The 72,089-nt window shown below is 33.2% G+C and overlaps 6 protein-coding genes across 9 annotated transcripts in view; 3 read left to right on the forward strand and 3 right to left on the reverse strand.

The window, feature by feature from the left end:
• Nucleotides 1–3,303, reverse strand: part of LOC114177441 (protein GDAP2 homolog) — a 13,095-nt gene extending 9,792 nt beyond the window's left edge. Inside the window, exons 1-3 of the mRNA XM_028062779.1 lie at nt 2,970–3,303; nt 2,300–2,665; nt 1–5 (exon numbers count right to left, since the gene is read on the reverse strand). The exon at nt 1–5 is cut by the window's left edge and continues 73 nt beyond it. Coding sequence (XP_027918580.1) covers nt 1–5; nt 2,300–2,608 — 314 coding nt within the window. The 5' untranslated portion in view covers nt 2,609–2,665; nt 2,970–3,303. The remainder of the gene's footprint in view (nt 6–2,299; nt 2,666–2,969) is intronic.
• A 14,705-nt stretch (nt 3,304–18,008) lies between these two features.
• On the forward strand, nt 18,009–18,578 carry LOC114176085 (nodulin-related protein 1-like). The gene has a single exon (XM_028060997.1). The coding sequence runs from the start codon at nt 18,066–18,068 to the stop codon at nt 18,417–18,419; it is 354 nt and encodes a 117-aa protein (XP_027916798.1). The 5' UTR covers nt 18,009–18,065; the 3' UTR covers nt 18,420–18,578.
• A 9,800-nt stretch (nt 18,579–28,378) lies between these two features.
• On the reverse strand, nt 28,379–29,712 carry LOC114175345 (protein MAIN-LIKE 1-like). Its single transcript, XM_028060123.1, has 4 exons — nt 29,353–29,712; nt 28,897–29,274; nt 28,615–28,779; nt 28,379–28,528 (listed from the first exon to the last, which is right to left on the reverse strand). Exons 1-4 carry the CDS (start codon nt 29,710–29,712, stop codon nt 28,379–28,381), a joined length of 1,053 nt encoding a protein of 350 aa, XP_027915924.1.
• Nucleotides 29,713–41,784: 12,072 nt separating this feature from the next.
• LOC114179095 (remorin 1.4) lies at nt 41,785–44,139 on the reverse strand. 3 transcript variants are annotated; one of them, XM_028065311.1, is made up of 6 exons: nt 43,939–44,049; nt 43,666–43,760; nt 43,158–43,406; nt 42,597–42,951; nt 42,351–42,432; nt 41,785–42,258 (listed from the first exon to the last, which is right to left on the reverse strand). In XM_028065311.1, the coding sequence occupies exons 1-6, from the start codon at nt 44,019–44,021 to the stop codon at nt 42,064–42,066; spliced, it is 1,059 nt and encodes a 352-aa protein (XP_027921112.1). In that variant the 5' UTR covers nt 44,022–44,049; the 3' UTR covers nt 41,785–42,063. The 3 variants fall into 3 exon arrangements, with proteins under 3 accessions (XP_027921112.1, XP_027921113.1, XP_027921114.1); XM_028065312.1 differs by lacking the exon at nt 43,939–44,049 and adding an exon at nt 44,067–44,139 and having other exon boundaries at nt 41,786–42,258; XM_028065313.1 differs by lacking the exon at nt 43,939–44,049 and adding an exon at nt 44,067–44,133 and having other exon boundaries at nt 41,787–42,258; nt 43,666–43,740.
• An 18,150-nt stretch (nt 44,140–62,289) lies between these two features.
• On the forward strand, nt 62,290–65,729 carry LOC114177730 (probable inactive purple acid phosphatase 9). The gene is made up of 2 exons (XM_028063223.1): nt 62,290–63,252; nt 64,156–65,729. The coding sequence occupies exons 1-2, from the start codon at nt 62,545–62,547 to the stop codon at nt 65,431–65,433; spliced, it is 1,986 nt and encodes a 661-aa protein (XP_027919024.1). The 5' UTR covers nt 62,290–62,544; the 3' UTR covers nt 65,434–65,729.
• Nucleotides 65,730–66,194: 465 nt separating this feature from the next.
• Nucleotides 66,195–72,089, forward strand: part of LOC114175353 (alpha-1,4 glucan phosphorylase L-2 isozyme, chloroplastic/amyloplastic-like) — a 7,896-nt gene continuing 2,001 nt past the window's right edge. Inside the window, exons 1-11 of one of the 2 annotated variants that reach the window (XM_028060129.1) lie at nt 66,195–66,686; nt 67,181–67,410; nt 67,514–67,615; nt 68,669–68,845; nt 69,013–69,288; nt 69,481–69,752; nt 70,093–70,134; nt 70,272–70,389; nt 70,525–70,971; nt 71,087–71,239; nt 71,643–71,771. In XM_028060129.1, the coding sequence (XP_027915930.1) occupies nt 66,470–66,686; nt 67,181–67,410; nt 67,514–67,615; nt 68,669–68,845; nt 69,013–69,288; nt 69,481–69,752; nt 70,093–70,134; nt 70,272–70,389; nt 70,525–70,971; nt 71,087–71,239; nt 71,643–71,771 (2,163 nt within the window). In that variant the 5' untranslated portion in view covers nt 66,195–66,469. The remainder of the gene's footprint in view (nt 66,687–67,180; nt 67,411–67,513; nt 67,616–68,668; nt 68,846–69,012; nt 69,289–69,480; nt 69,753–70,092; nt 70,135–70,271; nt 70,390–70,524; nt 70,972–71,086; nt 71,240–71,642; nt 71,772–72,089) is intronic. The other variant, XM_028060130.1, reaches the window with a different exon arrangement.

The raw sequence follows: 72,089 nt of genomic DNA on the forward strand, positions 1-72,089 counted from the left end.
ATATTCTGTTCATGACAAGAAATAAAAACCAGCTAAGAATTTAAGAAATAAGATATAATTAACTCCATTTCATTTATCGGTGTTCAGTTCTATTTGATAACCAGTGTTGCCAATAGTGGATTGTGAAAATTCAAAAAATGGTGAAAATCCACTTTATATTCAGTTCTATTTATCGGTGTCAGGCAAAATAGCGGTAGCTGCATGGTGGCTGAAAAGCAATCAATAACGTTTTTATTCAGTAATTAGGATGTTTGTTGGTAAGAGCCGGGTAAAGAATTATTGACATATTTAGGTACATTCGGAGATGCAGGATAAAATATTCAAAACTACAAGAATGTGGAAAAGACTGTAATGAACTAGTAAAAAATGAATGATGAAAAGATGAAAGAATGACAACAATATCCGAAAGAATGTAAATTCCTCATCAGAATCAAAGGCGCCCAAAGAGAGAAATAAAAGTGTAAACTATCCAGGACTTTGAGATCCGGGCCTCTCCCCATATCAGTTACCACTCCAGAACTTACTGTTCCCTTCTAACCTCTCATTTTTTATAACTCTTAAACAACCCTGACTTTACACATATGCTTCTGATATACAAACTGGGTTGCGCTCATCTAATGCTTATTCCTAATCCTTCTATTATATACATTCTTAATTGGGGGGTCTAACAAACTCTCCACAAGTGACAATGAATGTTAGGATATAATGTGATTCCTAGTCGCAATCAACCATATATAGCAACAGGTGGGATGAGAAAAATAAAAAAAATTCGACATTTGTCAAAAGTCATCATGATTTTTTTGCCTAATATCTGAATAAATTATTCATACAAAATTACAAGTGTTCAATTTGATTTTATCAGTGATAAAATCTTAGCTAACCTACAGTGTTATTGATTTTAAACCTTAAAAATATGTCAGAACTTCAACACAAACCTTTAAATTTACAACAAATAGACAGTAAATAGCTGCATAACAAGATATTATGCGACAACAAAGCCTTTTCCCACTGGACTAAATCAGCTACATAAACCAAATGATGCCAGTGTTCTATCATAAACTAAATCCTTGACCTGTCCGTTTAGATGTAAGACCTTTCTATGATTTCCATGTAGGTGCTTCCGGCGACTTACCCATCTCAACTGGTTGTCTGTTTGCAGCACAAGGGAGAGATAAGGCGGAGGGAGAGGATGCTTAAGTGTGTATGGGAAAATTGGTTCGATGTGGGAATTGTGATTGAGTTGAGGGTTTTAGCAGGTGGTGGGAAATTCGCAAGCATGAGAGAATTTAAGTGGGAAAATTATTGTGATATGCTTACGTAATTTATAGGTGGAGGAAAATTGAAGGGGAAAGGAGAAAAGAATAAGAGACGGAAAAGTCAAATAATTTAAACAAGCTTTTGAAAAGCTAAAACATGAAAAAGGGAGAATTTTGTGATGTAAACAGTACAATTTGATAATAAAAAATAGGTATAAATACATATTTGGTACCCCAACTTTTTGGAAAAGTTTAATTTGGTACTCGAACTTTAGGAATGTTCAATTTGGTACCCAAACTTTTTAAACGTGTTTATTTTGGTACCTTCCGATAAAGACTACATAACGTCGTTTGACAGATGTTGTTCAAATTTAAAGTCCTTTCTTGTAATTACAGTCCATGAAACATTTCAAATAACAGAAAAATAAATGCAAAACTTTGACAGATGATTCACATTTTCCATAACTCCAAACTTTAACTGATTTCATTAAATTTGATATTACAAAAGAACCTTTCAAACAGCTAAAATGAAATCCAACAACTTTAAATAGCTAATCTCAACAGAAGGCAAACGGCGTTATGTACTCTTTAACGGAAGGTACCAAAATAAACATGTTTAAAAAATTTGGGTACCAAATTGAACATTCTTAAAGTTCGGGTACCAAATTAAACTTTCCTAAAGTTCGGGTACCAAATTGAACTTTCCGAAAAAGTTGGGGTACCAAATCTGTATTTATACCTAAAAAATAATACTTAGTTATTATACTAACTAAAACAGTTATACTGACTGCACAGTTACACTAATTAAAATACAGAGTTTTCATTTCTCTGGAGAGTTTGGGTGTTAACTTTCAGCCAGTAGGAAAATTTTATAATAAATTTCTTATATCCAGCCTTAACAATTCTAACAAATGAGAATGAGTTCTATCACGAGGTTCCACATATCATAGAGCCAAGATAGAAAACACCAACCTGCAAAAGTTATACTAATGAAGGAAACCTTGAACAACACAACAATACTAAAAGAGCTAGATAGTGCTCACCTCATTTGTTGAATTTACCACCGCATCCACTTCAAGATTCCAGGGATTCCCTCTCCACAAATATATTTTTGAATTAACTTCACGGTCAACAGGAAATTTTGACACCGACTCACTGCCATCACCACTGTCTGCTCCCAAGGGCAACGCTAGAGGATCAGGAAAATGTGAACCAGAAAATGAAGTTTCAAGCCCCAAGGACTGATCAGCATCATTCCATCGCGGAACTTGATCTAATGCAACAACAGAGTCCCCACTGTCAGTAGGCAATCCACCCCGTGGTGTGGCAGAGGTAGCCACAGGCATATACATTTCAGGGACTACGGTCTACAGCACCAATCCCTCTGCAGAGCTTTCACAATCACTAAGCTACATAAACCAATAAGGTAAAGATTCAAAATTCAGCTGTCATGAATAACCTTATCTGATATAAACCACAACTACTGATACAAGTGACCAGAAATATGATCAAGAGATTCTATTCGCAACACAATCATCAAGCACAAGTTTCATTTCAAACATAAAACCACATATTCCAGGTTAAATTTTAAAGACTACCCAAATCCTGAATCATCACCTCGTAGATTCCCAAATTGTAAAGCACCACAGAAACGAAAATTATTAATACTCAGAACCCTAATTTGGAATTTAAGGAGATAGAAGAAAGTGAAACCTGAAATTGACGAGGGGAATCTGCAGTTGGGATTACGGAGTATGGAAAAAGCCCCAAACCTTAATTTTGTTTGGGACAAATGAGAAATCCAAGGATTATGATTGGTGGTGGATTTACAAATGCAAAAGCTTATGGTTTTTACTACAAAAGGAAAACAAAAGTAAAAAATAATGCTTGATTTGTCTGTTTGTGAAACTTTGCGTCTCGGTAATTGAGATCCAAGTGAGGCTGACGCGAAACTGAGAATGAATGCACTTAAATTTGTGAAAATATTCAGTCAGAGAAGAAAGAAAGGATGAATAATTTTTCAGTTATTCATCCTCATTTTCTTTCTGCTGATTTCTTCTGAGTTTTTTTTCTTCTGTTTTCAAATTTCAGAAAATAACAACAGTTCTCACTCCACAATCTAATTTTAAAGAGCATAAAAAAGAAAACAATAATACAAAAATTAAATAAATAGTAAAACCTGTAATAAAAATATTTTACGGATGCACTATTTTATAGCTGATAATGGTTAAAATTTTTAAATACACATTTTCTCAAAACTAAATTTACACATTTTGTTAATAAGTTATGTGATAATTTTATAAATATATACGAATATTACTGATACTGTAAATTTATGTATAATAATATGTAGACATGTACAAATTTAATTTAATTGAATTGAATCGGATGTAATCTAATCAAAAATTATTTTTCAAACTTTTAGTCCATATTCAGTTTTTAATCGGTTTTTCCAGTTTTTTTATTGTTGCATAGGTTAATACAAATCTCTAGCTGATAAAATAAAAAAAAATCAATTAAATATTATAATAAATATTACTCTTAAGATAATTATCAATAAAATCAATCATTTTTCATGGAGGAAATTAGAATTGCAACCTTTTAGTCATTGGGAAAATTATCCTCAGCAACTCTGATCTATGTTGCTTGATGATATTTTCTGATGAACTTAATCTTGTATTATTTAATTTTCTACTTGATAAAAAAAAATAACCATTTTGTAAAATATATTGATTTATATTACAGGTAAAATAAACAAGATAATCTTTATTAAATGATTTTTTTCAATCGTCTCATTATTATACATTAATCATAGTTAAGTGTATGATTAATATAATGAAACATGAAACACTATTCCCTCTTAGTATATATATAGAGAATATTCTCTTAATATAGTTTATTCCGTATACAAACAATTTATATGGAAACCATTTATGTTTATGACAATTTTCAGAAATATTAAAAATAGTATTTATAATTTAATAACTATGACAATAACTATTTAATTAAAACACTTCTTTTTATTGATACAGCCTGTTAAAATTAAAAGAAAAATCAGTTAAAATTATAATAACATTATAACATAACTAATTTAAAAATAAAAAATATTTTGAATTTAATTTATCATGACAAGATTTTAAAATTTAAATTACATATGAATTAAAATTAAATTTAACTAATAATACTTTAAAAAGTAGAAAACGTATATTAAATATGTTAAATAATACAGAGGAGGACCCATAATTTAAAGAAATAGGAAATAGCTCTTGAATTATGGACCGACCTTTTTATATTTAAAATAAATAAATTTTAATAATAAAACACTTATTTAAGAAGTGGATAAGATTTGTTTATTTTAAAATAAAATATAAATAGACATATAAGAAATATATATATTTTTATTTTATTTAATTAGATAACACTTTTACAAAAAGGTTGAATGAATGGTAGTTTGTTGTTAATCGTTAATGAACGTAAATTTATTTTAGGTTAAATTATTTGTTTCGTCCTTTTATTTGTCATGAAATCTTAGATTAGTTTTCAAGTTTTTTGTGGTCTCAATTTGGTCATTATTTTCTTAAAAATAAGTTAATTTAGTCATCACCGTTAACTTTGATCATACGGTCTTAAAGTCAACGCCACGTGTCAATCTTTTTTTTTAATTTTTTGTTAATTCTTTTTAAATTTTTTTTTATTTTTGACATGTGTCACTTCACAATTGTGTCATGTGTCAAAGTGACTCAATTTGGTCCCTATATTTGTTTTTAGTTTCAATTTAGTCCCAATTTTTGTAAAAAATGAAGCAATATTGTCCCTCTTTAGATTGACACTTAATTTAATCTTTGTATACAACTTATGATGATATTCTTAATAAAATTGACGTTTTTATTAAATATTTGTAGAAATATTTTTAAATAAGTTTTTTTTTAGTTTTATTATTAAACAAAGTTAAACCCCAAACTTAATTTCAAAAATTAACAATTTTGTCATCATATATAAAGTGTATCATATTATACAAACTTAGTAAAGATTAAAAATCAAATAACTTGTCACACATAAGTTTATGAACTAAATTTCAAGTTCAAAACAAAACCAACGTCTAATGTTTTATGTAGAATTTAAAGTTAATTTAAAATATTTATAGAATATTTAATAAAAACGATAATTTTAGTATGAATATCACCATAAAATTTATAAAAAAGTAAATTTAGTGTCAATTTAAGAAAGGACAATATTGCTTCATTTTTACAAAAATTGGGACTAAATTGAAACTAAAAACAAATATAGGGACTAAATTGAGTCATTTTGACACGTGAAGTAACTATGAAGTGACACGTGTCAAAATTAAAAAAAAATTTAAAAAAATTTTAAAAAAAATTCAAAAAAAAAAATCAAAAAAACCAGAAATTGACACGTGCCATTGACTTTAACACCGTTTGGTCAAAGTTAACGGTGAGAACCAAATTGAGTCATTTTTAAGAAAATGAGGACCAAATTGAGATAACGAAAAACTTGAGAATCAAACTGAAATTTCATGACAAATAGAGGGACCAAAAGAATAATTTAACATTTATTTTAAATGGATTCTGACTAGAATTAGTTGATTAATGATGAACAAAGAACATAAATTAGATTACTAAGATTTAAATATTTAAATATAAATAGGTTATATGGTGGAACAAAATTTTGTACTTAATTATGATAATTTAGAAAATTGTATTTTAAAAGTGACACTGTTTAAAATAATAAAACTATTATTTTAATAATAAAATACTTAATTCAAAATATAAATTTTATAAATAAGTCTTTTTATTTAAAAATATTTTATTTCTTTAAAAACTTTTATCTAAGTTTAATGTGGTTACATGTGGGACTTTCTACTCGCATGTGTTCTCGTGGGTTTTTTCTTGAATTTCTATTAATCAATATTCTTGTTGTTGATATGGTTGAATCGTTTGAATGTTATCTACATGTGTAAAAAGCGGAACTCGGCAAGTCGGAAGAAATATCTTTGTTTGGGACTTGTGAGGAGCTTGGTCAAGACAAGAAAAGCTAGTCATTACTTGTGTACATGAGTTTATAAATTGATTGTTTTACATGTGATGATTTATTGTAATTGAGGATGGAACTATATGATGAATATGATTTTGTGTGTATGTTTTGATGTACATTGGTATGTTATAGATGTTAATTCATGCTTGAATGATTTTGTTTGATTTTATGTTGATTGGGGAATTGAGAATCTGAGCAAATTGAACAAATTAGTATTCTCTTTTATGAGTTAAAATTGTTTCGACCAATGTACTAAGGAAAGAGTACCAATTTGATAGGAAGGAGTACCAATTTGAGCAACTGATCAGGTCTAAGTTCATTCAAAATCATTTGAGGTCAACTATTACAGGGTTGGGCGATATTATAGTGGCACTAAACGCAATTTTTCACTAAAGGTCTGAGAGCATTTTAACTCTAGGGCGTTGAGCGGTGGACTGTACTGTTGGGCTCCACCATTTGCAAATTGTTGGGCGCTGAGTGGTTTCAAAGTGACGTTAAGGCCACTTATTGCAAAAAGAATGGTGTTGTGCCCCACCACAATCTTCTCTGGTTAGTTATGTTTTGCTCTTTTTGTGTTGTGAATGGTTTTGTTTGGATGAGTTGATATTGTTTATAGTTTTAGATGGTTAATATTTGATATGAGAATGTGGTTGAGCATGTAAGATGATGGTGTTTAAAGAATTTCAAGGAGAATTTCTTGCGATGGTAATTGTAATGTATGTAAGGAGGTATCCCGAAGTCTAATAATCATTCACATTCAAATAGAGTATAATGGGTTATGTGGTGAGAGTTGTAGAAGATCCTAGTAATTGGACTTGTTGGTCTTAGGGATGAAGGGGATTAACCTTGCGTGTAGTTGGGTGATAACCCCTTAAGGCTAGGCTTTGTAAAGTTTAGGAACCATCACAAGTGCATATCTCACGTGTGTCCAACATAAAAGGCATGTATCTAAATAATTAAGTTTCATATCAACTATTTTGTGGGCATATATATTTGTATATATTATACTCATGGTTGTGTGCAATTAACATGATCTACTTGATCTAAATTTGTTTTTATTATTAGCTTACCTTGATATATGATTTTGTGTTGCTTGTGTTTTGTTTGTCTCTTTTACGATGATCACTTAATGATATGAGTAAATGAGAAAATAGATAAAGTCGATCCACTTAATGAAAAAATAGATTATAAAGTAGTGCATAAATTTCTTATAGTTAGAATAGAAGTTATATTTTCATTTAAAAAACTTATATATATATATATATATATATATATATATATATATTTCAGTATGTTTATATTATATTAATATGATTGTTTGTTTTGGATAACCATAACAATATTTTGTATGTTTATATGTTTATAACTATTTATTTTGTTTTATCAAAATTTTAATGTTTTAGATTTAAAAATGTTTTATTTTGTTTTATCAACCATCCAGAATTCGCACTTGGACAGTTTGGCATATAGTTGCTTCTCTCTCAGAATATCAAGCACTAGCTTCAAGTGCTCAACATGCTCCTCCTGGGTTCTGGAATAGATAAAGATGTCGTCTATAAAGACTACGACGAACTTATCCAAGAATGGCCTGAAGATCCTGTTCATGTAGTCCAAAAACATTGTCGGAGCATTGGTCACCCCAAAAGGCATCACTACATACTCGTAGTGCCCATAACGGGACCTGAAGGCCGTCTTCTGCACATCATCAGTCTTCACTAAAATCTAATGGTATCCCGACCGCAAATCAATCTTCGAGAATACCAATGCTCCATGCAACTGATCCATCAAGTCATCAATTCTCGGGAGATGATAGTTGTTCTTGATGGTCATCATGTTTAACTGTCTGTAGTCCACACACAGACGTGAACTCCCATCCTTCTTCTTCACCAACAATACTGGTGCTCCCCATGGTGACGTACTAGGTCATGTAAACTGTTTCCCCAAAAGCTCCTCAATCTGACTCTTGAGTTCTACCAATTCTACTGCGGCCATACGATATAGAGTCATCAACACTGGATCGGTTCTTGACACCAGATCGATAGAAAACTCCACCTCTCTACTGGGAGGCAATCCTGGCACTTCCTTTGGGAACACATCTTCAAACTCGTGCACCACCGGAATATCATATGTCTTTTCTTCCTTCTCCATCTCTATATGCGTCATGTAGCACTAAGCACCCCCTTGGACCTCCTTCATAACCCTTTGAGGTGATACCAACTTAGGCTCCTCTGAGTTGGGGAATAACAACTTCTTCTCCCGACAATCTATAAGAATGTGATTGGTAGAGAGCCAATCCATCCCTAAGATCACCTCTAACTCCCGTAGAGGTAAGCAGATTAGATTCACTTTATACCTGCGTCCCTCTACCTTCACTGGACACCTAGCACACAAGAATGATGTCCTGACCAAACCCGATGCCGGAGTAGATACCACAAGGTCACATTGTAGCTCACAAACCGACAGACCTAAACTTTGCGCACAAGTTTTAGACACAAAAGAGTGTGTCGCTCCAGAGTCATACAATACACACAGATTTACTAGCAATCACACAACGACCCATAACGAGGTTACCTGAGCCTGCTGCCTCTACTCCAGTCATGGCGTACACTCTGCCCGATGTTTGAGGCATATTGCCTCCCCTACTCTACTGGTTCTAGGTTGGGGCCGAAATTGGGGTACTTGTCGCTATCCTCGCGAGGGTGGGGCAATCCTTGCCAAAGTGGCCTTCCTTGCCACAATTGTTGCACCTCTTAAAGCCTGCAAGTTGGGGGCAAACATTCCTCTTGTGCGGTCCCCCACACTGGTAGCACTGAATCTTACTCTACTGGGAAGAAGACTCCGTAGACCCTTGAGACTAGGAATGAGGCCTAGTATAGGGTTTCCTCCTCTCTTCGTGCCTATGCCTGGACCCAGATGGTCCTCCCACTCTCTACTGATGTGGGTGTTGGGTTTCCACCTCCACCTTCAACTTCTCTACGACCCTAGTCTTCTCCACCAAGGCTGCAAAGTCCTTGATGGATAACGGGGCCACCATCAAACGAAGATCTCTACGGAGGTCGTTCTCGAATTTCCTACATCGTCACTCTTCATCCAGCGGCATGGTGTAGAAACGACTGAGATGTTTGGACTTTTCTGCATACTCAGCCACATATTTGCTGATGAAGGATTATCTTGTTCCTTTTTAAGATTATTGAATATGGTGTGAGTTGATTAAGAAAACCAAGGAAATCCCCACTGAACATTAAGATAGCAAGCTATCTAGATGTGAAGGTTCCTTTCCAAGGTTCTAGAGAGGAGGAGAATGGATTGATGGGGAGTAAGAAATCAAAAGGAAAAACATATAATAGAAACAATATAAACCAAGAAGAGTAAAGAAACATAAAATGAAAAGCAAGGGAAATGGGAGGAATGAAGGATTCACGCCACTACAAGGCTAGGCTAGAAGAAGCCATGGCAACCTTGAAGATGAGTGGTGTATGCCGCCACTTGCCAAGGCAAGATAAGGCTTGAAAGAACTTCACTCCCTAAGGAGGAATGCTCTCACAAAAGGTTGAAACACAAAGTGTATAATTTCTCCAAAATGTTCAACCCTTGTACAAGTGTTAGAGGTCCCCTTAAATAGACAAGTCTAGGGGCCCCTTAGCAAAACAACTAAGTTCAAGGATTACAAAAGAAACCTAGCATGTTCTAGAAAGTAGGTCATCCTAGGGTGCACATGGGTGAATTTTCGTCCAAGCCATCTAGGTGGCAAGTCTTCATGGCCAAGGCTCCCAAAGGAAGGTTCTAGAACATTCTAGAAGACTTGGTGTCCAAGGCATGTGGGCCTCCCCTTTCTAGATGCTTCTAGAAAGTCTTATTCCTTCTCTCTCTTCCTTAGGACGCCAAGTGTCTCCTATGTGGTCCTCCTCCTTTCTTATTCCTACAAAAGCAAATTAAGGAATTTATTAGCATGTTGGTTTAAGGTTAAGATAATCTTTTGAGTCAACAAGTCAACCCAAAGTCAAGGTCAACAAGTCAACTCAAAAATAGTCAACCAAGCCAACTTAAAGGAATTTTAAACTAAAGAAAATAAAAGCAAAGGAAGGGATCAAGGAACTCCCTTTCTTCTAAGCATGTGCCATGGGCCATCATCCTTGATAGGGATCAATCCTTTATCATTCTACCCTTGTTGGAGAGAATTTGACCTCAAATTCTTGAAGTCTTTGTTGATGGAGCTTGACTTGAGTTGATGAGAACTTTCTTCATCTTTAATGATTTGATCCCTAGTCTTGGAGGTGCCCTCTTTCTTTTTAATGCCACTCTCCTTTTCTTGCTTGTGTTTTTGTTCATCTCTCTTTGTTTAGGAAGAAAATGAAGAGTGGTGTTGCACCTCTTGCTTTGAAAAACTCTTTTTGTAGGCAAGTAACTCCTTGGTGAAAGCTTGCTCCTTTTCTTTTTCTTTTTCATCTTTTATTTTATTTTTGTCCTCATTTTCTTGTGGAGGTGGGAGAGGTAGGATTGTGAACTTCTTTCCTAGGGAGGAAAAAACATAAGTGTTTGCATGGCCATCAGAAACAACTTTTCTATCAAATTGCCATGGCCTACCTAGCAAAATATGGTTGGCTTCCATAGGCACAATGTCACATAATACCTCATCCTTAAAGTTGCCAATTGAAAAGTTAATGAGGACTTGTTTAGTTACTTTTATTTCTTCTTCCTTAAGCCATGATAGGTTGTAGGGTTTGACATGAGGAATGGTTTTCAAGCCAAACTTGTCCACCACCCTTAGGCTAGCCATATTTACACAACTTCCACTATCTATGATGAAGTGACATATCTTGTCATTGATAAGGCACCCTCCATGAAAAAGGTTTTGTCTTTGAGAAGGATCAAGTTCTTTGGGAACTTGCCCTAGTTGGCGCCTTACCATTAACAATCCACTTTCAAAGGGTTTAGTCCTTTCAATTGAAGAAGAAGTGTGGGGAGAAGAATTTTGGGGGGAAGGGGAAGAAAAATGTTCACTCTCATCATCACTCTTCTTTAAGATCATTGTCCTCTTCATTGGGCAATTCAAAGCAATGTGTTTATACCCCAAACATTTAAAACATTTAATGGAACTTGATCTTTGAGAAGTGGAATGGTGAGTGTGACCACTTGGTAACTTATTTTTACTTGATGGTACTTGGTGAGACTTAGAAGGAAATTTATCATGTTTCTCTTTAGCTTTTCCCTTCCATGAGTGACTATAGTAGTGGTTGGGTGAGTAACTCTTCCTTGCCCTATTCTTTCTTTTCAAATGAGTTTCAATCCTAAGAGCAAGTGTGAAAACATTTTGAAGAGTGGAGTACTCATACAACTCTACTTGGTCTTGTATGTCTCTCCTAAGACCATTCACAAACCTTTTCATTTTTTCTTTGTTAGTTTCTCTTATTCCAACCCTAAACATTTGAGACTCTAATTCTTTAAAGTACTCACTCACACACATAGGACCTTGGTGAAGCCTTTGGAGCTTCAAAAGAAGTTTCTTCCTATAGGAGGGAGGAACAAATCTAGCGCACATAAGAGTTTTAATGTCCATCCAAGAAGCCGCGGATGGCCATTGGTCATAATTTTTACAAACTTTATGCCACCAAATTTTGGCATACTCAAAAAATCCTAACACTACTAGATCAACTTGTGTTTGATCCTTTACATGATTTTCATTGAAAATTTGATCAACTTTAGCTTCCCAATCAAGGAAGATTTTGGGATCACTTCCACCATAGAACTTAGGAATCTTTGGAGTTTGCTTCTCTTGTGATGGGTTGCGCCTAGAATGCCCTCTTTTCCTAGGATCTCTTTCTTTCTCCCTAGCTTCAAGCCTTTGAATGTGCTCTTGGATTCTTAGGTCACTTTGCTCCTTGTCCTTTCTCAATTGTTCAAAGGCCTCCTTCCTAGACAACTCCAAATCCCGAAGCAATCTCATCAATGTATTATTTTTGTTTGGTGTAGGTGCATTTGATGAACTTGCCATGATTCCTACAACAAAAACACTCAAATCCGAGACAAAATAAATGGATTAGGGGTTAGACAACATGAAAACCGAGACCAAATCCAACCCAAAATGTAACCCAAGTGTTTAGATCACTCTCCCAAAGTAACAAGGCAAGGCTAGCACTCAAAATCCACCAAAGGAGTGAAGCAAACACTTTTCAAAACTTGTTCAAAACCTTTCAAATGCAATACAAGTGATTCGGCCACAACATCCCAAGAGTTTCAAGAAAAGAAAACTACTAAGACACAACAAAGAACACCTAGTGACAAGCAAGAAAAGCACAAAAACAAGAAAGTTTAACTTCTAAGGAAATTTTGTTTTAAAGACAAAACTTTAACAAGACTAAAGCAATGAAAAACACTTTTAAAGACTCTATGGAAAGCATTTGAACAAGCCAAGATTATACCTCAAATTATGCATACACCAAGAAAGATCATAACCAAGTTAAAGCATGGAACTAATTTGCCAATATCACCCAAAATCCAAGTATAAAATTTGGTAGCATAACACCTAGTAAAAATGGCCAAATGGATTTACCAAGCAATACATTAGCTCTCGGCCAAACTGTTTTTGGTATTGAAAACACTTTTTCTTTTCAAAACTAGGTACTTAAAATGATTAGAAGGATGTTTTAGGGTGTCTTGAACACTTAGTTCCTTAAAATTAGGTCAAAATCAATTTCAAGGAGCATGCTACAACAAAAGGCATAGATCTCATGAAATAGCTCAAATACTTAGAAATAAGAATAAGAAAACTCAAAGAAGCATATGACATATGACTCAAGCAAAAGTTAGACACATTTAAAGACTCAACATGACATACACAAAGACACAAACATGTAGCTATCATGCATTTAAACTCATGGATTTGAGGCTCAAAGACTAAGCATCAAAAGACATGTTATCCAACCAGATTTAGGAGTTAAAGCATCACAAAACCAAAGCAAAAATTGCCACAACATAACCTGAAAACGTTGTTTTTCGTATTCTCGGCAGCTCTGACCTTTGCTCACTCATTTGATCATAACTCTCTCCACAGAACTCCAAATGCATTGGTTCTTTTTTTGTTAGAAAGTAGACTAACAGAGCTTTCTTTTGACATCAAGAACGTAATTTTTGGATCACTGAGCAGGTGCAGTTTAATCTTTTAAAATCGTGAACAGTTTCTGCCAGCATTGTTTTTGTGTGCAATGGAAGTGGATTTGAACCATACAAAGATAGCTACAACAAGACAAGATTAGCACATGAAAAACGCCATATTCAAGGACAACCAAAGCTCTAGATACCAAATGATGAAGGATTATCTTGTTCCTTTTTAAGATTATTGAATATGGTGTGAGTTGATTAAGAAAACCAAGGAAATCCCCACTGAACATTAAGATAGCAAGCTATCTAGATGTGAAGGTTCCTTTCCAAGGTTCTAGAGAGGAGGAGAATGGATTGATGGGGAGTAAGAAATCAAAAGGAAAAACATATAATAGAAACAATATAAACCAAGAAGAGTAAAGAAACATAAAATGAAAAGCAAGGGAAATGGGAGGAATGGAGGATTCACGCCACTACAAGGCTAGGCTAGAAGAAGCCATGGCAACCTTGAAGATGAGTGGTGTATGCCGCCACTTGCCAAGGCAAGATAAGGCTTGAAAGAACTCCACTCCCTAAGGAGGAATGCTCTCACAAAAGGTTGAAACACAAAGTGTATAATTTCTCCAAAATATTCAACCCTTGTACAAATGTTAGAGGTCCCCTTAAATAGACAAGTCTAGGGGCCCCTTAGCAAAATAACTAAGTTAAAGGATTACAAAAGAAACCTAGCATGTTCTAGAAAGTAGGTCATCCTAGGGTGCACATGGGTGAATTTTCGTCCAAGCCATCTAGGTGGCAAGTCTTCATGGCCAAGGCTCCCAAAGGAAGGTTCTAGAACATTCTAGAAGACTTGGTGTCCAAGGCATGTGGGCCTCCCCTTTCTAGATGCTTCTAGAAAGTCTTATTCCTTCTCTCTCTTCCTTAGGACGCCAAGTGTCTCCTATGTGGTCCTCCTCCTTTCTTATTCCTACAAAAGCAAATTAAGGAATTTATTAGCATGTTGGTTTAAGGTTAAGATAATCTTTTGAGTCAACAAGTCAACCCAAAGTCAAGGTCAACAAGTCAACTCAAAAATAGTCAACCAAGCCAACTTAAAGGAATTTTAAACTAAAGAAAATAAAAGTAAAGGAAGGGATCAAGGAACTCCCTTTCTTCTAAGCATGTGCCATGGGCCATCATCCTTGATAGGGATCAATCCTTTATCATTTGCTCCCTTGAGTCAACTGCAAAAATTCCACCTCTTTAGCATATTTGACGCTATCAGGGAAGTACTCAGAGAGAAACTTTCTCTTAAAGACATCCCAAGTAATTGGTTCCTACCTCTCCTCCATGATGGACTTCGCACTGATCCACCAGTGTTCAACCTCACCCGTAAGCATGTACACCGCGAAGGTCAACCTACTCTCTTTGGGGCACATCTTAGCATCAAATATCCTCTCAATGTCCTTCAGCCACTGATCTGTGACATCTGGACTGGTCTTCTCATTGAACTTTACTAGATGGTGCTTCAGGAAGTGTTCCGGACTTCATTCCCGATGGAGAGGTCTTGGTTCAGGGCCGTGGACAGGGGTGGCGGCCCTGTTCTCCTCCAACTGGCGGAGGGTCTCCATGTGCTACTTGTGGGCATCCTCAATAGTCAACCTTGCAGCCTCCATCTACTACATCACCAATTGTTGTTGTTCTAAAGATGTTGTCTGGCGCTGCATCGACGCTTCATATTGTTGTATCATATTAGTGCTTTGTTGAGTTAAGGCGGCCATCATATCCTCTATCGCCCAAACGATATCTGGTGCGTCGCCTTGAGAAGACTAAGAATTCCAATGCAGAGGTGCCATGTCACTGGCACACAGGAAAATAAGAGTCAAACTTGGTTAGATGAGAAACTTAGCTAACAATACAAAAGACACTATAGTAGCTAAGCAGGCACACTAGACCATAGATCCTAAGGAACGACAGCTCTGATACCATAAATGTAACGTCCCAATTAAATAGATAAATCTAATTTAATAAAACGTTGCATACATAAAATATTCAGAGTGTACAGAGTTTGGGATATGGAGGTATATAACACACCATGCATATCCATACCAAAAGGAAAGAGGCCACACATGGCCTAAACGAAGTACAATAGTTTAAAAGTAGCACAAAGTCTTGTCCAAAACAAGAGGATCTTAATCTAACAAAACTCCATCCGTTGTGGGCTCCGTAGCGAGCCCAATACCCGTCCATAACCATCAAGCTGCGGCATTCCTATTATCATTACGACTACCAGGGGTTCTCACATCTTCTCACATCAATTAAGTTGATGATCATCGCAAAGGAGAAAGACCACACATAAACATACAAACAAGCAGAAGGGTAAGCTAGTGAAAGAATATCTTATATCAGTCAACATGCAGTTTCAAAGTCAGGCATAAATAACAGACATTCACACATGGAATACCAAACCATTTAAGACTCCAAGACTTGACTATTCAGATATGTAAAATGAGGCACCACTAGAAGACCGTGGAATTACGTCCTAGTAGTGAGGCACCACCATGAGGCCTTCGTGAAATTACGTCCTTGCATGAGGCACCACCACGAGGCCTTCGTGGAATTACATCCTGGCCTTGAGGCGCCACCACGATACCGGCGTGGAATTACGTCTTTTGGTTGAGGCACCACCATGAACTCTCACCCCGAGGATTCATGGAATTAAGTCCAATAGGTGAGGCACCACCAGGGACTCCCATTAGGAGGGTCCATCGGATTACGTCCATTAGATGAGGCACCACCATGAGCCCTCACTACAAGAGTCATGGAATTATGTCTTACTCATACTTTGTACATGTTTCACCAACCAATCAGAAAGCTCCCATGAACATTAATAACATGTCGATATGTATAGGTAGATAAACAACCAATCACACAAATCATACTTCCCAAGTCATAAATAATAAAGCAACATCTTGTTCTCATCTCCACCTCATACAGTAATCATGGCATTATCCTTCAAACCTTTCTAGTAAAGTATTTAAGTCAGGCAAGCAAGCATCCACATCAACCACATCAGTGAACCATTCACACTATAGCACAAAATTTGCCCCAGCCTCGCTCAGGCTAGAAGACCTCGCCTAGATGAGACACGCTCGCTTGGGCGAGAAAATCTGTACCCACCATTGTTCTCGCGTGCAACAGACAAACATTCAGGCCAAATAATGTTTAAACATGTTTTCAATCAATTAAAATCATCAATCAAGTCATGCCATCATTAAACGGAAGTAAAGCAAGCAACAAATCGAAACAAACAAGCGAACCCTAGCTTCCCTTACTTGGAAAGAGTTTAGCAAATGACTTCGACACCAGACTCAACAAACCTAGCAGCTTCAAGAGCGGACTCAAGAGTTGAGAACAGTGACAAAAGAAATAACGAGGATACTACAGTAAGCCCAACAGAACCATGAGAACCAACTTAGAAAGAGAAGAGCACGATTGAAGAATAACTTACGTGAAGGGAGAACGAGGTTGGGCTAGCTCGAAAGGGATGTAGGACCAAACCCTAGCAGAGGATCTGTGGAGAGGATGAAGGGAGAGTTAGGGTATTGATTTCGCAAAGTGAGCTGAAATTGAGGGACTTGGCTGCTTTAGAGGCCTTTGCATCCTATGGACCAGCCTTTAAGCTCAACAATGTGACAGTCCTTAAACTTTAGGATACTAAAATAAAAGTGGGCCTTACAAAATTTATTTTAATTTATTTATAGCTATTTTAACACATTTATCAAATTTGAGAATTACTTATCTCTAGAATATATATATATATATATAAAGTCTTGATGGATAAGAGTAACTAGTTTCGTTAAGTTAAATTCTAAATTTCTCAATATAAAGTTGATTTTTAATTTATATATAACAAATATTATAAAATAAGTTTTGGATTTATATTCTTTTATATTTAGTTATTTTATCTTGACATATATAAAAAAATTACCCAAAAAGGTGAAATTATGCCAATAGTACTCTTCTTAGCTGAAGTAGTGGTCTTGTGATAGGCGCATTAATGATTAAGGAAACAAGTTTGCAAATCTTCAAAGATATCAACCAACAACACTATTAATATTATATACCCATCAACATATTTTAATCCACATCATCCAATTAAAAAAGAAATTGCTAATCAGTTCCATAATTGTTGTCTGATTTCGTTTATATATTTCCCGGTTTCTTAAGTCAATGATTGTATATTATTTTAACGTCTATATAAATTATTTTCATAACATATGGTACAAAACATTTATTCTTCTATTATATTAAATATGTAACTATCCAAGAGATATAAACTTCCCCAATCCACCTATTATTTTATTTTCTTTAATCTTTAAATTAATATATATATATATATATATATTTTAATTTATAACATATTTCTTGTATACTTTCATTAAAATTTTCCATTTGTGAGAATTTTATTTTCTCTCTAAGCATAAAGAAAAGAAGGAAACAGAAACAGAGGTTGCCGACACCGAGAGCAAACAGTACCACACGACATGATGTCTGAGAGCAGATAAGGCTGACCCACATATCTTGAACCACAAATTCAACAGATATTTTCTCTTGCAGGATCTTGGGCACGCACTATAAAAACCCACTAACAGTTTTCACAGAAGAAGCAACAAAACAATGGCTTCGGAAGAAACCCAGAACAAAGCGACAACAGAGCAGTCGAGCAGCGAGCTTCTGGCGAGCGCGAAGCTGGTGGCGGACGCGGCGCAGTCGACGCTCCGGAACGAAAGCGACAAGGTGGACAAGGCGAAGGTGGCGGGGGCGGCGGGGGACCTGCTTGACGCGGCGGGGAAGTATGGGAAACTGGACGAGCAGAAGGGCGTAGGACAGTACGTGGACAAAGCTGCCGATTATCTGCATGGGTACAAGGACAAGGCTGCTGCACCTTCTCAATCTGAAGATTCCAAACCTCAAGAGGGTGGTGGTTTGGCCGGTGGTATTGCAAATTTGGCTGGAGGATTTTTCAAGTAGTTCTGCTACAACAAAAAGGACTCACTTTCTTCTTCTTGTGGTTGTTCTTCTATGATGTAATAAGACTCAATAAATATGATCTGGTCTGGTGTTTGTAGAAGAAAGACCTTTTCTTAGTTCCACAAACATGCTAATTACTACTTCTTCTCTTTCTGTGTATCCGTTTCCTTTCCCTTGTCTTTTGAAAATTTAGGATTTTATAATTAAAATCAAATTATAATTAGGTTCAAGTTATTTAAAAAGTGATACTGTTAAATAAAGTAAAATTAGTTAATAAGCTGATGGAGTATAATTCACCTAAAATGTTTTTTTTAATTATATTGCAAGAGTATGGTCTGGTATATTATATGTACCGTCCGGTTTCTTCGGCATTTGATTTAATTCCTACGTATGGATAAGGCGTTTGAAAATTAATTTAAAGTTTATGAGTCTTCGATATTATATTAACATATATGAGTCAGTGAACTATTATTTCTGTAATTATTTTGTTTATAAATAAAAAGTGAACTATCAAAACTAAGAGAAAATTATTTTCTGATCTTAGGATTCTTTATTTCAAGTGAAGTCGTGAGAGTTTTTAAGATTTTTTGTCGGATCATAAGAGCTCGGTGAAACATTTCCTAATGGCACCACTATTTTTAATGTCCTAAACATAACTTAACCCTCTCCGTTTTGCCTCCTCAATTCTTTCACCCGCTCGCTTGGATGCCTTCCACGCCATCACAATTACTGTTGCATCTTCCGCTTGTGCAAATTACCCATCGGATTTAGCCGTAGAGGAGGAAATCCGAGTATTCTTTCTGTCCATTATTAATAAGCATGTATACTTGTCTACGTATTCAAACATATTTATATATAAAAGCTTTTTCTTTTTTCTTATTTTTAATTTTTACTAGCTTCAAATATTTCACTTATGAAAGTTATTTGCGTAGTTAAAATATTTACGAAACTTTTTATATATAGCAATTGCTTATTTTGAATTATAAATAAATTTATTTAGATAAATGCCACAATTGTTATGTATATTTTGACATATATGTAAACCTTGAGTTTGACTTGGGTTGGTAAAAAGATGTTAAAACGATAAATCTCGAGCTTGGTCCGGGATTGGTGAAGAACGGTTAAAGCGACAAATCTCGAGTTTAGTTTGGAGACGGTGAATGGCTATTAAAGCAACAAATCTCGAGCTCGGTGAAGAGCTGTTAAATCGACAAACCTCGAGCTCAACTCATGGACGGTGAAGAGTCGTTAAAACGAAAAACCTTGAGCTCGACTTAAGGATAGTGAAGAGCCGTTAAAACGATAAACCTCGAGCTTGGCTCGAGGGTGGTGAAGAGTTGTTAAAGCATAAACCTCGAGCTCGACTCAAGGGCGGTGAAGAGTCGTTTAAACAACAAACCTCGAGCACGACTTAGGGGCTGTGAGGAGCCGTTAAAACAACAAAACTCGAGCTCAACTCGAGGGCGGTAAAGAGCCATTAAAGCGACAAACCTCGAGCTCGACTTGGGTACAGTGAAGAGTTATTAAAATGACAAAACTTGAACTTGACTCGGGGTCGGTGAAGACCCGTTAAAGCAACGATCCTCGCAAAACCATGATTTCTTTTTTCAGCCTTTATGCCTCAAATATTGATGCTTAAGGCTAGGGGGTTGTGTACCATCCTAGTTGTCTGGCGCCCGACCTAATTCCTAAAGATGGATAAGATGTTTCAAAATCGACCTAAAGTCTATAGACTAGGAATTAGGCCCAAGTTCATCCTTCTACTAGTAGATATTTTATTAATAGATATTTTGTGTATGAGAGATTTTTTGGTCATTCGATTATTATTTTTCTAATTACTTTACCTATAAATAAAAGGTTAACTCCCAAGATCAAGGTGAAACTATTTTCTAGCCTCAATGCTCTTTATTTCACGTTAGGTGAGGGGGTTTTTTAAAATTTTGTCTTTGTAGAGAACACTCTATTTTCTGCTGGAACACATACATGACAACAATTGTGTGTTTTAGGTTGTGTTCTTTTGAAGAGATGAATTTGGAGAAGAATCTGTGGATAAATTTAAGTGGATTAATTTTTGTATTTTTTTTATAAAGATTTAGAAGTAAAAGTGAATGAATTTAGGATGAAGTTTATGAAGGTTTGTGAGGGATTCGAGTGATATAATAGATTAAATTTTTGTAATAGATTAAAATATAAGACTATTATTTTATTCTTATAGTAAAAAATAATATATTATTATTTATTAATAATAAAATTAATTATTATTAATATTAATGTTATTATTTATTAATAATAATATTAATTATTATTGTTATTAATATTATTATTTATGATTATTATTTATATTATCATTTATTATTAATTATGATTTATTATTACTACAATTATTTATTATTATTATTATTATTATTAATTATTATTATTATATATAATAATAATAATTAATAAATTTAATTAGTTATTTTATTTTCATAAAATGAAATTATGTTTAGTCAAATGGAGCATTACATGTCTTTGTGGATAGAAACGATGGACCGAAAAGAAAAAAAAGAAAACACAAAAGTGGAACCAAAAGTATATGCATGTCCAATTTGAAATTTATGTTTATTTAAAAACAAGGTATTATTGTAAATGTGAATAATTCACCTCCAAATCTCTTTGCAATTTGTGGAATGAAAAAGAGTAAAAATCTCCTCATTCGCGTCTGGCTTCCCTCATAAAACCATGGAAAAGAACACGATTTAAAACGCAAATTCATTCTTCATTTTTTTATAAATAATAAAATTCATAGAAAAGAACAGGTCTTAGATATGAAAACTTACTTCATCATTCATCATTCATCATTTCATCACTAATTCATCTCTAACTAATTAGTTTTATTTCGGATAATGATATATTAGCAACATATATATATTTTTTTATAAATTAAGGTAACTAATTAGTGAGATGTTTTTTCCCTTCTGATTTGTTATTTTTTTAGTTATTTTGTAAATAATTCTGGACTAATTTCTCACAAAATTATTGAACTCTTTTTCTCTTTAGTATTTTACCTTGAAGTGGTCTCCATTGTTTTTTTACATTTTTATTTTATTTTTAATAATTTTTCATGTGTAGATGATTAATAAATTTTTGGATATCAATATATTTGAGACATTAAAATTCATAATAATTCTTTACATAATATTATTTATAAGTATTTTACCTTAAGAATTTATAAGTTTTTGTCGTATAGTTTTATTTATTTATATGATTGTATAATAAAATTATTTGTTTGATTAGTCTTATTATCAAAACAATGTCGACCTCTATCGATAAGTCGTCCATCACTTCCTCGTGTCTTGCATTTCTTTTTGGCTGTGGCTGTTCTATCATTGTCACCTCCTATCTGTTAGTGCTCAGAATCAAATTTCTCAACATGTTGTCGGAGTCTCTCCACTTCTACGACATTGTAGGCGGTAGGAAAATTACAACCAAAGGCTTTTCGTCTTGTGTGACACTGTTAGTGGTTGTTATTTTCAAACGCAACCGACCTCAATAGTGGTTGTCAGAGCCATCGAATTAGAAAGCATCCGGTCCCAAATGAACCACAAATTTGGGAAAATGCAACACCTGAGAAAAAATTTCTCCATAGATACAAAAGTCTAACAAGAAAGTGAAAAGAAAATTTCAAAAGCCAAAATGGACAAAGAAAAAATCATTACCAATGTGGTCGACATAAGAAGATTTGAAGAGAGAGATTGGAAGCTGCGATTCACATACAAAAGAGAAATGGAGAGAAATTGGAAGTTGTCATTCATAAAGAGCAAAGAAAGATTTCTTATAAAGATTTAAAAAAGAAATTAGAGCACTCAGAGTAAAACAAATGAGGATAGAAAGGAAAATGTTGGGTTTTGGAAAAATGAAAAAGGGGGTTTTACGAAAATATATGAGAGAAATGAAATTTACGGGGCTTTTATTAGAAAATCCCTTGATAGTTACCAGAGGTTTAGAAAACCTCAGTTACAGTTAGGTATATTTATTAGGAGATGTTATTATAAGCGTAGTTAATAAACCCTTGTAAAAAACATAATTTTTTATAGTGATACTTGCAGATCTTTTTGAAATCATAATTAATTAGTTACATATTATTTGTGAAAAATATTTTTTCCTATAAATTAGGGAATTTTTTGTGGTGAATAAGATATTATTTATGTAATATGTCCAAACTTTCCCTGGTTTCCAAAATAAATATTAATAGATGAATATAATAAATAATAAAAGAGAGAAAAAGAAAACAAATTGTAGCCTACTTAACTTTTCTTTCTCCAACTTCCCATTTCTTAAACCCTCAATACTCTTCATTTGTTGGCTCTCAAGTAAGTATTCACCCACAAAATTGTCCTTTGAGTGATAATACTTTTTATTGAGTATTTATGGATATAGGTTAGTATTCGTGGATGTAGGCCTTTAGATGTTGTTTCTTGCTCTTATTTGTGGGTGTGCTTTGACTTGAAGAGATTATTTTCTTAGTGGACTTCCATTTCTTGCTTTTATTTTTTATGAGTATTTGTGAATGTAAGGCTTCAGGTGCCATTTCTTGCTCTTATTTATGGGCGTGCTTCCGCTTAAAGAGATTATTTTCTTAGTGTGTATTTTCCAACCTCATTTTACTCTCAAATTCATCTTCCACTCTCAAATTCATCTTTCATTTTCATCTATTTTGACAATCAAATAACACCATGTAGGAATCAAAGTTCCCAGGAGCATTTTGAATCAATCCGTGTTTGTAAGTTCTATTAGTTCTATTTCTACACTTTTTGTTTAAATCAATTTTTTTCCACCTTGCATGTAGTCTTTTTTTTGGTTATTTTGTTTTTCCACCTTTTAGATGGTATTATATAAGTTTACAATCTTAGAATCACACTTTGATATTTGTTTGGGCCTTATTGTGGGTGTAGAAAGAGCAAATAAAAAAGAAGTTGTGTAAAGAGTGGTCAGTTTTAGGAACCACATTAGGGCAAGGAAAGCTAATAATTTTTTCTTAAAAATTGATTTGAATGAATTATTAATGTTTTTGAAATATTGAGTCTTTATTTTGAATTTAAATTTGGGGGGTGTTGTGTTTTGGAGTGTGTTTTGATACATGTGTGGGTGTGCTAATAAATGGGATCAGAAATTTGGTAATTTCGGTGATTGTGATTATAATATCTTAATGCTATGAATTTGTGAAGGGATAAAATGATGTTAATCTTAAGTGATAAACTATTTGTATGTGCATGCTATGAAGCTATGATTGAATTTAGATTGTCAATGAAATTATGATGAATTTAGAGCTTTGATGAACAGGAGAAGTGTGGAGGAAAAATAGTGCGGTGAACAATGAAACGTTGTGGATGAGTTGTGTAATGAATGACCTATAATTGTGAACCAAAATAATTCATGATGAAATTTTTGTGTGAATATATGTTATTATGCATAAATTGGAAAGAGACGGCCAGGATGAAATCTAATGCGCTGTTGTGCAAATGTGGGCTGTTGTGTTTTTCATGCCTACAATTTGAGTTTGTAGAAATTGTAAGAAATTGAATATAAATTATGCAGTTGAAATTTTGAGAACTTTGCTATGACTTTTTGAGATGATGAGAGAAAATAATTGATTTATGTTATGTTGTTATGGATTTTTATGTATTAATATATTGTTACTAGTAATTATGTATGCCCGGTGAAAAGAGTAAATTGTTGAGAATTAATGCAATAAAAGATTTATGACAATTGAAAAAGGTAGGTGAGTGATTGTCTTAAGTGCTAAAATATTAGATCTACATTGATGCTTTTTTTTTCTATTGGACCCGTAAACTCACCGTTGGACAAAAAACTTCATAGAAAAGGGGGTTCTTCCTGCACCCCCAATATTTCTTCTGCACCTCCAAATATTCATGCTCTTCCATTTATGTCCTTGGAAAATTAAATAAAAAAAATTAATTAGGTAGACGCAATAATTAAACAATTATGAACTCACAGAGTTAGTTAGTTGCCTGAATTAATTACCAGTAGTGTTTTATATACCCTGCACCCCCTCTTCTTTCACTTTCACTTGCATTGCAATTCTTTCACTTTCACTTTTTCACTTGCACTACAAAAGAAGAAATTTCGTTGGTGGTTGAGGTGTGAATTTTTCAGTTGAGGGTCCATTCATATTTCACCATTTGCTTCATTTCTTCTCAGAAAAAGGTACGCGCATTAGAATATAAGTTTATATTTGATAAGTTTATGTTTGAGGTAAATGTTATAGGTGAAAAAAATAAGAAAAAACTTAGCTGCGTTTTTAATATTTCATGTTACGTTTTACGGAAGTCATTTTTCATGCAGCCATTTACGGAAGTCGACTTCCGAAATCGACTTCCAAAACAGAAGTGAACTTGTGCGGAAGTCAAGTTATGTTTTCCATTCACGGAAGTCGACTTCCAGAAGTGTATATATAAAACGAAAGTTGACTTCCAGAAGACAAGTGAATTTCTATGGAAGTAATTTTTTCCCTTATACGGAAGTCGACTTCCGGAAATGTATGTGTGAAACGGAAGTCGACTTCCGGAAGTGTATGATTAAAACGGAAGTGGACTTTTGGTGAAGTGAAATTTTTTAGTGTTACGGAAGTGGACTTCTGGTCTTTAAGTGAATTTTTCGCAACGGAAGTCGAGTTCCGGAGAGTATTTTTTGTTGTTGTTATGGTAAGTAACTTTTTGTTGTGGTGAGTAAATTTTTTCCACTTTCGTAGTAAGATGGTTTCTCTGCTTTTTCACTTTTTCCACTTCCGTAGCATGCTTTCTCTTATCTACCATGCTTTCTTTTTTCTTTTCTTTTTTTCACTTTTCCACTTTCGTATATGCTTTTAGACTAAGTGATATTTTAATTTAGTTTTATTTTGTAATTTGTAATTTTGTTAGGGTTTGAATAATAACTTATGTTTTATTTATTATTTATTTAATTTTTATTTACATGAATGTTTATTTTTTATTTATATATTTTTTATTGTTATATTTTTGTGTGTTTTAATTATTATTTGCTTAAGTTTACTATTTATTTATTTATTGTGTGTTTGTTTTATATTTTTGAATGAATATTTTTATTTTTTATTGATTTAATTTTATTTATTTTGAAATTTTGTTTTATGGTTGAGTGTTTATGTATGTTTTATTTTTTTATATTTATTTAATTGTTTGAGCAATATTTTAATTTTTTTATATTTATTTTATTTTGTAAAAAATGGTATTGATTACTAATGTTAGATTATAGGTGGTTAAAATTATCTAAGATAGACGATCTCTCTTTAACTTTCATGGATTCACAAGTAAATTCGAGTTTCATATCAGATTTCTCTTCTTTTATAAATGAGATGAGTGATGGAGACTATATAAATAATTTTACAACTGATCATATATTTTCAACACGAGATTAGTTGATTAAGTGGGTTCGAGGGATAGCATTTCATCTTGGTTTTGTTGTTGTCACTATCAGATTTGACAAAGCTACTTGTCAACCTAGGAGGAAAACGTATGTATTGTTAGGCTGTGAAAGGGGTGGTAAGTATAGGAAGTATAAATCTGATGTTCAACCTAGTGTCTCTGGCACAAGAAAATGTGATTGTCCATTTAAAGTCAAAGGCAAACCAATTAGTAATGGAGATGGTTGGATGTTGAAGGTAATGTGTGGATATCATAACCATGATATGTCTCATACACTAGTTGGTCACCCATTTGTTGGGAGGTTAAAATCTTCTGAACAGTCCTTACTTGTTGACATGTCTAAGAATCAAGTCAAGCCAACAAATATTCTACTCACTTTGAAAGAAAATAGTGAGTGTAATGTCACAATGATAAAGCAAGTTTATAATGCAAGATATACTTATAAACGATCTTTGAGAGGTTCAAGAATTGAATTACAACACTTGATGATGTTGTTAGATCGTGATAATTACATCCATTGGAGTAGATGTCAAGAAGAATCTGAAGTGGTTAGTGATATGTTTTGGACACATCCCGATTCTGTTAAATTGTTGAATGCATTTAATATCGTATTCTTGATGAACACCACCTACAAAACCAACAAATATCGATTGCCATTACTTGAGATAGTAGGGGTGACATCTACAGGGTTGACTTTCTCTGCTGCGTTTGCATTCATATCTAGTGAACGAGAATCTAAAGGCATGGACAAATCGAGAAATGCATTTAGGAAACACAACATCAAACATGTATGTTTCATTGTTATTATCATCAGTTATGTTCTTAATTCACTTATAATATTGTTTATGTTAAATATAATAGGGTTGAATCAGCGCACTGGAGCCTGAAGAAAGTTCTAGAAAGTAGTATGGGAGACTTATGCTCGTGTTGGGATGCAATCCATAACGTTATTATCCTCCAACATAATGAAATCAAGGCATCTTTTGAAAAAAGTATAAATCTAATCAGTGACGCGTATAAGGGAGGCATGTATAAAAGATTGGTTGGAATTGTATCAAGACATGCTTTAGGACTCATTGCTGATGAGGTTGAACGAGTCAATCATACAAGATTTGATAGCGAGAGTTGTGGATGTGTGTTGAGAGCGACATATGGTTTACCATGTGCTTGTGAATTAGCACATATGTCTATGGGGTGATTCCTCCGACTGTTCTTCATATAATGTGGACTAGATTAAGCTTCTCAAATATTTCATCAAATGAATCGCTTCCTAGGTTATGCACAGACAAGGAAATTAATATGGTTGTGAATCATTTCAGTGAAGTCGACATTGCAGAAAAAGTAACAATCAAACAAAAGTTACATGAAATTGTGTGTCCTGCAATGACATCAATGGTGGTTCCAATGCAAAAAGTTAAAACCAAAGGTGCACAACAAAAAAAATGGTCATCGATCAGAATGGTCCACTAAGCGTGATCCATCCTACTTTGAGCATGTCGACACCTTCTTTTCCTCTCAGAGTGGTCATTCCTTAAAAAGTGACGCGAAATCTAAAAGGAAATATAAAGAAAGTGCAATTTCGATGTTAGATCAATTTCATCCTATCTGTCACCCTTACATTGTCAATGTTGTTGATGTGGTTGCTGATGGCCATTGTGGGTATAGATGTATTGCTACCTTTTTAGGGATGGGTGAGGAATCGTGGCCCCTAATCCGACATGATCTTTTTAAAGAACTTAGTTAGTGGCGTGATGAATACGCAAGATTAGTAGGATCTTATGACCGTTTTGAAGAACTAAGGAAGTCATTGTTAGTGGAATCGTAAGCAGGGGTATGTTATATCTGTTTCCTGAAACTTTACTGTTTACTTCTTACAAATACGTTTCTTAAGCAATATTAATCATTATTTACATTATTTACAGGCTAATATGGATAAGTGGATGACTATACCCGATATGGGCTACGCGATTGCTAATCGATATAATGTTATCTTAGTCTGCATATCATCACGACAAAACATTATAGTTTTTCCACTACGTACCAAACCACCAATTGATTCAAGACAACATAAGCTAATAGTACAGGACATGTTCACAATTCTCATTTTGTTCAGGTAACCCAATTGTTTTATTTTTTATTTGATTTACAATTTCAATGTATCACATCATTCATTTGTTACAGGTTCACCTAAAAGATGGTTGTCCTATACCCATGGTAGATATCATATCATCTACACATTGTTATCCTGAGGCTCGAGCTTGGTCTGCGTTTTACGCTAATAGGATGCAGACATTTGTGCACTTGATGGGTATGAATACTAGTTATCTCTGCTAAGCTGACATCACCAATAGAAAGTGGAGACCTCGGGATATGCTGCATAAACCCAAATTGGCGCAAGACACGGTCCGACAGATGACGGTGCACAATTTCTCCCAACCGGATGAAGCCACAAAATAGAGTGATGTTCATAAGAGGACGAGTAACCCGATGTGTTGCATAGGGGTTCCAAATGACCCCATCTTACGTAAGTGCATCTAATTGTGCCCTAACCTCAACCAAAGTACAATTCAGTCTCGGTGTCACATAATGTGTCGCCCGAGGTCTCTGTTCATCATAGTTATCCAGTACTTGCTTCCTTCCCAATCCTGGGAAGTGCTCATATATCCAACTCTACAAACAAATGCATAGATTTTTCATCAGTGAAACAAAAAATATGACCAAAGTAAAAAGTTAATTTTCGAAAAATAATTTTGTACCTGTAAAAGAGTAAGATATCCAACTAATTGCTTGGTGTGGGCAAGACTGGCATCGCTAAGCTGCTCATAAAGATGTGTCAATGCAATAGTTCCCCATGCAAACCTTCCACAAGACTGCAGATCTGCAAACATATTGAGGTACGAGACGTTGATGGAGGAAGCGCTCTTATTCACAAAGATGGTGCAGCCAACAAGATGCAGCAGATACGCCCGTGCCACAAACTGCCACTACTGATTGTCACAACACTCAATGTAGACGTCTCTCAACCAACTGAGTCTTACATGGGGACCGCGAAAATGATTCAACTCAGATGATGCCTTTGACAGTTCAACGCCTAAAAGATCAATCACACACTCAAGAGCAACATCGAAGTCTAATGCTTCATTGCTTAAAAGCCCTCCAACTATAGGCAAATGGAGAAGGACAAAGATGTCGTCTAATGTCACAGTCATCTCTCCAAAAGGAAGATGAAAGTTGTCAGTCTCTCTATGCCACCTCTCAACAAAAGCTTGTATGAGACCCTTATCAGGATATTCATATATTATATCACATAGTGGCATCAATCCTGAATTTTGAACAAATGGCTTAACAACTGCATGACAAACTCCAAATCTTTTCAATTTCTTGCCATGGGACACTAACTTCATGTCCACTCGGTCCTAATAAAAACCATTACACAAATATTTTAAATTCATCCACCAATTTCAACAAATAAATTATTAAAGTACAATACTAACTTGGCCATCCCAAATAGCACATGCAACATGATTAGCAAATCCGGTCAACAAAGACGTATCCTCAGGTCCTCCAGGAAATCCTCCTAAAACATCATGGTCCTGCCCCGCAACAACCTCCTCATGGTGAATTATATTTTCTTGCTCTTCATGAATATCAATAGGAGTTGATGATGATGGACCAGCTTCTCCATGACTAGTTGATGAACCAGCTTCCCCATGAGATGATGGACCACTCTCTCTATGATGACCCTTACCTCTTCTGCGAATAGATGCAGTAGGTCTTTGTCTAGGCTTTTGCTCAAAAGCCTCAGCATGTGAAGAACTTGAGCCACCACGATGTGCTCCTCTTGTCCTAACCATGTCTGTAATTAAAAAAAATTATTCAAACAATATAATTAATTAAAATGATCCAAATTTGGAGTTTGCCTGTTTCTTGGTTTTTGGGTTGCTTAGTGGGCCTTTGTGTAGAGAGGAATTGATGCCATTAGAAAGCTTGAGAAGTACTCAGCTTCAATATTGGTTGCTCTCACTACTTGTCTTCTAATTTGGTCTTGTGCCAAAGGTGGTGGCATTGGTCATATGCTCTCTTTGTCTTCCAAGCTCTCTACATCTGAATTCTAGTAGGTTTTCTTCCCTTCTCTTTGTTGGTTTTGTTTGTCTAGCTGATGGTTTTTGTGTTGGGTTCAAGTGGATAATAAATACCAGCACTCATGTGAAAACAAGGAGAACACTATTCATGGATGGGTGAGTGAGTGTTGATGCCGATGCACCCGTGGGTTTCTGGATTATAACCCTAAGCATCTAGTTCCGCAATGCTCTTGATCCCCCAACTCTGTGGCACAAACTCGTACTTCTGTGAGCAACACAATCTCACCAACATTTATCAGAATGATTAATAGAACTATGTTATTTGTGAAATTATGTCAAAAATTATTATCCTCATTCTTCCAATGTTTATCTCCTCTATTTATATCAATTTCATAGTATATCATTTCAAGGTCTTATCCAAACTGTTATAAACAGTTAAATTATATAAAAAGAAGTTAAGCAAATTGATATAGGAAAGATAAAAGTAGGAATGTTTAAAAATGCAGTTTTTTGAGTTGGGTTTAGTTTTAATATTTGGAAGACCCGATACTCTTAGCTAAATAATGATAACTTTGATGGTGGGAAAGTGAATATATTCTTTCTATGCACACACCATTCTTATAATTTGTTTTATACTCTAATCAAAAGTTATATTTTAAAGGATTTAATATGTTAAATGTCGTAATTGTCTATACAGTTATTCTGTTTTTTTAGTCAAGTATAATGTTTAAGAAGATAAAATGCTTAAAATTTATAAAATACATTGTTTTTATACTCTGTTATTAGTTAACTATTTCATTTAATTGTTTTGAGGATAGAACACATTTCCCTTTGTTTGAGGATAGAACATCTTTATTTAATTATTTTAGAATTTAATTGTATGGATATCTTAATTTATTTGAATTTCACTTATTCATATGTAATTGTATTCTTTTTTCATTGTAGGAAGTGGTGCGTCATACAATATATGAAGATTAAGTGGTGGGAGCAAAACAACTTAGAATTAGCACCGCAAGTTTTATAATTGTCTTATAAAATTGTAATGTTTTTTTGGATGAATGAATATTTTGGTACTTTGGTGTAATTATGTTATGTTGATAATAAAATAATTTAGTCTATTAATTTCTTTTTTTATAGTATTATAATTTTATATATATTTTAAATTATCATCAAAAATAAATTTTATTAAATTATGAAAGTATCAATGTAAGTGGAAAATAATAAATAATTAAATATTAAAATCATGACACTTGATAATAACGTAATTTATCTAAAAATTAATTATAATAGTGACAATTAAAAATGTCATGATATAATGATAATAATATTAGTTTAAATGACATTTTTTAATTGAAATTTGTTTTCTATTAAAAATATTACGTGAGTTTTAATTGACGTTATTTACATCTTTAAATCGTCATTGTATACATAGTATAAAATGACGGTTTCTATGGCGGTTCATCTTAAACCGTCATATTATACTTTGTGACGGTAAGAATTACGACGTTTCTGGAAAATGTCGCTCAAGTAAATAACGATGGTTAAAAATGACGTAAAATATAAAAATAATTGTCGCTACTTACACATTTTTTTGTAGTCAAAATTATAAATAATAATTATAATTTTTCAAAATAATAATTATTTATAATTATTATTATTCAAAATTATAATTGATTATTATTATTATTATTATTATTATTATTATTATTCAAAATTATAATTAATTATAAATAAAATTAATTAATATTTTAATTAATTAAATTAAATTAATATTAAAATAAATTTAAAATAAATTTGTTCAAAATTATAATTATTTAAAATTATATTTACTCAATAATAAAATTAAATAAAATTAAAATTATTCAAAATCGTAAATAACTACAATTTTAATTATTCTAAATTATAATTATTTAAAATTATATTTACTCAATAATAAAATTAATTAAAATTAAAATTATTGAAAATCGTAAATAGCTAAAATTTTAATTATTCTAAATTATAATTATTTAAAATTATAGTTATTTAAAATTATATTTACTCAATAATAAAATTAATTAAAATGAAAATTATTCAAAATAAATAACTAAAATTTTAATTATTCTAAATTATAATTATTTAAAATTATATTTACTCAATAATAAAATTAATTAAAATTAAAATTATTCAAAATCGTAAATAACTAAAATTTTAATTATTCTAAATTATAATTATTTAAAATTATAATTAATTATAATTAATTAATATCAAAAGTTATTTACATTAAAATTAAAATTAAGTACAAAAAAAATTATAAACGGAAGTCGCCACGTCATTACGAAAGTGGAAGTCATGCCTACGAAAGTCGTGTCTTCTACGGAAGTCGCGTACGGAAGTCGCGTACGGAAGTTGCGTCTTCTACCGAAGTCGCGTCTTCTACCGAAGTCGCGTCTTCTACCGAAGTCGCGTCTTCTACTGAAGTCGCGCGTTCTACCGAAGTCACGCGTTCTACTGAAGTTGTGTCTTCTACGGAAGTCACACGTTCTACGGAAGTCATGCCACACCTCTACGGAAGTCATGCCTCTCTTACAAAAGTCAGTTATCTCTACGGAAGTCACTTCAGCACGAAAGTCATTTTCAACTATGGAAGTCGACTTCCGGTATTGATGGCTTACGGAAGTCAACTTCCGTAAGTGCCATTTTTAATGTTTTTACGTGATCTACGGAAGTCCACTTCCGAAACTTGTTCTCTACGGAAGTCCACTTCCGTCACTTATGAAAGTCGACTTCCGGGTTTGTGTGGTTTATGTTTTTACATATCTATACTCAAATAAAAAGAATGTCTATATACATAGATGCAACAAAGCAAACATGACAAGAACAATAAAAAGAATTAAAAAATTAAAAAATATAACAGGGGATATGTTTACCTTACCTGTTAATGTAGAAGAATGGTGAAGGGAAGAGGGAGAGCGGAGCAAAAAATAGAGAGGAGGAGTGGGACACCTTAGAGAGGAGAGTGAGGCAAATGAGATATGGGGGATGAGGTGAGGCGGCGGCTAGGGTTTAGGTTAAAACAAAGTGAGACATTAAATAAGAGAGAGGAATAAGATATTAATTGATTTATAATTTTAAGGGTTAAATATGTTTTTGGTCCTTCAAGTTTCAGCGAAATTTGGAATTAGTCTCTCATCAAAACTTTTGACTAATTTAGTCCTTCATCTTTCAAAATGCGTGAATTTAGTCCTTTTAACCAAATTTTGTTAAGTTTATCTGACGTTTCAAGCGCATTTTATGATAGTATTTAAATTATTTATACTGTTTGACACATTTTTGCTTCAATGTTAACTTAAATACTATCATGAAATGCACTTGAAACATCAGATAAACTTAACAAAATTTGGTTAAAAGGACTAAATTCATGCATTTTGAAAGATGAAGGACTAAATTGGTATAAAATTTTGATGAGGGACTAATTCCAAAATTCACTGAAACTCGAAGGAAAAAAACATATTTAACCCAAATTTTAAAATGGTAAAAGGACAATTTTGGATTTTAAGAAAAATTTGGAGGTGCATAAGAAATATTGGGATTGCAGGAAAAAACCCCCCACAGAAAATTCTCTGTTTTGAAGTGCTGGACCGCAATTCTAGCCTAAACTTTTATAAATCATTAATTTTAGAACTGTGTTTGAAGTAATGATATTTTCATAAAGAAATACTACTTTTAGTGTCAAAATATATTTAAGGAACTTAAGGAATAAAACTAAATAATATTACTTTATATAGAAGTACCTCTAGACTTTTGTGATGAATGTATCAAAATAAAACTTCATCTTTATAAAATTCTAAATTATTATTATATTTTATTTTTGTTTGTAATAATCTTAGCTGACACAATTAAATCTTTATATATATAATGTTAAATATATATGTGTTTGGTGTATTTTTAAGGATGTTACGATTTATAAAATAAACACTCATATTATTTAAAATGATGTTGTACTTCATTTCATTTTTTAAAGAGTTAGAAGCAAAATTTAAGTTGAAGTGGATGGCTGAATTGAATTTCGAAAATTTTTCAGAATTAGATGAGGCATTTACTTTGTCTAATAAACTTGTATGATTTTAAAGAAATGACAAGATAATGTTAATTTGTCTTTCAATTTAGAAAACATTTGTTTTAGCTAAAAAATATAAAAAATATGTAGAAATAGGAAAAAGAAGGGAAACACAAACACTTATATTGTTTCCCTCTGACCAGAGAACTGCATTGAATAGTTTAATTATCCTAATTAAAGTAATTCACTTATATTTAAAGTTTTGCAAGCATTTCAGAAGAATTCTGACATGATCAGTTTTTACTTCTCAAGGATACAAAACTTTCAAGGCAATCATCACAAAGCCACCAAAAATCTGAAAGTGTCTTTGGATACACACTTACTTATCATATAAAAAGGATTGGACAAGAACATATAAGTAGAAAACGAGAAGAGAACAGATATTAATAAGTAAAGTTATCAATAAAGAAGATCTTAACCATGTAGAGTTATCTCCTTAGAAAACAAATTTAGTAAATATATCTTGACATAAAAAGGATTCATTTTTTATGTACACATTTTTTTTTCAATTTTACATTTTTTTAAGTAACTGTCACTTTAAATTTAGATAATTATATTTTTATTTTTATCGTTTAAATAATTATTAATCTAAATTTAATTATTTTTATAAATTAAAAGAATTATTTTATTATTTTATACTTTAAATATTTAATTATTTAAATTTAAATAATTATTTATAATTAATTAATTATGATTACACAAATATTTAGCACGAACATATAATGTAAAAGCCACTTCATTCTATTATCAAGTTAAATATTGTAACATCTCATTTAATAGCTTTACGTTACTAAATAAAACGTTATATCATGATCACGTAAAGCAGATAGTAGGAATAGATTGATATAGAGTACTAATACAGTCAGCCAAAAATAACCATATGGGTCAATAACTATATGTACAACCTATACTAAGAAAGAGTTAACTTGTACATTCAAAACTCAAAAAAAAAAACAAACAACATAACCTAACAACTACTGCTAGACATCCAAACCACAGATTAACTCCTGTTCAAGAGGGGAGTGTCTTCACCTGAAACTTTCTCTGCTCACACCAATTAGCAGGTGATCATTGCAAAGGAGAGAACATACAAAGAGAACAACACAGGCAAGAAGGGTAAGCTAACTTAATTAAGAGAAATCATGCAGTTCAATTATGAATATCTAGCAAGAACCTATCACATTCATCAGAATTACTTAAACCACCAAAAGACAACAAAGATACATGACTCTAGACTCAATATATGGATTATGTAAGATACATTGGAGCTCTTGGTGGCGTGCACCTGTGACGGTCCCCAAACTCTGCATAGTTTGAGCTCAAGGGGTTATCACCCGACACTCCTAGGGTAAGTGTTATTCGCGTCTAAGACTGATCAAGTCCAAAGACTAGGACCTCTTGCTACTCCTCACGACATAATCCATTCTGCTCTATCTGAGCATGAATGATTATTGGAGTTTCAGGATACCAACCAATCAGGAGTCCTCATGTCCTTACACACACTAACATACTCTTTGGAATTTCCCTTGAAATCCTAGTCCACCCACAACTTCTCATAATTCGATTTCTTACAATTTCACCACATATAATACCAGCCATAACAATCCAAGCATATTATGAACAAATATCACATTATCTCATTTAAATATAGCTTCATCCATTTAAAACCGAGAAATAAACATAATTCTGCAGTGGTTCTCGCTCAAGGTAGAAGATCTCGCCTAAGCGAGATGGCTATCTCGCTTAGGCAGATCACTCTCGCCTGAGCGAGACTCGAAACAGTGGGCAATTAAAAAATTTGAGCGAATTCTCGCTCAAGCTAAGCTATTTCGCTTAGACGAGAGTGTCTCTCGCTCAAGCGAAACCAGCTCGCCTAGGCGACGGTTCACGCAGGAACAAGGTTGAGTTTCTGGTGTTTTCGCTCAGGCAAGAGCTGCTCGCTTGGGCGAAGATATCAGGTCCCCAATCTGTTTTCACATGCAGAGCCCAGAATTTTCACATGAACATCCAAATTCAGCACAAACAATGATCCAATCATCAAACAAACACGAATTCATGCAATCAAAGTCATCAGAGATAATTTCTAAACGAAATTTAAGCAAAACAGTTGGCTTCCATTACCTTTAGCAATCACTAACTAGCAAGAACGTTTTCAACAAGGGGCACCTCAATTGCATAACCTAAGGAACTGAAAAGTATGAACTTAGAGTGAGAATAGGATCCTAATTCGATTTAGTAAGAATGGAGCTCCAAAATTCAAAATTTGAAGAGAATTGGGGAAACTGAAATTGACTTACATGGATGGGAAGGAAACTCAGTTGGGGGAAGAGGTTCTATTCTGGTCTCAGATTCGCTTGCTGCAACAGGAATGGAGGATGGATCAGAATGGGAGCTCAAGCCTTCTGGTTAGAGAGAAAGTGGGAATCAAGAATAAATGCAGAGAGTGAATGGTTTTGCAAGAAGAGTGTGGGTTCTGTGGTTAAGCAGAGGGAAGAAAAGGGAGAGTAATAAAAAGAGGTTTCACAAATATTTCGTTGTGTCTTATTTGTTTAAAAAATATATCTCGTATCAATTGAATTTTTATTTTGAAGATAAGTAATAATTAAGTTATTTACGTTAATACTATGTTAAATATGTGTTACAATTTATGTTTTTTTATTAATTTTTTTAATTTATTTTTTCATTTGTCAAATTAATACTGTGTCGGTGCTAAAGTACGAATAATTTAGTTTATATATTTATTATTTTAATTTAATTTAGTTCTGCTTTTATTTTTAAATTAAATAATTTTACTCATTTTTAAATTGAGACTAAATTTAATTTTTATATAAATATTATAGTAATACTTTGATTAAAATTAATATTTTTAATAATATTAAATTTATTTAAATTTATATTTTATATTAAACTTTATTAAAATGTTGTTTTAAAATTTTAAATATATTTATTTTGTATTGTTATAAAATTTTATATTTAAATTTATAATATTTATATAAATTATTGATATATAGTGTTTATATAAATATTTGAAATATGAATATGTAAAAGTGGAAAAATTTATATAAAATTATTTATAATGTTAATTCAAATAAAAAAACAATATAAAGTTTGATGTAATAAAATATTAATATAAATATATTTTAAAAAATTAAAACAAATTTAAAATATTTAAAAATTAAAAATAAAAAACAAAAATACAGAAGTGACATATCATACATAATTAATATTTAATTGTGTTAACATAATATAACGGAACTAAACTGGTCATTATACATCTTAAAAAATAAAGATTCAATCAAGATCAATGAAAGTAAGAAAAGATTTTCGAACGACACATAGGAGAACTAACGAAATATTTTATGATAAATAAATCAATACTGTTATGAATTAATGATTGTCCATTGATTTGATACATTTACTCATATATGATTGATACTCGTATGATTCATTACTCTTTATGTAAATATTTGTATTAACTGAGTTGATTTGTTTCCTTTATGAATTACATGTTGTATCTATAAATAGGACTCTTCCTATCAATAATAATACACATATGAGTTGCTCTCTATTCTCTCATTCTCTATTCTCTCTTGTTTCTTCGTTTCTCTATTATCTATTATTCTCTCTATTATTCACTTTATTTCATAACACGTTATCAGCACCATGCTCCAACCAATTGACGACTAGTGGAAGCTTTTTCTCTATAATGACAATGCTCTGCGCGTCTCAATTCAGGCTCTTTCTAATCCTTTCTCAAATTATAATTTTACCTTATATTCTTCTTCTTGTGATAAGAATTATTTAACTTTATTAATTTTCATCTGCATCTTATTATTTTTATTTTTATTTTTATTTTGACGGTGATTATTATTATTATTATTATTATTAATATTATTATTTTATGTGCTAGTTTTAAACACACAAAATGTTGCAAAATTTGGATTTGTGACCCTTGATATTACAAGGAAGAATTCCTTATATTAGATTTTAAATGTTGAAATATATTTAGATGCAATGGATATTGGGATACCATTAAATAAAGAAATAAAGCATCTAAGCAACATGATAAAAATATTGTGAAAAGAGATTTCACAAATATTGTGAATTTATTTCATGCCTATGTATGGTTGGCTGGACAAAGCAATAAAGCTTTTGATGAAAAATCATGAGATCCGCCTAATCTGCTCCATTCCCAAAAGTGAATGCAGCAATCAATATTATGAATTTATTTCATGCCTTTGTATGGTTGAACAAAGCAATGAGCTTTTGACCTCAAGAAAATCATGAAACATGTCCAAATTGGTTCTGCTTCATTCCCAGAAGTGAATGCAACAACATTTGATTTATATTTTCATGATCGTGATCATGATCTTGATTTTGGACATGGTTATAAAGAAAATTTCAAAGACACATTTTGTCACCAGAAGTGGCACAATAATGTGAAAAAAAAAGGAAAAGGAAAATGCGAAAATATTGACAAAAAGATGAAAGTATTTATTATCATTACGATGGTAAAGGCCATTTGAGTTGTACTTATTGTACACCAAAGCATCTTACAAATAATGAGAAGAACATAGAAACACACTTTGCTTATGAAGATGGTGATTTTGATTATGGCCATATGGATGCTACTCATCTTAATATTGTTATTTTCTTTTTGCTAAAGCAAATGGAAGCATTGATCACCATTGATTATGAGAGTGTTAAAAAAATATCTCATATTGATATTTACGTTTATATGAAAAACGAATGTTTGCACTAGTACCAAAAGATATGCGTCTTATTGATAGTGCAACAACTTATACAATTCTCAAGAGTAATAAATTTTTCTTTTGTTTGATAATGTGAGACATCGATGTTAGTATTATTTATAGTACTACAAATATATTTGAAGACTTTAGAAGAGCTATTATACTTCTACTAAGAAGTTGAATAGAAACTTATTAAGTTTCAATGATATTTGTCTAAATGGATATTAAATTGAGACAAACAATGAAAAAGATATGAAATATCTTTATATCTCTGTGATTGAGTTGAAAAAGAAAGTGTATTGGAGAAATTATCAACATTCTCTTATAGTTTGTACTACAAGTTTATTAGTACAATTGAAATGCATGTCATGGTAAACTAGAAGTTTACAAATCAAAATGATTGCCTTGTTTGACATGATCAGTTATTATGATACGAAAAAAAAAAGTTGAAAAACTCATGTGGACACGTTTGAAGCGTGGCAGACCTATTGATTCCAAAGATAAAAACTCTTGAATGAGAAAGGGAGCTAATATGCAAAATGACCTAATCGAAAAGGTTGAAATCCCAAAAAGATTCATTTGACATAATTAATGGTTCGGTTCCAGAAGAACCTGAGGTACCTGAAATGGTTGAAAACGATGAGATCTCAATAAATTATGTCATCAATCATATAATATGGAACCAAAATGAAGTTAACATTGACGAAACTTTTACTTATAACATAGTGATGAATGCTACGAATGACAATGAGGATCAATAAGCAATGATCATTGAAGATTGTTGGCGAAGAAAAGATTGGCCAAAATGAAAATATGCAAAGAAGCATAATTGTATTTGCTTACTAAATGAAAGGTTTTTTGACGTATAGTTCGCATACCTGAAGTTGCGAAACCCGTTGGGTACATATGGATTTTTGCGCAAAAATCAAATTAAGAATGATAAAATTGTTAGATACAAAGCACAATTGGTTGCTCAAGGTTGTTCACAAAACCTTGTATTGATTTATGAAAAAACATATTCACTAGTATTGGATGCAACAACATTGCAATATTCGATTATCTTAGTTGCACAACAAGGTTTGCATTTACATCTAATGGATTATGTTACAACCTATTCGTACGGTTCTTTTGATAATCATATTTATATGAAAATCCCTGAAGGATTTTATTTGCCTAACAATGCAAATTTTAAAGAGGATTATTCAGTAAAATTGAATAAGTCCCTTTATAGATTAAAACAATCAAGACGTATGTGGTATAATCATCTTAGTGAGTACTTGTTAAAGGAATGGTATAAAAATGACCCTATTTCTCCTTGTATTATATGAAAAAATTCGAGAATGAATTTTCCATAATTATTGTTTATGTAAATGACATAAACATCGTTGAAACTCCTAATGAGCTTACAAAGGCAATTGATTGCTTAAAGAAAGGATTTGAGATGAAGGATATTGAAAAAGAAATTTTTTTTTTTGAGATTACAAATTAAGTATTTAAACAAAGATGTTTCTATACATCAAGAGGCTTGTATAATTAAGGTGTGTAAAATGTTCTAAATGGACAAGTCACATTCATTATGCACTCTAATAGTTGTGAGGTCGTTAGATGTTGATAAATGCTCTTCTTAGACCTCAAGAAAATGATGAAGATCTTCTTGGTCCAGAAGCACCATATCTTAGTGTCATAGAAACACTAATGTATCTTGCTAATTATACTTGATATGATATTGCATTTGCTGTAAATTTGTTAAGCAAGATATATTTCTTCAACTATAAGAAGAAAATGATTTGGAGTAAAATATATGTTTCATTACCTTAAGGGTACTACGAATATGAGATTATTTCATCCAAATGATTCAGAATCAGACCTAATGGGTTATGTATATGCATGTTATTTTACATATTCTCACAATGTCACAATGGTTGATCACAACAACATGTTTGTTCACATGTGGTAGCATAATGGTTTCATGATGGTATATGAAACAAACCATAGTAGCAACATCGTCTAATCATATAAAATTACGAGAAAAGTTGTGAATATGTTTGGTTAAGATCTATAATTCAACATGTGCAAGAAATTTGTGACTATCCCCGATAAAGATGGAATCAACAACCATATATGAAGACAATAGTGTATTGTTCAATTGGTTCAATTGAAAGGATGATATAGATATCCAAAAATTCATTCATCTAAAAATATGACAGGTCTATCTGTAAATTTTTGCCAAGAAGAACTTTTGAGCAAATGACTCACAAGTTCGGACTCTGTCACCTTAATGATGTAAGTTTATATGAGGGGGAGAAATAGAATATGTGATGAATAATATTGTATTAAAAAATACAGAATGTTGTACTCTTTTTCCTTCACTAGGCTTTTTCCTAGTAAGGTTTTAACGAGGCACATTCTTTTATCAATGGACACTCAAGGGGGAGTGTTATGAATTAATGATTGTCCATTGATTTGATATATTTACTCATATGATTGATACTCGTATGATTCATTACTCTTTATGTAAATATTTGTATTAACTGAGTTGATTTGTTTCCTTTATGGATTACATGTTGTATCTATAAATAGAACTCTTCCTATCAATAATAATACACAGATGAGTTGCTCCATATTCTCTCATTCTCTATTTTCTCTTGTTTCTTCTCTTTTCTATTATCTATTATTCTCTCTATTATTCACTTTATTTCATAACAAATACATTTTTATTTCTGTTCAATCCATTTTATCCTACAAAAGGAACTAATTTCTAACATGAGAGCATTCTTATGCCCTTTTCTATTCTTTTGATTGATCACCACTGTGAAAGATGTTTCCTATAGTGATGATCCTCCTCTTTTTTGTTTTTCTCCTATCTTTTCTCTTCTCTTAACTTATTTTTCTCTTTACAATATTCTTCACCTAAACCAACAATCTCCAATGGTAGCAAACAGCAACTTCATCAATCTAAAATTGAATTAAGTTAAACTGATAACATCAGCACCACACTTTGATGTACAATGATTGTCCTAAATTCAGAATTCATGATCTTATGTATTTTAAACAACTGATATGTTAAGAAACCATCTTAACTCACACAAAGCATAGTTTTCTAAATTGATGGTCTAAATTTGTCCCATTCTGAAATAGTACGGAAAATTATCCCACTACAGAAGAGTTGTACAGTTAGAAATCACAGAAATGTGTAACAAATATACATAATCCTTTGTGTTAAACCCGAACTCAGTGATGTTATGTAATATATACACACAAATATAATTGGTTTTGTTAGAAGCAGGAACATGGCCCTGGAATTTTGCCTGTTGTTCTAATTATATTAGCCTTCTCTTTTGCTTTCATCACTTCATTCCTTCGCCTTTCCTCTGCTTGAGCTCTGGCTCCCCCTGCAATCTGATTTATATAGTTCATCTTCTCTTCATATTTCTTCAAAGCTTTTCCCCTTTTTCTCTCACTGTCACCATGCTGCATGCACATCCATTCAACTACTTTTCAATAATCATGCATCTGTTACTTAGATCATAAGGGTAATCAAAATTTCAAGCAAGAAACCTCACCTGAAGCTTATTTAACTTGCGTATTGCTTTCGCCTTCTTCCTCTTTTCCCATGACTCTATTGTTTCCAACAACTTCTCGTACCTGATAATTATAACTTACATTAAGCTTTTAAGAACTACAGTAACATAAAGTTTTTTATTTTGTGTAAAAGATATAACATGTTAAAAGACATCATTCTAATTTGTCTTTTTGTGAAAAAAAAAATGTTCAAATCATGTTCATCCTACGGTGTGACAAGTATATACCTTTCTTTGATCTTTTCCAGCTCCTCTCTCTCCCAAGCATCTGCTTTTGTTTCATTGGCACCTGGTCTTGCCGAATTCTGCCTGATCGGCGGCGGTGGAGGCGGCGGCGGCCTTAAAGGCTCCGGCTTTAGAGGCTCCGGCTGATGAACCGGTAGAGGAACTTTTGGATGTGGAGTCTCAGGTTTTGTTTCACCTGTGTTCACCAAGTGCTCATCACTAAAAGTTGGGGTCCTTTTGGGGGGTTGGATCTCAGGTTTTTTACCGTCACTGTTACTCTTTAACTTTTCACCAAAAGTTGAACTCCTTCTCATTGAAGAGGCTTGGTTCATGCCTTTTTCAGGCCTCTTTATATCCACTGTACCATTTTTACTTTTGTCATTTGGGGGTTTAAATAAGTATTCATGCATGTGAAGCATTGCAGAGATTATTCCCTTTCAAAATGAGTAATGTTTTGGTGTTAAACATAATTCACATTCGGTTAGTTTTCACTAAAATACCCAAAGTTTTGTTTTTTTTCAAATAAATGAGGTGAATTTGATGATTTTTTGGTACTGTATGTACCTGAGAACTGTCTGGATGTGCTACCAAACTGTGAAAATGGAGGCTTTGTATCATCCACCTTGCTTTTTCCTCTGCTCAAAGGTGTCTCCCTCATTTTCTTTTGCTGTGGAATCAGTGAAACCTCTTGTGAAAAAATTGCGTATGCAGCAGCAGCAACTGCTGTGGCATGCTCCATTTCTGTGTCATAATCATGACTCATGTTTCTTGAAAATTGTCTCTGGAACCAATTCTGACCCTTTTTCTTATTATCTGTGAAAAATCTTCACTTGAGTTTGTTAATTATCAGCCAAAAGAAGTAGAACGAAGATGAACAGCTTCGTTATCTGTTAACATTTTCACTTGGAGGGAACTTTTATGCAGAAAAGTTATCATGAATGTAAATTCACATCATCATAAGTTTATTAATTTTTAGGATAATGAAGTGTAACAATATATTACCATGATTGTTCGAGAACGTAAAAAGTTCTCACGACAAAATCACACGACGAGAATGGAAAAATTACATCACCTTTGAAGGATGAAATTTTCTGTGTTGAAACTTTCTGATCCCTGCTGCCACCAATATCAGCTTTATTCTCTTCCTCTGCACCAGTTAATTTCACTCTAGCAAAAAGTTTTCAGCAAAAACACAATATTCATGGACCAAAACTTTAGACAGCAATTTTGGTTACATGCATGTGGATCTATAGCATGTGAGAAAGATTGTGCAGAATAGAAATTAATTAATATAATATTATTTATCTATAACCTTTCTGAATTACGTGGTAATTAATAACTCTACCTTTTCAGCAGAGTTAATTGTTGTTCATGGAAACAGCAGTAGCATGAGATGTGGAAATTACAATAAATGACACATGTTAGCATCCAACATTTGAACAGGGTAAAAGGGTAAAAGCAAGAATGGCTAACCTTATTTGCTTCATCAAAGTTTCCATTCTATAGGAAGAATTTTTCTGATCTTTCACTTCCCTTTTATTGGCAATGCTTTGTAATAAAGTAAAGGGGTTGAAGCTTATTTGAAAGGGAATAAATATACTTTGCATGTGTTGTTTGGTTTGGAACTGAATTAAGTGCCTTGTGGTGGAAGACAGGTATTCTTTTCTTCTTTGAAAACTTTCAATTAAGCATGGGATCTTGCTTGGTCTTCTTCACCACATTTTCTAAATATTTCTCCCAACAAAGTTTTAAGAGTTGAAGTAAATATTCATAGTTTGTTTTTTCTTGCATGGTTTGAAACATTTAATGAATTAGCATGTGGAAGTTCTAAAGGAATAAGGTGTTCATTTCATAATGTCTTTATCATATATGTGTGGAGAGACTCAATGGCTTTCTTTATGGATTCCACATATAGTTATTAGCTTGAAGTAGTGAAATATTTTAACCTTATTTTTAATTTTACAATTCCTATGAAATTTAATTATATTAACTTTTTTTCATTTTTTATAATAAGATCATTCAAATTTATTAGATGTTAATTACTAACAATTTCAAATATTTATCACTTAAAGTTTGCCAATATTAATTAAAAGTAATCATTTAAACTTTAATAAAAATAAATGAATATGGTTAATATATGTAGAACGACACTATTACAAACATTAGTTAATGGAAGGAAAAAATAAAATTAACAATTAACTTTTGTTTGATAAAGAGGGTGAAAAAAAGTTGTAAGTTCAACATTATCCACCAACCAAAAATTAACAATTAACATTTATCATTTACCATTTCGCAAAAAAAAAAAACAAACATTAATTAAAAAACTCTTATAAATACAGGCAGAAGTATTATGATTTATATTAATAAATAAATGATTCCAACAATTGGTTAAAAAATAATTGATATGAACCTTATTAATAAGAATTATTAATAATAGTTTGAAGTAGCATTAATAGAAAAATAACCTTATCATTTTAGTTAAGAAAATATTAATTAATTTTGGTTGAAAAATAACTTTGAACTATACTTTTATCAATTAGTTGAAAATAACTTTATTAAGATAAACTAAAAATAATATGTTTTTAAACACAAGAATTTAAAAAAAAAAATCTTTGCCGACACCAACTGAAGAACAATATTGAACCGATGAATTTTAAACTAATTGAATCCAATATTCTGATTGAATCCGAGCAAATAATATATTGACCAAAGATATAGAAAGAAAACCATAAATTTGAAACATTAGAGAGTGTAACATTTTTTAAATTTACACATTTTTAGATTAAATTTGAAATTATCTTATATAATAAAATATCTCTAATAAATTTATTTTAGAGTTTTTCATTCAAATAACATATTTCATTATAAAACAACATTTCAAATTCTTTATAAAAAAACTTTTTAGAAAAGTATTGAATATGGTTGTTTGTACTTTATTTTTTATTTCTTATGATCTATGTAGAAACAATAAAATTAGAGGAAGAAAAAAAAAAGGAAAGGAAACATAAAACAACATAGATTGAAAAAAAGTGTGTTTATATTTATTATCAACAAAGATGGGATAAATGTAGTCACATGTATGCACCGAAGGCAGGAAGGGTTACATTTTACATATATACCTTTATGTTATGGTCCTGAAAACAACATAATAAAATGTGTTTTTTTATTTTAACGGTTAAATATTTAGAATTTGTTTTTTATACTCAATTATCATGTTTGTTTATTTTAAAATAAAATAGCACTTTTAATCACAATTTTAAACTCAAGTACAAGATCAATCTTTGATTAAAAATAATCTAAACTTATTAAGACCTCTTCATCATAAATATCATATATAAGGCTATAAATTTATGATATATGTATTTTTATAAGATGAATGTGTTAAGAAAATAGAAGAAATATTTTATTTAGATTAAAAAATTGTTCTCTTAGGAAGTTAAGAAAAAAAATTATTAAAGTGAAATTTGTGTATTTTAATTTAAAAGTATAATAAAGTTTTTATTAGAGAGACCCATACCAGTTATTAGATAAGACAAATTTAAATTATTAGATAAAAAATTTAAAACATATAAATAAGTACAAATTTGTTCATGTATTTAAGATGTTCTTTGTTAATTCTGTTGTAACTCTCTTATCACACTATTATAGGTCATCCAATAAATTCAGTCTCATTCAAGTTGTATATGCAAGTTTATTTGTTAACATTTTTTAAAATAATTTAATTCATTAAATTAAGAACTGGTTAAATAATTTAAATGAAGATGGACTTTTTCATAATAAAATATTAAAAAAGTGAGTGATGTATCATATGTACTTGTCAATGTTTTGTAAAAAGTTAATGGTATTGAATGCATGCATACATGAGCACAACTTTTCACCATGTATATTAACTTTAGTTTGACCAATCCAGATCACAACATTGTTCCAAGTTTTTTTACGCAGATTTGAAACCTACAAGAGGTTGTTTACCATAAAAAATGTCTAAAGTTTCCTGATGTTTATTTGATAAATAAATTTCTGAAATGTTGAGGTGGATAAATAAAATTAAGTAAAAATTCTGATTAGCTTTGTATCTTTCCGTTTTATTATAAATGTTTATTAAAAGAACTATGCTAACTGAATCATAATTAATATCCTTTGTTAGCATTATTGGTATAAATTAAAGGATTGAAGTTATGTATTTAAATAGGAGGAAGGGATCGTTATTGTAATAATAGTAACAGTAATAATCACAACAATTTCAATATATAAAATAAAAGTTGACACATGTTGGCAGTTCCGTTGCAGACAAAAAATGCAAGAAAGGAAAACCGTGTGTGACACTATTACAAGCTTAAATTTTTGTCAAAAATATTTTAATTGTATAAATTCAAATTCATCTATTATTTTTATCATGATATGTAGGGTCCATTTGATCCCATTCATTTTTATTAAGGTGAAAAAAACATTGCACCATTAATATATTTTACCTACCTTTTCTAGACATATTCAAAATTTATTTTCATTCTCTCTTTTCAAAGAACCTAAATATTTAATAAGAACAAACATAATTCTATTTCACATTAAATTAATGTTTTAATATAGAAATTATGAAATAAGAAAATGTCAAAGATTCCATCTTATTTAGAAATATAAAAAAAAATTGTAGTATATCCATAAACATCAATTTTATTGTACTAGTATTAGATCTTATTAAAAATGTATTCTGATCAGATTAATTAAATCACTCTTTATGAAGATGTTTTCTACTTATACATTTCCTCACCAACTTAATATATATGTATTTAGTGAAAAATTTAAACTCAAGAGTATATATAGTTTCATATGAAAATGTTGATAATGATGAGGAAATAATAGTTCTGAAATAAAGAAACAAGAATGAAAGCAAAAGAGGGGAGTTCCATATATATGGATGCTCATTAATTGAATTCAATTGAAAGAGCAACGGCAAACTATACATGAAGATAATAAATATTTAAATGAAAGAAAAAAAAAAAAATCTGTGGTTGACTAAGAAGGCACGAAGAATGAGCGTGTTCTGACCTCAAGAACTGGTGCAGAAATCATAAATGGATGCACCCTGCACTTTCGGTGGCTCCACATTAATGAAACTCGTGGGGTCCAACTCAATTCCGCTCCCAACCATATTCTCTTACCATTTCCATGTTTGTTTTCAGATTCATCTCTTCTTTCACCACAACTCCCGTGTACTCTTCCACTTTTGCCACCTCCCACTTGCAAGATCCGAAACCCGAAAACAAACATGGAAATGGCTCTGCATTGTCCCACACCAGAGGCCACCACCACCAAACTAACACTCATTAATTCAAACTCTATAAACGTTATACCATACATTACATACCCCTTATTTTCTTTTTACTAACCAACGCTATATATACTTTTCTCAGAGTTATCTTGTTCCAACCATACATAAGGGTTAAAACTCTTCGACAACACATGTAAGACTAGGCTAATTCCACCAAACTTGGTGGTTAACATATACCCATTTGGTCGCATATAAAATTAAAGAAAAGGAAAAGCTAAAAATGAGAAAAAGATTGAAGATTTATAAAGAAATGGAGAACCCCATTTTCTGCAAGAGATTGTGTCTTTCTGCGGCCATTCTGGGTGTTGATGAGCAAGTTTAAGATAGTAGTACTAGTGGGCCATGAGAATAATATATGAAGAAAGGTGGTGATGATGGTAAGAAAGTGTGAGTTTTGTCTATGTTGAAAGAGGGTAGGGTGAAATTGAAATGGTACGTGGAAATTAAAGATATACCTTAATGGTTATGTAGTGGTATAGTGGTGGAGAGGGGTTGAACTAGTTGTGAAGAGGGTTGGGGCCAGTGGGGACTCGCCTCTTCTCTGAGCCGAACCTTGGATCAAGAAGGGGTTGGTGGTGCATTCTTTGAAGGCCAATGCACAAAGAACGTGGTCTGGTGTGAGGGAAAGAATCACAGTAGTGGGTGTTTGAGGAAGGTGTGGGATTTGGTGGGGAGAGAAAGAAGAGAAAGAGGAAGATGATGATGATGGTGATGATGGTGATGGTGGTGGTGAGTGAAGAAAGAGAGGTCTTCATGGTGAAGAGGGAGAGGAGAATGAGATGTGTGGAGTGGAGATAGGGAAGGGTGAGAAAGTGATGGAGAAAAGAGGAAGAAGGGTGAGATTAGCGAAGTGTGTGTGTGTGTGTGTGATTGTTTAAATGCAAAGCAAGAGACACATGAAGTGATATAATTGCTTTGAAAATGGAGGGGGGCTCACTCTCAACTCTCCAATTAATGGTGTTTTGTCAGCAATCACCATCTCTCATCAAACCAGTCACGAAGTTTATATGGAAGTGTTATGCGCATGTATATAACTTTGTGCTCATCTTGCAAGTACACTTTTACATGGAATTCAAATGCTTCTGCTTCCTTTGTCAACACTTCAGTTGACACAAACAGTGAGTGGAATAATGTCCAATGTGGAATGCTATATTTTAGGATGACTCATTTTTTATTTTAATGTCTAATTTCAAACTTCAGATCCATTATATATGAAGGTGCTAACAATTCATTGGTTCATAATAAAAAAGGAACTTACACAATTATGTGTGTTCATTTGTGAAAATTGTTTGCGGGAAGTTGTTTTTTCAACTCTCTAGCGCATACCAACGAATGATTTACAATTCATCTTTGCTAATTTTCTATAAAATGATCAAATTATTTCATTCTATATCCGTAGAGAACGGAAGAAGAAAGAAAGAGATACAAACTTCATAAAAATGCGTCGATACAAAATGAAAGACTTAGAAATTATGCTTTGTTTTGTTATTAAATTCATGTTTTGTGGCAATTTCTATGAAAATTTTTCAATGTATCCAAATAATTTACTATTTTAGAGCATAAATTTTGGAGTTGTAAACATGAACTACTCATGCGAAATATTAAGTAAGAGCATAAATGCTCTATCGAGAATACATATTTATTGGAGATTGAGAATTTAAAAAAAAAAAATTGTTATTTATTTTCAATGGTGGGCAACTTATTTTCATGGATGATGATGGAAAAACAAGAAAGATATTAACATTAAACATGAGATATTCATCTTTAATAAGTCTTAGTTTTTAGATTGGACATAAAAATTGAATCAAGAGTATACATAATAGAGTTTATATAAGAATGTGTAAAAATTGTAAAACGGATACACAACTACCTAACCGAAGGAAAAAAACCTTGTTAACTAGCTAATATAATACACAAGAAAAATATATTGTAATGCGCCCTCAAGTTGGATGGTGAATGTCACAAAGTCCCATTATTAACAAAGTTGTAAAAAGGTGTAGGATGAAGTGGCTTGGCGAAAGCATCAACTCGTTAAGCTGAAGAAAAAATAGGAAGAAGATGAAGTACACCTTATTGAGTATTCTCACAAACAATGTGACAATCAATCTCAATATGCTTGATGTACTCATGAAATACAAGGTTATAAGCTAGATAAATGGCAACTTGATTATCACAATATATAGTAGTGAGAGTCAATGGAACATGAAGATCGTGAAGAAGATAGTGTGACCATTGCATTTCACAAGTAAGATTGGCTCAAGCCTCATACTCAACTTCAAAAGAGGAACGTGAAACGATATACTGTTTCTTGGATTTTCAAGAGATTAACGATGAGCCGAGAAGCACACAAAAACTAGTGATGGAGTGTTGGGTATCCAAGCAACAAACCCAATTAGAAATAGCAAATGTGAAGAGTCTAAGCTCTGAGGAAGCAAAAAAGAACAAACCTTTGGCAGGGAATCCTTTTAAGTAGTGGAGAACGCAAAGCGCAACCTTGAAATGAGTATCAAAAGGATGGACATGAACTTAGTAAGCTATTGGACAAAATAAGCAATGTCTGGTAAAGTGATAGTGAGATACATCAGTTTACCAACTAACCATCTATAGCCAACTGCATATGAAAAAAGTTTTCCTTGAATTGCTTGAAGTATAATAGAAGGATTAAAAGGAGTGGGCGTAGGTTTAGAACCAAGCAACCCATTGTCATCAAGGATTTCTAAAGCATACTTGGATTGATTCATGAGAATTCCATATTTGGATCTTGCAATTTCAAGACCAAGAAAATATTTTAAGGAACCAAGGTCTTTGATTTTAAATTTGGTGTCTAAGACATGCTTAACAGAAGTGACTTCATCCAAATCAATACCAATTAAAACAATATCATCAACATAAACTAGTAAAGCAATGAAAGAATGAAAGAAAATTTGATAAACAAGGCTTCTTAAGTAGAAGATTGTGTGTAATTGAGAGAGAAAATAATGGTGGGTAACATGTTATGGCATTGTCAACTGCCATGCTTGAGGCCATAAAGAGACTTATGCAATTAAAAAACTTTGGAAAAACCAGGGGAAACAGACCAAGAGAAGGAAACATATATAAACTTCCTCATGAAGTTCTCCATGAAGAAAAATGTTATTTGCATCTAGTTACTCAAGAAACCAACCTTTAATAGGTGCCATGGCAAGAATGATTCTGATTGTAGTGATTTTAGCAACATGAAAAGAAGGTATCACAATAATCTACACCTTATAATGGTGTGTAGCCTTTGGTTACTAACCATGTTTTATATCACTCAATAGTTCCATTAGTGATAAGTGTCTAGGATACCTTAAATTTCATATCAGTTTAGACACTTATCTTGTATTAAATGAGTATATTTATAAGAGAACAACCCTTTTTGGCTTAAGATACAGAGTGAAATAGTAAGAATTGGAGTTCTATGAATTTTGATGATATTTTGTTGTTTTGTAGTGAATATGAGAGAAAATATCTAGCATGCAATTGAGCCACAGTCACTAGTGTTGATCCATGGAATTAGAAAACCTTCTTTATAAAGAAAATTGAAGCACCAAAATTTGAAGCTAAGCTACCAAGAAAACCCTTTCAAGAAGGAAAGGTCAAGCATTGAGCACTAGGACAAAAAGGCTGAGCTAAGAAGAAAACCGACCCATGAAGAAACCTTAGTGGCTAATTGCAGAAGATGAGGTTGAGCACCACTCAAAATGTTATATAAAAATAAGGCTATGCTTTTGATTTCATTTGTTTCTCATAACTTTGAGGCATTTCCTTTTTGTAATACATAAAATAGATATAGTGAGAGCCATAAGGTAGGTTCTGCAACTCTTAGAGCTTAGATTTCATATCATCACGAGGGGATGAACTCTTTTGTGGAAGGTTGGATGTATTTAACTTTGATTCTTTATATTGGTACTTCTTAATGTTTCTTTATGCTTTGTTTAAATATTTTTTGGGTTGATTTATATTTATTGATTGAATGAATTGACAACTAATCTTATCTCATTAGCTTATATTGAGTTAGAAAACTAATCTTAAATTGTGGTCTAATCAAACCATCACACTCTTCCTAGAGGCTCCCACATGATCTAGAGGGTGTGTTGGGTATAAAAGGCTTGGGCAATAAAACAAGGATCATTCAACCAAGAGTAGAGGAATCACACTAGGTCTAAAGCCCTTAGGTTTGGATGCAAGAATAGGTCTAGATCTACCTTAAAGTACTTCTAAAGGCATTGAATAAGGGATACAATATGCATGAAAGAGTGGTGACAATATAGCAAAAGAAGAGGAAATGAAACATAACCTCTCAACACATTATTATTACGATATTTCAAACTTGAATTTAAGTATACCTTATGATCAACAACTCATTTACAAACACTATTTTATTGAATCTAGAAATAAATATTGTAGGATCTTAACAAATCCATATGGATACGACACTTGTTCATATTACTGCGCACTTGTTGGAATTGGTTGCTTCAATAGAACCTAATCAACATGATATTTAACCTTGTAGACCCATTTGCAACAAATAGGACTCTTACCTTTGGGAAGATTAACAAGAGACTAAGTTTGATTTTTCTACAAAGCATGCAACTCAACATTCATAGCCTTTTGCCAACAATCTATTTTAGAGGCTTGAATTTTGATGGCAAACACCCCAACCATGGCCAGCGCATACAAGAAGAGTGGACTTCAAATGTTGGAGTGGGTCTAAACTCTTATTCTCTTGGGCCACCTTTAAGCACTCTTAGTAGTATAGATTTATTTTTTGGGGCTTTGTATTATGGGCCTAGTAGTGTAGATTTTATTTTGGGCCTTGTATAATGAACCAAGTAACATAAGGTTTTGGGCCTTAGAAAGCCCATTAGTGTGGAACACATTCTTCATTGACTTTTCAAGTCAATATGCGCCTAAAAGAGTAGCTTGGATGACAAAGGAGAGACTTATCTCCTTTGGGAGAGAGTGGTCATGTGTCATGCTCTCATTGGAGAGGTTTCTTCCTAGTGGCCACATGCCACTTTAAGAATGAAGAGTATTTTCCACCTTCTTGAATGGCCATATGACACTCTAGGAATGAAGAGTATTTTCCACCTTCTTGAGTTACCATATGTCATGCTCTCATCGGAGAGGTTTCCTCCTAGTGGCCACATGTCATTCTGGGAATGAAAATTATTTTTCACCTTCTTGAGTGGCCACATGACATTCTAGGAATGAAGAATATTTTCCACCTTCTTAGGTGACCATATGTCTTCTTCCTATTGGAGAAGATTTATGCCTTGGACTTCAAGCTAGCCAAGTTAGAGTTTTTAGGATTTTGCATCTCCAAATTTGGAGACACCTTAGGCTATAAATAGAGGCGTATCCCCCTTGTAAATTCACTTTGAGATTAGTAGAGTTAAGCTACCAAATTATTTTGTGCCTTCATACTTGTCTCCGAAGTCTTAGCTAGAACATCCATGTGGTCTCCTCTACCCATCTTCCTTGAGTGTTGGCCCTACTTCACTTGAGAGCACCAAACCACACCATTCTACACACCAAACCATCAAAATCGAGAGCATCCTTTACCTCAATTCAAGTCTTTCGCATGCCACTTTGTACCATGGATTTCATATTCTAGCTTTGGAGAATCAGCTTGAGGAGGGAGCCACCAGGTTCATAAATAGTAATTATAGAAAAAAAAACTTTTTATAAGAAGTTTTGCAATGATTATAATAAAGAACAAAAGACAAAGAATATGCACAAGTACTTGTAGCAGGATTGGTTGAACAACTAGAAGCAACCACAAGATGATAGTGAAAATCTGTTAAGTATGAAGATTGGTGTTGAAGTCTAGTGGAATGTCTAAGAGGTTGAGTTTGTAGACATTACAAAAAAATAGTATTTAGTAGGGGTTATTTTTCGGAGGTTATAAAACCACCTACAAATTCACATTATTTAAGATGATCTAGTGGATTGTCTAAAAAGAAAATAATAGTGGGGGTTTTAATTTCTTTTTTTGAACAAGTTTATGACCTACACAAATGGTAGGTTAAAATTTCACTTTCCCACTTCCATTTCATTTTTAGGTTTCCCTCTCCCCTTTCCCTCTTAACATTTTTGTCTCTTGTTTTCGGGTTTTCCTATTCAACTCCCTTTCTTCATCTCACATTCACACTCCCTTTTCTTCTTTCTTTGTCTCACATTCATATTTCGCTTTCATCTTTCATCTCACATTCATATTTTTGAACCCATCCACACAATTCGATTGAAAAATTTGGAAACCCTTTTTGTCACGTCCAACCTTAGACATAGTTTGGCAACTATTTTGAATCACCCTAGTGGAGTGGTGGGTAGTGAAGGAGTTGTGGTTAGATGTTGTTGAAGACGCAATGGGTTTGCAATGGTGAGAGCTATTTAGTTATGTCCAACCCTAGACATAGTTCGACTACTATTTTTAACCACCCAAGTGGAGTGGGGCGTTGAAGGTGTTGTGGTTGGAGGGTATTGAAGACGTGGTGCGTTCATGGTGGTAGGTGTGTTTGGCTTTGAAGATGCGATGGATACGTGGCTTCAGTGTTGGAGTTGGTGGCTATGGTTGACACTACAAAGGCAAGGGAGTTGGTCCCTGTTTTCGTAGCATTCACTACAAAGGAAAGGGAATGTGTGAAATAAACTAGTAAATTTACGAAACCCTCATATTTAAAAGTTTATTGATATAAGCTAAAGGTAGTGTTTATTGATTCATGTTTGAGTAGGGATGTTGTTATTGCCCAACACGTGTTTGATGAAATTCCCAGGTTGAAGAAGAGAGTGAAAAACTAAACTCAAAATGTGTCATTCGGTTGCGGTTGTTCTCAGTATTTAAGAGCAGAGAATGGATATAATCTAGTAGTCATTAAGCTGCAATAGAATTTTCATGAACTCAATTCTAAAACATCTAATGTGTACTTTTTATTAATTTCAAAAAGCATCTCACAAACATTTTCCATTCACTTGGTTGGTTTGTTCCACTCTTTTTCACTTTGGATTATGTTTTGGAATATAACGTGTGGTTACAACATTTGTGTTCACTTTTTTATTTTTAACCATTTGTATTTCCATCTTTTTGGCTTGGTTCTTTTTATGAAGTTTCTAATGAGCAATCTTTCCCTGTTTAGATTATTTGCATTCTTTGTAGAGTAATAAAAGCCTTAAAAGGGACAATGGTGCAGTGGTAGCAAGAGTTCTCTAGATGGTTTATGGGTTCTTTGACTTGGTCAATTTAAAGAGGCTTGGGTTGAGAAGGTGAGACACAACACACCATTTCAGTTGTTGTATCATGCTTAGAAACTCTGCAAGTGGTTTACTAATGAGACAAATTTATATGGTAAACATGTTGATTCTTTTCATGTCCTTTATGTTCAATTTGAAAATGAATTAACTATTTTTTTAAAATCTGCTTGTAGTGTTCTAATATCTTTCTTACCAAGGTTCAAGATTTTTGCCTTTGGTGAGTTCATTTACCATATCTAACTTATTTAGGATAGATTATAATGTTTTCATCCTAAATTTTGTCTATAATTTCCTGACAATTATATAGGGTATTTTGCAATGAGCAACAAAAAAAGGACATCGTGAAGGTGCTGCATGATGGAATTAAAGTATCAAGAAAGGGGCACAAATTAATGAAAGTTCCGAACATTAAAAGGGGCACAAATTGATTGTGAAAAGTAGAAGAATACTAAATTTTGTATTTTTTTTTTGGCACAAAGCAAAGGCATCTGAGGCAAGAAGTATGTAAGAGAAGGAAGTGAAAGAGTTTCTTGCTTTGGAGCAACATGGCCATGATCCTTGTAACTTGGGTTTTCGATGTTTTTACTTAAACATTTTATCAATTGAAGAGGCTTATTTATATGCCTCTTCTTCTTACTTATTTTCTACAATTTTAAAGGACTGGTTTGTATAAGCACAAGTAAATATGATTACGTTGTATTTACATTTTAGTTTAAATTACTTTTATGTTGCTATGGTGATTTTGAGAATAAAATGTTTCAATATATTTGAGCAGTTTGGTAAACATTTTCTTGTCTTTTATCACAATTAAAGTATTTGAACGAAGTTTACAAATAAATATAGTTGGCACAAAAATATAAGCATCTCAAATAGTGACATACATTATCATATACAAGAGTTTCTAATTACTAACAAATTATTGTATTTATGAGATTAGAAATAATGCAAGCAAAATAAAGTAGTAAACTCACAAAATAAATAAAATAAACTTTTAAATCTCTACAATAAAATAGTTGGAAATAAAGAAGGTTTAAAACCTCCACAAAATAATAGTCCCCAAATAGGTTGTGGTGAACCTAATTGCAAGGATTTAAAAAAACCCTGCAAATTAATTTACAAAGGGTAAAAACCCTCACAAATTAAAATAAAAACCTCCACAGAATAGCCTTTTTTTTTGTAGTGAGAGATTGATTAAGGTGGAAGGATTTGAAATGTGATCATTTTCCATAGGAAAAGTAGGGACAGTAACAACATGAATATGTTGTGATGCAGTTCGAGTGAAAATATTGGAAAGTAAAGGAAGTTGATTTTGAGAAGTATCAGGTTGTGGGGGGAATAGTCACAATAAAGGAAAACACATTTTCATAAAGAATGATATTCCTTGAAATAAAGATTTCATGAGATTGAAGATCATATAAGACATATCCTTTAGTACCTTCCTTATATCCCACAAAAACAATTTTACGAGCTCTAGGCTGAAATTTTGTTCTATGAGATTGAAGATTTCTAGCGAAAGTTAAACAACAAAAAACCTTTAAATGAATCATCTAGGTGGTTAAGCATACAACAATTCATAGGGACATTTGAATTTTAACAATGGAATAGGCAATTTATTAATAATATGAACAACAAAATGCCAAATTTTTTTAGGCAACTGACTTTGTAAGACAAGGTTGGAGCTACATTTAAAATATGTTGGTGCTTGCATTCAACAATGTTGTTTTGTTAAAGTGTCTCAACACATGTTCTCTAATGAATTATTTCTTTTCAATAGAAAAAATCAGACAATAAAAACTTTACTCAATTGTCACTTTGAAAACATTTTAATTTAGTATTGAATTGTGTTTCAATCAAGGAAATGAAGTGAATCAAACATGTTCTAATTTAGGTTTATGTTTCATGAGTTTAATGCATGTAAAACAAGAATAGTCATCAACTAGAGTAATAAAATATCTATGTCCAGACATAGAAAGTACTAAATTTGGCCCCAAATATCTCCATGAAAAATGTCAAAAACTTTATTTGAACGTGTTTCAGTATTGTAGTGTGGTAACTTCCTTTGTTTAGAAAAGTGGCAAATGTCACAAGGAGTGTTATGCTACAATGAGGAATAAAAGGAAAATTTTCGAAAATAAAACATAATATGGAATTAGAAACATGACCTACTCTAAGATGCCAAAAGACACATCTCTGAAAATAGTAGAAGCTATGTGAGCATAAACAATGGGGACTTTAATGTGTGAAGGTAGCAGATTTATCATATACAATCCCTAACGCAAGATAGTTGAACCAATCATCCTCGTGGAAGTATTATTCATAATGAAACAAGAATCAAAGTCAACAAACAATTCGCAATGCAATGTACATATCAACTTATTGACATAAATAAGATTGACATGAAATTCTAGTACATAAATAACATCATAAAGGATTAGAGAATATGATAAAACAACAGTACTAGGAATGGAAGTAGATACTTGAATATTATTTGGTAAAGTAATGAAAATAGGAGAAATAGATTTGTGAGAAACAAAACTTTGTAAATTGAAGTTTTACTGCCTTTCTTGCTGCTTTACCATATTGGGACTTTAGTAATATCAGGTAAGGGATCAAGCAACATAATTTAAGATCTCACTTGAGCATATTGGTCATTTAAACCTTTAAGAAATTGAATAACATGATATTACTTTCTTATATTTGCGGGCAGACACAACAAAACCACAAGAATAATAGGCACACTTGTAATCAAGTCGACCTCTTCTCAAATGGTGCATACCTCGGTCTAAAATTCAATAACGAAGAGAGTACCTTGGTTCAATTTATACAATTCTTTTTGTAAATCAACAATGTGAAAAATGTCTCCCTAGTGAAACTTGTGATAACGATCTTGCCATACGTCAATGGTGGTGTCGATCCAGATAATGAATTTAAGAATTTATTCATGCATCGATCGTTGAAGCCATGAGGGAACCATAGTATTGCAATGATCCCAAGGCTCTTGAAGAGGACTTCTTGACAAATGTTTTGAAAAGGTGTCTATTATTCTTGGATTTTAGGTCAAATTTCATAGCTCAAGCTCAAGCATCATAATTCTTGCCATCTAACAAAGGAGACATAAGAGCAAGAGTAGGGTTTTTCATTTGAATGGAGGAAGAAAGGATTGGTGTGAAAATCGGTATGGGTTTCGGAAGCTATATCCAATAGAGAAAGAATCAAGAATGAGAAAGAAGAGGATGAAAATCTGATACCATCTTAGTTTTCATATTGTGTAAAAATTGAATTAGGAGTATACATGTAATAAGACTATAAAAATTGAAAACAATTATGAAACTAACTAACAAAAAAAAATGTTAACTAACTCATACAATACACAAGGAAAATATCTAGTAATAATAATAATAGGTTAAGATTGAGAGATGCATAACTAGGTTGGGTAAGACTAGTTTGTTTCTATTGATCTATGAAGAAAGGAAGAGAAAGTGTGTGGGTTTCACTTGTCTTTCTTATCCAGTACTATGTGAGAAATGACAAGAAATAGTACATGTAATATTCATTTTTTCCTTGCTCAAATAACATTAATTATACATGTAAGATTCCTTGTTTTAAGTTGAACTTGATCAATATTTTTACCTTTTGACCATGCACATGATTATAATCCATTGTATATTATACAAAGACGACGAGGTTGGAAGCTATTAACATATTGTAGTTACACTCACAAAACTTTACCACACAAATAAAATGTTGTTTAGTAACTCGTAAGATCCAATAATTATTAGATTTTAAAATGAATTAGGTATGAAATCTAAAGATAGAAGTTAAATGATAAATTCTTAGATCATCTTAAAATTTTCAGTTTATACAAACATTTTTTCTCTCTACATTTTCTTTATCATAACACGAGTTTTTTTATTGTTAATTTAATATTAGATTGAGACTTTAAAGAAGTTTGAAGCTATTTGAATTGATCAAATGTTTAGTTATACTAAGTAGTTTTATTTCTTCTTGTATTTTAAAGTCCATTCTCATTCTCTTCTTGAATGAGTGTTTAAGGAGAAATGTTGTTAGTGTAAGTTTGAGTTTTTGGAAATTTACTTGGATTATTAAGGGATACACAATGATTTGTTCGATAAAACTAGTTTCAATATAGCTAAAGGGAGCTAATAATCCTTGCCTACAATATGATGTATGTATGAAGTACTTAGATTGTATGAAAAATGATATTATATGAAATATATAATAGAAATGGTGAATTGATTATACAAGGAAGTGAAATGAAATATGAATTATATGCATTTGATATGAGTTTCTTGAATTTGTACACTATAATAAAATCACATATTACTGATGGGCACAATCCGTTGATAGTAGTAAAAATTCGTTGATAAATCATGCTTACTAACAAACTATTGACGAGTAAAAATTTGTCGGTAAACTTTACTAACGGTTCACAAATCTGTTGGTAAGTGCCGATAATCATAAATTCGTGGATAAATATTCGTCAATAAAATGCACGATTGGATCTCCTTTCTCTTCCTCCTCTTCCTATTATTTTTCCTTTATTTCTAAATCTTTTTCCTCTTCATCATCGGGCCATTGCGCCACCCCTTATATAGGTCACTTTCAACATTTAGGATCTCATCCTCCTCCTCTTTTCCTCCAAGTCTTTCCTCTTCTTTCTCCTCATCCTCCACCTCCTTCTCTAACTTTGACAACCACCCTCACCATCACATTTGTCCTCCACTTACACGTCATAGGTGAGCCTCCACATCACCCTTGAGCCATCTCCTCATCTCCTTCTACTCACCCATCTTCCCTTAATATAAAAAAAATCTTCATCAGATTAGGTAGGAAATTTGCCACCCAAAGTGTCAACAGATTTACCCATAGAATGATACCGTCGATAATTGTGTTGATAAGGTAATAAGACTTGTGATTTACTGATAGATAATTTCATCGACTTATGTCGTTAGTAATTGTTATGATAAGTTATTAGCGAAAATATTTTTCAATAAATTAAAATGTTAACTTTGTAAAAAACAATTCGTCGATAAATTTGAGTTTATTGACTAATTAGTTGCCTTTAGTAGTATTTCGTTGGTAAGTAATGAAAATATATTTGTTATTTTGGACTTAATTATGGTCTAAATATTGAATTTAGATTGTATAAGTTTGTTGTTGAGGAAACCTTTGAAAATGTTGTGTAATATGAGTTTGGGTTATTCTTCGAGTGATATGTTGTCATTGGGACAATACCTAAACTGTGTGCAATAATTACATTTATCACCTCACGTCACTCAGGTTATGTGTTGGTCACTCATGCGACATATTGTATAATGCAAGTGATGGCTTGGAGCTTAAGTGAGAGACGTGAAAAAAAAACCTTTCTTGTTGGGAAGTATATCACTCAAACATTGGAGAAGCTGCTCAAGCGATATGGCTTGTGCAAAGCATTGCTCTAAATTCTTAAGTTTGGTATAGGAGAGGTATACATGTCTTGAACATGTGTAAGTGACATGTATTTTGGGTACTCAAGCGCTAGTTGAACACTTTAATGTTGGTTAAATACTTAAGGGTAATTGATGCGTTGGTAATATCTTTTGATAAATTTTTTTTTATTATTGATAAAAATATCCATTGGTAATGAGTCCATAAGTAAAATTCACTAATGAATTCATCAGTAATTTATAATAGTGATGATATCGACTATGACTAGATATGTCAAAAAGAGTTTCAATCCGTGAGTCATCCTTTATAAATCAGATTGAGTCACTTTGACACTCCTAACTATGACCTTGATATGGACTGCTGGTAATAGTACTTCTTTAAAACCTATTGGTAATTTCATCAATAAATATGTTGATGAAAGATGGGTGTGAAGAGAACCCAAAGATCTTTTACTATACCGATGCATTTATTATATTGATGGTAATTTATGAGGAACCAACAAATTTGAGGAAAAATTATTTAGATAACGGTCTACGCGAAACATGGGAAATAGAGACTCGAATAAAAAAAAGGGTTAAATATGTTTTTGGTCCCTTAACTTTCAGTGAATTTTGGAATTAGTCTATTTTGAAACTTTGGACCAATTTAGTCATTCATCTTTCGGAATACGTGGATTTAGTCCTTTTAATCAAATTTTGTTAGGTTTATTTGATGTTTCGTACGCATTTTAGGATTGTATTTGAGTTGTTTATACTATTTGACACATTTTTGCTTTAATGTTAAGTCAAATTCTATTATAAAACGCACTTGAAATGTCAAATAAACTTAACAAAATTTGATTAAAAGGATTTAAATCCACATATTTCAAAAGATGAAGGACTAAATTGATTCAAAGTTTTAAAATGGACTAACAAAATTCACTGAAAGTTAAGGAACAAAAACAGATTTAATCCTAAAAAAAATAGACAAAAGTGAATGCAGGAATCAAGAAAAAATTGAGGAAATATGATCTTGAAAGATTGAGACACTAATATATTGGTTGCATTTCTGAACGGTGACGCCTCCGAAGATGACCCTGACATTAGCGATGTTGGTAAAGGCGAGAATCCAGTTATTTTCGGCTGCCGATTTTGTGACACACAGCCTTGAAACTTGGCGATGGAGTGTGGAGCCTTGCAGAGATAGAGATTAAGGAAACCCTTCGTGGTTTTGAAAATATTTGGTCCATCTTTTTAAAACATAAGCAAAACTGGTCCAGTTTTTAATTTTTTATTTCATTTTAAAATAATTAATTATTGGCACGTGAACAACTAATGTAAAGCAACCCGTAAATATTTTTATATACCTTGATAAAACACCGTTTACCACTTCAAACAAAATTTACTACTGTTGAGTAAGAAAGAATAAATCCATTATTTATAGAATCAAATAAAATTAAAATTTTGAACAGAAGTCAATACTAATTTTGCGTTATATTTGACGGACAAAGAGCAAATGTTTTTACTTAAAACCAATCAACCTCTTCTTTGCCGGAACAAAATTAAATTTAAATCTTATAATAATTATTTTTTGAACGAATAACAAAAAGCTAATTTAGAATTTTTATAATAATTACTTTTAAATGATAATAATTTTAAATGATTGATACAGTAATCCCTTCACTAAAAATACACATCGATGAAGAGAGCGGGGGTAAAAGTACGAAGAAATTGTACAGGAAGAGAAGAGTGGCTAAAGCAAAAGAAGATTGAGGGATGGAATATGCCACTTCAATGCAAAAACGATGCTTTTCACGTCCCTAACCATCGTCCCACAAAACCACGAACAAGAGTAATTCCCACATCCAATATCAAAATCCGAATCCGAATCCGAACCCGAATTTGAATCCAAATCCACCCAACCACCATGATTTCCGATCATGGCACAGTCCCCTTCTTTCTCTGCTTCTTCATCTTCCTCCACTTCCACTTCCCCGGCGTCCACTCCAAAGCCTCCCTCTCCGCCACCCCCACCACGCTTTCTAAATCTGGCGACTTCGTCCACCTCCAATGGTCCGGCGTCGAAGGCCCCTCCGACTTCGATTTCCTAGCCATCTACTCTCCTCCGACTTCCCCCCACGACAACTTCGTCGGCTACCGATTCCTCTCCGAATCCCCAACTTGGGAATCCGGGTCGGGCAACATCTCCTTCCCTCTCGTTGACCTCCGCTACAACTACTCTTTCCGAATTTTCCGCTGGACCCGATCGGAAATCAACCCCAAGCGCAAAGACCACGACAACAACCCCCTTCCCTCCACGCGCCGCCTCCTGGCGTTCTCCGGCGAGGTCGCCTTTGCGCCCAACCGGGGACCCGGACAGATCCACCTGGCCTTCGGGGACCAACCCGACGCCATGCGCGTCATGTACGTCACGCCCAACCCCCAGGAAACCTACGTGCGCTATGGGGAGAAGGAGGACGCGCTCGATGCAGTCGTACTCGCGCGTGTGGAGCGCTATGGGAAGGAGCACATGTGCGACGCGCCCGCCAACTCCAGCGTTGGGTGGAGAGACCCTGGTTATATCCACAACGCGCTTCTTACGGATTTGAAGAAGGGACTAAGGTATTATTACAAGGTACGTAATTTGTAAGGTAAACGACGAAAGTGCCACATTTTAAGTTCCTTTAAGTTGTCTAACAAAACAACGTAAACAATTGTTCTTCAAAAATAGAGCTTAGGATTAGCTTAATGATGTGATGATTCCGTACAACTTAATCAAGTAAAACGTACTCCTACTTTTTATATATTCACTCATAAGGTTTACGACTTGGGTCTTGTGAGACTCCGGTCTTATAAATACTCTTGCATTACTGATATAAATGGAAGAATAAATAATACGTGCTCTGGTAGTACAGAGATTTTATTATACCAACATTCAAATTTCAATCATATTGAAAAAACTGTTATGATTGATAAATTTGCCAACATCATAATTTTTTCTTTAAAAATTAGAGATTAACTTTCATACACTGTTGGCGTAAATATATTGAGCTATCTATCAATCAGAAATCATATTAAGTATATATATATATTTTGAAATTATTATTGTATTAACCAAGAAATTTATCATTGGAGACAATTTCTAATTGGTCGATATTGGAAAAAAACCGTCAATGTACATATTACTTTTTCTGAAGTGTATATATCATGTTTTATTAATTGAATTGTTAAAACTTTTACATTGAATGAACATATCTATTTAGCTCAAACTAAATACCGTTTTAAAAACCTTATATTGAGTCAATACGTTTCATGGTTACACTGGTGAATGAGATTTTATTTGATAAAAATAATGTGGAACACTTGCTTTGGACAGTTTTGCTGACGCCCAAGTCAGGTATTAATTTTGCTTTTGTTAGTACTAAATTGTCTGGTGTTAGTCAATTTTAGAAACAAAATTGATGTTTTGCTCACAAACAGTGAGCCCATGAATGGAGAAATGTTAAGATATTAACTGTTTAGAATTGGTATGTTCCAGGTTGGAAATGATGATGGAGGTTGGTCTGCAACTCACAGTTTTGTCTCGAGGAATAGTGATTCAGATGAAACAATAGCTTTCCTGTTTGGTGACATGGGAACAAGTGTACCATATAATACGTTTGTGCGAACACAAGAAGAAAGCTTATCAACCATGAAGTGGATCCTCCGTGATGTTGAAGCTCTAGGTGACAAGCCAGCCTTTGTGTCTCACATTGGAGACATTAGCTATGCAAGAGGTTATTCGTGGGTGTGGGACCATTTTTTCAACCAGATTGAGCCTGTTTCGTCCAAAGTGGCATACCATGTTTGCATTGGCAATCATGAGTATGATTGGCCTTTGCAGCCGTGGAAACCTGATTGGGCCAGTTATGGGAAAGATGGGGGCGGTGAGTGTGGTGTGCCTTACAGTTTGAGGTTCAACATGCCTGGAAACTCTTCAGAACCGACTGGAACTGAAGCCCCACCAACTAGGAATCTTTATTATTCATTTGATATGGGAGTAGTACACTTTGTGTATATTTCCACGGAGACTAATTTCCTTCCCGGGAGCAACCAGTACAACTTCTTGAAGCATGATCTGGAATCAGTTGACAGGAACAAAACTCCTTTTGTGGTAGTGCAAGGGCACAGACCGATGTACACTACCAGTCATGAAAATAGGGATGCTGCTTTAAGAGGGAAGATGCTCGAGCATTTGGAACCTCTGTTTGTGAATAACAAGGTCTCACTTGCCCTTTGGGGTCATGTTCATCGATATGAGAGATTTTGTGCGCTGAATAACTTCACATGTGGTGGTAATGTGGGTCAGAGCACAGGGGACAAGAAAGGATATACTGTTCATATGGTGATTGGCATGGCAGGGCAAGATTGGCAACCTACCTGGGAACCAAGGCCAGACCATCCCAATGACCCAATCTTTCCACAGCCGAATTGGTCCCTGTACCGTGGGGGTGAGTTTGGGTACACAAGACTGGTGGCTTCAAAGCAGAAGCTTGTGCTTTCTTATGTCGGAAACCATGACGGTATAGTGCATGACACGGTGGAAATTCTGGCATCTGGGGAAGTTGTCAGTGGTAATGGAGACTGTAGTATTGATGTTAATTCTAAAGCTGAAAATAAGATTGTGGAATCCACTTTGTCATGGTATGTGAAGGGAGGAAGTGTGCTGTTTCTTGGGGCATTCATGGGTTACGTTCTTGGTTTCGTTACAAGTGCCAGGAAGAAGTCTGAAGAGACCAGGAGCAATTGGACTCCAGTGAAGACTACGGAGACTTGAACTGTTCATTAATGGTTACCACCTTTTTAAGTAGGTCGTGAAGGTTCACATAAAAGAAAAACAAAATGAGATTTCCGCTCGTTTTAGTTCAAGACTATTAAGTTGTCACCTCATATACTTGAGGACGTGTCTCTGTATATATGCATTTTTTTCTTGCTTATTTATGGCATCTGAGGCCTTTCGTATGACCTTGTGTTGTACATTATTCAAGGTAATATGATTTGTCGGATGAGACCATACTGTTGTAACAGAACAAAAATGTTAGATATGATATGAGTGCACTATTGATACACTAACTTTGATGTCGCAATAGGAAATACCCAATTTGGTCTATAACTTGTGAATGTCATAGTTGTTTTTTGATACACAAACTTGGAAAGGAGAGATTGTTACCCCTCTTGAAAGGCAAGCAAGCTGGTTTCATTGAACGTATAAGATACTTTTACGCAACTCTTCAATTAAGAAAATTTTCTAGATTCAAACTCGAATCAATTGTTTATTATGGGCACATAGCACAGCGATGAGCCCAATCTATTTTGTCATGTGTAGGATTTTAAGTCGGATAGAAAAGTAGCAATATTGCGTTGCTGTCCAAGTGGTCATATTCGGACAAGGAATCAGCGTGCTATATCAAAATGTGGACAAAAATTACTCAAAAAAATCTGAATGTGTTGGGCAGAAACCCAGAAATATCACATGGGTAATTTGGTCATTAACTGTTTCGTTGATATGCGAGTTTAATAATGATGATTCTTGATCATGAAAGGAAGAAGGAGAACCAACCAACCAGTGTCACAACAGGGAACGGGGATAGTGACACTGTTTTTGCTCGTGCTCAAAATGAGAGTACCGTCTACAAATACCAAAATATTAAAGATAAGAAGACAGACAAACACACACATAAACACTTCCTCTTTCACTCACTTCTTGGTCTTCCTCTCAAGTCAAAGCAGCATTGCATGAACATTATTTCTGTGCTGCTTGTTTCTATTTTATTGGAGAAGCTTAAGCACTGATTTAAAGAAACCGAGCACCAATGGCTGCTCTACCCTTCTCAACGACCTGCAGGCATTCCAACTCAGCTTTACATCACAATCCAAAATCAAGCTTCACAGGTTTCAGTCAAAGAAACAATATTTGGCAGTTGCTTGTCATCACAAAGTCAATTTCCAGAAGGGCAATAAGAAAGCTCTCTGTGAAGAATGTTGCCAGCGACGAGAAGCAGGAAGTGAAAGATACACTCACCAAACGAGGTTGCTTGCTTGCTTGCATTTTCGATTACTTTGTCACTGTATTTCTTTAGTCACTTCTTTTGTTCTAATGTATATAATTCAGAAATTCATGTTTATAATTCTCTTGGTTATATATCTTTCAGTTAGCTTTGTAAGATGTTAGTTTTGGGGAAAAAATTGTATGAAGTAATAAGTGGTGCATCATGAACAAGTTCATCGGTAACCCTGTTCGAGCATATATCAAATTAAACTGTCAATGCATATAATAGCAGACCTAAATAGTGGCTTCTTATGATGGTTACTATAACATTTTTAGGAGTTGAATTGGATCTTACATTAGCTTTGGAATGTCCAAAAATAGTAATGTCCCTTTGGAAGTATGCTCCAGATTTTCTCCCCATCTTTATGTTTTTATTGAGCTACAAATATGAGATGTATTAGTAATAGTCTAAACATTGTTTTTATTTTTCCTGTAAATAAGTTCCTAACTAATAGTTCTTTCTTCACGTTCGCAGATAATTTCTATGAATTTATTCCAGATTCTGCATCTATTGCTTCAAGCATAAAATTCCATGCCGAGTTCACCACCCCTTTTTCTCCGGAGAAGTTTGAGCTCAATAAGGCTTTCTTTGCAACTGCAGAAAGTGTTCGTGATTCCCTCATCATAAATTGGAATGCAACAAATGACTACTATGAAAGGAAGAATGTCAAGCTAGCTTACTATATGTCTATGGAGTATCTACAGGTTCTTTACAGGGTTTTCTTTATTGGGGGCAGAGATCATTTTCATAATAAATGATTATTAATTATTAATTTCAATTAATATCTTCCTTTTCCTAACTGTGAAGGGTAGGGCATTGCTAAATGCGATTGGGAATTTACAGCTCTTGGGTCCTTACGCCGAGGCTCTCACAAAGTTGGGTCACAATTTAGAGGACGTGGCTAACAAGGTTTATTTATATTACAATTTTCTTCTCTAGTTAGAAACTATAAAGTGATTTAATTTTATTTATCAGTCAGTCGTACAGGTGGCAAGTTGAGCAGAACTAATACTATTTTGTCCATTTCACAAAATTGTTATCTATTATCTTGCGGATTAATAGTTTCATATTTAATTCTTGAAATCACTGAGATTATTTTGAAGATTATTGTTAGCATTAGAATGTGGATTTGGACTTAATTCAAGTCTACATAATCAACTTATAAAATGAAGAGTGCACTTACTAATGTGCTATAGAGCAAACCCACATGAGAGACTTAACACCATGTCCAACCCATAACTCAAACTCTCAAGACAATAAATTTATGAGTCTTCTTACTTATATGATGCTTAACTTTTTCAGTTTTACTCAATTTGGGATTTATGCTCACACTTGGATTTTCAACAATATTTTCCCTCAAGTGAAACCCTTTTTCATCCATGATTATTTGATGATAACCTCTAGAGCTTAGCCATGACCACTATAAGGCTCTAGAACAGACTAACCTCCACATTTTTAGGAAGACTTTTGATCTCCATATATAGATCCACTGTCAGGAAGATTTTGACAGAAGGAATACTCATATCTGGATTCATTGCCAATTCCATTACACTCATCTTAGTTGGTCATCTGAACGAGTTATCGACCATAATACCATCTTAAAATGTAGATTTGGGCTCAATTTAACCTCACGGAATAAGTTTGCGAGGCAATGTTTGCACTTTACTTATCTACCCTATTTTAGAAATATCACTAGTTAATGTAATACTAAATCACTACTTTTGAGGTTGCAATTAAGGGAATCCCAAAGAAGTCGCAACTAAGGTGGGTTAGGACTGGCCTCAATTAAACAAGTAATCAAGTTTACCAGTAAAATCCATTTATCTTTTATTGAAACAAACTCCAAAGATTAAGATAAACTGTGCAAGGACCACATAACCCTTCAGGAGCTACAATCTTATGTACATACTTTCAATAATTGAGTAAAGCTTCATTAAATGCAAATTCATGTGAAATCCGCAGGAGCCAGATGCTGCCCTTGGGAATGGTGGATTAGGTCGGCTCGCTTCTTGCTTTCTCGACTCCTTGGCCACTTTGAATTACCCTGCATGGGGATATGGACTTAGGTATAAGTATGGTTTATTCAAACAACATATAACAAGGGATGGACAGGTCGAAGTTGCTGAAAACTGGCTTGAGGTATATTTTATATGCATGGTTTCATAGTTAATGGCTTGAAGCCACTTTTCATATTAGGTTGGGCATACATTTTTCTTTAGTTGTTTTGTTACTTTTTTGGGTGATTCAGTTGCTATATTAGCAAGAAGTTGTTTTGTTGATTCATTGATCGATTTGTTTCTATGCAGATGGGAAATCCCTGGGAAATTCTGAGAAATGATGTCTCTTATCCTGTTAAATTCTATGGAGAAGTTATACCAGGGCCAAATGGAAGTAAACAGTGGGTTGGAGGAGAAAATATATTGGCCGTTGCTTATGATGTTCCCATTCCTGGATACAAAACAAGAACAACCGTAAACTTGCGATTGTGGTCCACAAAAGTTTCACAGGAAGAATTTGATTTGCAAGCTTTTAATTTGGGAGACCATGCTAAAGCATATGCTGTTTTGAAGAATGCAGAGAAGGTCTAACCTGTGGAATATTGTAACTGTTGAATAAACAAATGTCTAGTTTCTCCTTGTTACAAATTGAACTTGCACCTTCATTTCACGTACTAACTGTTATATAAACTTCTTTGTTTTAGTACTAACTTCAGTTGACTGTGTGGATAAATGACAAAATTATGCTCACTTTTTTTAATGTTATATTTCAAGCAGATCTGCTACGTTCTGTACCCTGGTGATGAATCAATAGAAGGAAAGACTCTGAGACTGAAGCAACAATACACACTGTGCTCTGCCTCTCTCCAGGATATCATAGCACGCTTTGAAAAGAGATCAGGAAAGAGAGTAAATTGGGACACTCTCCCAGATAAAGTGGTGGTGCAAATGAATGATACTCACCCAACTCTCTGCATTCCTGAGATAATTAGGATATTGGTGGATGTCAAGGGTTTAAGTTGGGAGAAAGCCTGGAATATTACCAAGAGGTACTTACTTTTGCAAAACATGTTTATTCACCTTGTATTTAGAAGATATAAAGCCATTGTTGAGATTTCAGCTAATAGCTTGGTCTCTTGGTGGTGTAGGTCTTTAAAAAGATATTAGATCCTCACATTTCAATTCTTTCCATCCGTTTGTGTTGAATTTCAGCACAAACCAAATGTCTTAGTCCATGCTTTAAGCCCAAATGGCTCTTTCGGAGGGGAAATACTGCCTTATGGAGAATTGGTGTTTAAAAATATTATTTACTAGTAAAGGGTAGTAAGACTTTGTTCTTAATTTTCTTTTTAATCCTTGGCTTCAATATTTTCAACAAGACTGCTGCAGCTACATTGATCAAGGACCAGTGTGCCAACTTAAACAAATAGAGTAGGTTCCTATCTTCAAAATTCAGAGCCTCTCAATAATAATATTTGATATCGAGTGCTTTGTTGATTATCTTCCTAGGTAACTACTAGTTTGAATTTATACATTTCTGATTCATCTTTTAATGGATCTTCTGTTAGAACTGTTGCCTACACAAATCACACAATTCTACCGGAAGCACTAGAGAAGTGGAGTTTGACACTTTTGCAGGATTTGCTTCCTCGACATGTGGAAATAATACGAATGATAGATGAGGAGGTATTATTGTTCCAAATGAGACTTCTGATTTTTAGATTGTCATATTGTGTATAGTTCTTGGTTCATTTGTCCATTCACATATCATTCTTTGTGAAACCTTATCTTAGTGTTATGCGTGTTTGCATTGCTATCCAGTTGATACACGAAATCATTTCCGAGTACGGGATAGATGATCTAGACTTGTTTCAACAAAGACTTAAACAAATGAGAATACTAGAAAATATCGAGTTGCCTAGCTCAGTGATGGAACTACTTCGTACACAAGAGACTTCAACTGTTGATCCTGTGAAGGTAATTGATGTTGAAGATAATGATGTAATGGCAACTGAAGAAGAAGAAAAAAAAGATGATGATGATGATAATGACGAAGTAGAAGAGGGACAAGAAGAAGAAGATAATGAAAACCTATTAGTTGAAGAGGATACAGATAATAAAGTTGAAGTGAGATTCAAAGTTGATCCAAAACTACCAATGATGGCTCGCATGGCTAATCTGTGTGTTGCTGGTGGGTTTTCTGTAAATGGTGTAGCTGCAATACATAGCAAGATTGTAAAAGATGAAGTTTTTAATGAATTTTACAAGGTAACACAAAAATGATTTCTCTGTTTTCAAGAACATTACTTTCTTGGGATCTCACCGTATGTAATCCAGAAAATAAAATTCTCATCAAATTTCATCATCATATGACTTTTGACAGTTGTGGCCTGAGAAATTCCAGAATAAAACAAATGGGGTGACTCCTAGAAGATGGATCCGTTTCTGTAATCCTGATCTTAGTAAAATCATAACCAAGTGGATTGGAACAGAAGACTGGGTAACAGATCTTGAAAAATTGGCTATACTTCGCAAGGTAAACTAATTTAAAATGATATTTGAATTAGATAAGTTGTCTTGACATGATTTAACCTCCAGAGTTGGACAATGAATATATGTGCATGACTGATTGATCATATGTTTAGCTTCATAACCTGAGGTAATATTTTTGTCCTTATTGAAATTATGGGGTTTTAGACAGCGGGAAGAAGATATAAAAGAGAATGAAATACTAATTGATATTAGGAGAATGAAAAAGCTTATGTGGTAACTAATCCTAAGAGATACTTATCATAATCCTAATGAAAATATGTTAACTAATCCTAAGAGATAACGAGGAGATAGAGAAACTAATATTAGAGGATAATCTAACATATCATGAGACATTTCCTATATTGTAACAGTTTCTTTATCTTTTCTTTAAGAATTTTATTTACCAGTTTGCAGATAATGAGGATCTACAGCTAGAGTGGATAGAAGCAAAAAGAAGAAACAAGATTAAGGTTGCATCATTTCTCAAAGATAAAACGGGTTATGTCGTCAATCCAAGTGCAATGTTTGATGTACAGGTTGGTTTTCTGTCACCAACCACTTCATTCCTTTCTTCCACTGTTTTAGTTAACATTTGTATTGAAGGTCTGGGGGTGCATATTTGACCTAGATCAAAGAATGGATGTTACTTATCAAGTTCCTCCTTGTTGATTCTGTAAACCTAGAACAACCCAAGCATATAATACCAACCCGTTGCGAGAGATTCTTGCATACTATAAAAGTGTAGCAATCAACCATGCAAATTTTGCTTAAATGTTACTTTAACATCACGGATTCAATTTTTAATTTAGTTATTTTAGTGTATGTAATATTAGGCTACACATGAAAATCCAATC

This window comes from Vigna unguiculata, chromosome 3 (assembly GCF_004118075.2).
Source record: "Vigna unguiculata cultivar IT97K-499-35 chromosome 3, ASM411807v1, whole genome shotgun sequence".
Lineage (NCBI taxonomy): Eukaryota > Viridiplantae > Streptophyta > Magnoliopsida > Fabales > Fabaceae > Vigna > Vigna unguiculata.

What these genes read in the sequence shown, in the direction of transcription:
- LOC114176085 (XM_028060997.1), top strand. Translation starts at nt 18,066, where the DNA reads ATGGCTTCGGAAGAAACCCAGAACAAAGCGACAACAGAGCAGTCGAGC.
- LOC114175345 (XM_028060123.1), bottom strand. Translation starts at nt 29,712, where the DNA reads ATGGTTAGGACAAGAGGAGCACATCGTGGTGGCTCAAGTTCTTCACAT. An exon ending in GTGCTATTTGGGATGGCCAA is followed by an intron (nt 29,275 to 29,352) that starts GTTAGTATTGTA and finishes GGTTTTTATTAG; the next exon opens with GACCGAGTGGACATGAAGTT. An exon ending in ATCATTTTCGCGGTCCCCAT is followed by an intron (nt 28,780 to 28,896) that starts GTAAGACTCAGT and finishes TTTGTGAATAAG; the next exon opens with AGCGCTTCCTCCATCAACGT.
- LOC114179095 (XM_028065311.1), bottom strand. Translation starts at nt 44,021, where the DNA reads ATGCTAACATGTGTCATTTATTGTAATTTCCACATCTCATGCTACTGC. An exon ending in CAATTAACTCTGCTGAAAAG is followed by an intron (nt 43,761 to 43,938) that starts GTAGAGTTATTA and finishes ACTTTTTGCTAG; the next exon opens with AGTGAAATTAACTGGTGCAG. An exon ending in CACATCCAGACAGTTCTCAG is followed by an intron (nt 42,952 to 43,157) that starts GTACATACAGTA and finishes AAAATGGTACAG; the next exon opens with TGGATATAAAGAGGCCTGAA.
- LOC114177730 (XM_028063223.1), top strand. Translation starts at nt 62,545, where the DNA reads ATGATTTCCGATCATGGCACAGTCCCCTTCTTTCTCTGCTTCTTCATC. An exon ending in GACTAAGGTATTATTACAAG is followed by an intron (nt 63,253 to 64,155) that starts GTACGTAATTTG and finishes GGTATGTTCCAG; the next exon opens with GTTGGAAATGATGATGGAGG.